The following is a 72,089-nucleotide window of genomic DNA, read 5'->3' on the forward strand; positions in this document are numbered from 1 at the left end:
GGCACCCTATATGAAAGAATAAAATAAACAACACTAATTAAGTGAAATTGCGCTTTAATAACCCAAATTATAAGCCCCCAAATCCCAAATCAACACCAAGAAATCCACCCAACATAACGTAGGCCCCTCCTCCCCTCATTTTGCCAATCGATGTATTGTCTAATGCACCACAATCCCACTTTGGCAGACACTCGTGTAGATTGGTGTATGGTATGCCGACGGAAGTCCATGCACTAATTACATATAATTTTTACCATTTTTTTACATTCAAACTAGCAAATTATCACATTATATATATGACTCATTAGACACTTTTCACACATGCTTGAAGTAGTTTTTTTGAGTTCAATCAATCCCATTATTCTATAATCAATTTCCTCTTGTGGTACTCAACTTTGGAATTCAACATTTGACCATTGAATCCTATTTCCACGTGTGATTCAATGATATTTCCTTCAGCCTACTCACGATGGAACATGTTTCGTCCAATGAACACAAGCACCCCTGTGTTTCAAAAATGCTTATCGAATCACATGCTCCTTGGGAATCCTTAGTCTCACGAGTTCACTACATATTTCTCTTCAAACAAATCACATATAAGTCTAGCCACATAAATAATCAAATTAAGCTTAACCACACACAGTATAAACATATACTTTCATACTCGCGTTATGTAATTACCAACACTTACTGTATTGCACGAGTCCTTTCTCTAAGTGGTTGACCTTAAGATGTCAACACTAAGTAAGTCTTTGACATACAACAACATTTCACAACAATTTGAAGTTTTTTGAACAACTTATCTTATTGCGTGCTCAATCCAACTTAATTACACCATATTATGTGATGATCAGAAATAAAGAGTAAGAAATTTGGTAGATTGTGTGTAGTAAATTCAGTAATTGTTTAGGTACAAATGCATATGCCAAAATTCTAGATGAAAGTTTACTAGTAACGCATTATATGATATGAGCCTTAGAATACTAGTATCCTAAATTATACTTATATATTTGTTGTGACTTGTGAGTTGTGCCTACATACAAAGTACTAATAAGTTTATGAAATCTCAAAAGTCTGGTATGTCTAACTGAAATAGACGAAATAGACTATAGTCGAACATCACTTACATGTGTCAGTAGTTAGGTAAACAAGTGACAAGTTGTAATATGTTATGTGCTTTAAGACACATAGTTTATCTTTATTCTCATTCCTATGGACGTAAATGATCATAATAATTCATTGCATCCCAATACATCCCTTTGAATAATCACGTCCCTTTAAAACCCAGGATAATTAAGTAACGACTGTTGTATTATAACCCAGCACAACAATACATGTTATAGGCCGTTATAACATATTACGATGTAATGTTAAACACACATTGTAAGTGGCACTACCTGTGAGATTGCAGATTTTTGTACAATTGGTGGCGGCTTTTAGGATGAAAATGAAGAGAAGGTATGATAGATAACATCATAACACCTCCCACCACATACTGGGCATTATTTAATGTAATTGGTTTTAGATATTTTGAATGTTATTAAATTTGGATATTTTTGGTTTCTTGTTTTTTGGGATACCGAACTTTGTAGTTATTTTGATATTTTGAATAGTTTATGCGGAAATAGATGTAACGAAAAGCAGGAAAAAGATTTGCTAGAAAACCAAGAATAGTAAACAATAAAAAAAAATGTATTGTTGCTCATTTTGTATCCTTTGGAGATCGGTTTTTTTTGTGTGGACATTACTCAATAGCCAGGGTGGCAATTCTAAAACGATACAAAAATAATCAATTTTCTTTTATGTTGTGACTAGTGACTACTACCATGTTAATTTAAACATGTTATAATTATAAACATGTTGGGATCAACGGTTTAAAACGAGTTATTTTCGGGTTGAATGTTTAACCTATATAATCAAATACACTTTAACGATCAATCCGCCAACCGGACAAACATAAACTGTGTAAGACCCCGTGAACATGTTAGGTGTGGTACCCAGGTCTAACATGTGAATATAATCGGGTCTCGGGGTTGGATCCAATTCTGGAAACGGGTTTGAAGGAAGATCCACGAACCCAATAGCATTTCAAATTAAATAAACAATCTAGTGTTAGTAGAAATTCAAAATTAGTATCTGGCTCTATTTTTAAGATCCTCTAGACGCATATATAGCAATGCATTGAATTGTTAATAATTATCTTCATGAATCATTTTGAATGCGGGGATGAAACTTCTAAGAATAGCCATAGATATTCTAAAGCCAAATAGACAAATTTCAAAATTTGATATAAGTCCTTGTAATAAAAAGCTCAAGGATACTCTTTGACCAAGCTTTTGTCAACAGATTTGTTGGAACCGGACCCGTCAGTCCCCATTAAGACTCGACCCATATAAATATAATCGGTTCTTGGTCCGGATATATATGTTGGAGACGAGTTATCAGGTCCCGGATCTAGTTGGATCTAAACGAGTATGGAGAAAAGAAAAACCGATTACACACCCCTAGACATGCTGACCCTTTTATGTCTCATTTAACTCATTTATTACAACTCATCACCAACTTGATTAACCTGTTTACAAATTGATTACAAACAACTTCAATATATTTCTTACACAAATAAAAACATAAGTCATGTTCAGCAAAACAAATCAATCTGTCAAGCATGAAATCGATTTTAGATATTTATGTTTATATTACTCCAAAATCCATACCCAAATATATAAAGATACAATCCAAGATTTTTGAATGGTTTTATGCATCTAAAAACATTCATGTCAGAAATCAGTGACCAAAATAAAAGATAGAGACAAAAAGAGTACTTGATAACCAATTTCATAATTTGTAAACCACCCACAGAAAACCATGCATCTCACGAACATCATGTCTCCCAAATGTTCACTTTCAATCCTTTAAAATTTAATGATTTGGAGCCACGATTCCGTGTTCAAGTACTCAACTCTAATGGTACACCCTCACCCCCCACCCCACCCCCATGTCCCTTACCTATACATACCCCTCTTCCCTTTCATTCTTCCACACCACTTGACACCATGGAGTTCATTTTCATTACCTTTGCCATCCTATTCTCTTTATGTATTATTGTCTCATCTTTCCTTTTATTTGGCTCGACCGCTGAGGGCGGTCGGATAAACCTTCCGCTCCCTCCTGGCACCCTCGGCTGGCCGTATATTGGTGAAACGTTTGAACTCTATTCGCAAAACCCGAACGTCTTCTTCTCATCAAAAGTCAAAAGGTGCGTATTTTCATAGGAAATATTTATATAAGTTATTTTACATACAATTTTCAGCTTTTCCATAGCTGACCGTACCGTCTCTTTTTAGTTAAATGAATGAACATAATTCTTAAATTTTATTTTACAGATACGGGTCAATATTTAAGACGCACATATTAGGATGCCGGTGTGTGATGATCTCGAGCCCTGCGGCCGCGAAGCTCGTGTTGGTCACCAAATGTCATCTCTTCAAGCCCACATTTCCGGCTAGCAAAGAGCGAATGATAGGCAAACAAGCCATTTTCTTTCACCAGGGTGATTATCATTTCAAGCTTAGACGCCTTGTTCTCCGAGCGTTCACGCCCGAATCGATTAAACACATCGTTCCCGACATCGAATCCATTGCCCTCGACGCCCTAAAGTCTTGGGAAAACCGATTGATCAACACTTTCCAAGAAATGAAAATAGTAAGTTAACGTACTCATCAATATCTCACTCATAAAGACAGGTTTTTACGGTATAAAAGTACAAATAACATATAGCATAATATCCGACCGAAAAGCACAAATAATTTGTTTTGTAATTTGGAACTTTTGTTGCTTCAGTTTACATTCAATGTGGCATTGCTATCAATTCTGGGCAAAGATGAATTGGTCAACAGAGAAGATCTCAAAAGATGTTATTACATTCTCGAAAAAGGGTACAATTCGATGCCGATTAACCTTCCGGGTACTCTGTTTCACAAATCAATGAAAGCTAGGAAAGAACTAGCTCAAATCTTGGCAAAAATTTTGTCTGGTAGAAGAGAAATGAATAAAGAACAACAGCATAATGATTTGTTGGCTTCTTTCATGGAAGATAAAGAAGGGCTCACCGACGAACAAATAGCCGATAATATCATCGGTGTCATCTTCGCTGCCAGAGACACCACCGCGAGTGTCTTGACTTGGATCATGAAATACTTGGCCGAAAATCCGGCCGTTTTACAATCAGTCACGGTAAGAAACTTCAATCCTGTTCGATATAATATATTAGTTAAGGTTTATTCTAACTACGTGTACCGTAATTAGAAGATATTATATTTTATAAGTTTTACTTTAGATTTTTATCACGAAAGCCTTAATAAATTTTACACATTAAAATCTTTCTACATATAACAGTTTTGACTCTATGTTTCTCTTTCCTTTCGTGGCTTATAGTGTTTTTTTAAACAGTTTTGATGTACCGGTCTCAAGTTGTTTTAAAAGAAACTCGCAGTTTTATTGAAATTTAACATTTTGAAGAACTTTAAAGCGTCTTTTATATTGTATTTGTCTTTTTATATATAGTTGATTAATAATACAAAACGTTCGTTAAAATTAATTGATTATTTTATAAATTTAACAGGAGGAGCAAGAGGCAATAAAGGTTTTGAGTTGGGCAGATACCAAGAAGATGCCTATAACTTCAAGAGTCATTCAAGAAACACTCAGAGTTGCTTCAATCTTATCTTTTACATTCAGAGAAGCAGTTCAAGATGTTGAATTTGAAGGTTTGCTTTAATGTTTTCCAGAGTATTTATTGCTACAACCATGTTGAGTTGCACTTTATTTATTAAAAGTTGTTAATAAACTTCAGGGTACCTTATTCCAAAAGGGTGGAAAGTATTGCCACTGTTCAGAAACATTCACCACAGTGCAGATAACTTCACTGATCCAGAGAAGTTTGATCCCTCAAGATTCCAGGTAAATAAAAACAAATACAAATATTTTTATAAAAATAAGATCTTTTTAGCATATTGAAAAATGGGTACTAAAAATTATGTAAATTTGGCAGGTGGCACCAAAAGCCAATACATTTATGCCATTTGGCAATGGGATCCACTCATGTCCAGGAAATGAACTAGCCAAGCTGGAGATATTAGTCCTCTTACATCACTTGACTACAAAATACAGGTTTGTAACACACTTAAGGCTAGCTATTTTTTCCAACTTATCCGTCAAAATGATCATTTTGGTGATTTTCCCTTATCAAAAGAAAAAAAAAACGCGCATATTTAAAATGTAAGGATAACTGGTGTTGCGTAAAATTTATATGAAGTTGACTCGATCGTAAGGATAAGCATATAACAAAGAATATGATTTTGTGCAGGTGGTCAGTAGTGGGCCCACAAACTGAGATTCAGTATGCTCCCTTTGCTCTTCCCCAAAATGGGTTGCCCATCAAACTCTCTCTCAAATAATGCCCATGATGAAAGTTGACAAGCAACTATAGTTTGACTTGGCTAAATAGTCAAAGTACAAAGAGACACCAAAGCATGTAGAGACAGAAATGTTGTGCATTTCCAAGGCATAACAAAGACTAAAAGGACAGCAAGGTTGTATATAAGAAAAAGGTTTTCTTAATTCTCAAGTTAGAGAAAAGAAAAGATTATTTGTGGTGGTTTTGTAATGAATAAGGATTGTAGGGGGTGTTAGGTAATATTTGTTGAGGGGGATGAGGTTTGACTTTATTGTACAAAGTCCGCAAGGCATTTATAATTATAATTCTATAACTTATTTTTTACATATTGTTTTTTTTAGTAAAGTTGAAATAAAAAGTAAGATAAAAATGAGAAGTGTGATAATGATTTATGGTTACACAAAAAACTTCTTAAAATAATAAAATAAAATAATTATAGCTTAAAATATAAATAAAAAAAAATTAAAAACCAAAATGTTTCCCCGGTAATTCCTGCTCCAAAGAAAGAAAAGGACGAAAAGTCACAATGCCGAGAAAAAAGACACAATGCCGAAAATGAACAAGCAACGCAATGACAAATAAAAAAAGACACAATAGGCCGTAAAATATAACACAATGCGAAACAAAATATAACACAATGTTGAGTAATATAACGCAATATTAATAAAAAAGACACAATGCCAAGGAAAAAATGCATCAGCGACGAAAATAAACAAAAATACAATGATAAATAAAAAGACACAATTATTTTTTTTTATGTTTTTTTCGAGTTGTTTTTTTTTTAGAACGAGAAAGACGGTGGAAACATTTTTGTGTTTTTATATTTTTCGTTTTTTATTAGACTTTGAGTTATGATTTTTTTATTAATTTTTCATTATTTTTATGGGCTATTCTTTGTGTCTGCAAATCCTTCTCATCCTTCTCATTTTGTCTTCTTTTGTATAATAACCTGACCCATTGTTTCTTATGATCTCTCTTTATATTTATAGTCTTTGATTTCATATCAAGTTGATGGTATTTTATAAGAAACTTTAATCGAGTTGATGATATTTTTTCTAAATTGAAAGTAAATTATTTCGTAAATGAGTCTACTAAACAAACATAACGTTATATAGCTACTACCAGGTAATTTAATACATCTGACCTTATCGGCTTCTACATTGTATCTGTCAATGGTGAACCACAACAACTATATCCAAACCAACAATTTGAATCGTACTATTGTACCTTAAAGTCCTGTGGAGGAGCAATCAAGGATTGCTTATACAAAAGCACATATGTGAGTTATTAATAGGTAAAACAAACGATGTTTGTTTATGTGAGAAGTTGAATGTTACATACGGTAAGAGTCATTTTGTCATGTTTACAACAGTGAGACACACCTCATCGAAAATAATAAGTCTTAAGGGGTGGTTATGACAATTTAGGAGGATATCACATAATACGTTCACATGAAAGATACATAAACTCCATAAATGACCAACCTCAAATACCACCATGTTTCGAAAACATTAGTTGCGGGTGGATAAACCCTACATGCAAACAAGGTTAGATTAGAGAAATTCAGTATGGGTTCCCTCTTAATAAGTTTTCATTTCGATAACCAAAAACAAACTTTTAAGCTTCTATGGAAAAATATAGAATATATTAGTCGGTAAGAAAGGTCGTATGAAAGATGTTTTATCATTCTTTTACTTATACTTTTACTCGTGTATTGTTTTATGAGTTTTATGGCCCTACAAAACTATTTCGTTTTTTATTCATCTGGTAGTGGGGTATTTCAATGTCGTAATGGCATAAAGTATATTTTAGGAGTTCTTAGGTTCCACTTATAAAATGTAACGAAATCCTCACCTATTGGAAAAGTAAAGCACTACTCAACATCTTAATGTCACTAGGTCAAAAAGTTCTAGATCTACTTTAGTTAAACAATTACCTATCAACCTTCGTGCCTTGATCATTCTAATAATCTTTCACCATATTTAATTATTTATCAAACATGCCCTTTCAAAAAACAAAAAATACATTTAATATTTAATAGGGTTGACTATTGATTAATCAACGTATGGACGTAGTAGTTAACAAATTTATAGATCTTAAATGAAAAGCAAATAATAAGTAGTTGACTTTAAAACTCAAGATTTTAATATTCATTCGAGTACGCATGTCAACCTACAATGCCAAATTTGCAGAATGGCGTAATCAAGCGCATGCTCCCACCTCAAATGGGATCATAATTCACAACTAAATTGGATAATGTTTATCTACGAAATCAAAATTTTAACACGACACCCCATAAATAAATTCGATAGATCGGAGTTTATCTACAAAATCCTCTGACACTGAGCAACTACAGGATACTTGTTTTTTTTCAAAACCAAAAATGTAACAAATCAGATAAAATCAAATTGCAAAAACTCAATAGCAAAAGCAACAGCTTAATTTACTCGAATTTGATATGTTGACATTTTGGCCATGATGTATAGTTAATTGTTTTTTCTCTTCGACATGATATGTTTGATCAAGTCGTTCACAACTTGAAAAGTTCTACAAAGCTACATGACGAACATTTAATTAATAAATAGAAGGCATGCATATGAATAATTCATTTACAAAAGCTAGGTCCTTAATGATACCGTTAGTCAATATTGGTAGGCGACATTTACAAGATAAGAGTACTCGCTACACGTTATGGTTTAACACTTTAACTAAAAGTCGTATACCGTCGTACAGCGTCATTACCATATAGATAATGGACTTTAACTAACCACCATTTAATTATCATGTTGTGATTTAAATAGAAGAAAAAAGAAATTGTATGTGATTCATGAGAAGCGGACCCCATCCAGCCACTTTGATGGCGTCCTAATTCTCGTGGTTATGTGAGTGTTAACCAATGGTGTGACTAGGGGCGATGACTTTGTGGGGAGGGTGATGACTCCTGACCCAATCACCCTGGTCTAGATTTAAAAAAAAAAACTATATATTTAAAAAAAATGTATCTATTATAAATATTTAAACTCAATTACCTAATTCATTTAAACTCATTTTTGTTTAAAAAAATTCACAACGCAAATCATAAGCTCATATTTTTACTTAAGGTCCAAATTATTCTCGCATTCGGCCCAAAATAATTTTTAACGATTCTCGGGAACAACCCTACAACAGATGTTCTAACTATGAATCATTGAACTTCGTCATGACCAACCGTACTAAGTGATGATGATAATAGTAAGTCATTAATTTAAACAAGCTATATATTAATCTAATTTTTTTTCTCCATATGATCTAGACTGGTGTTTAACAAAATGTAGGATTAGCTTTGTTAATTTAGACAGCTGTTGATGCCGGTTTTGACCAAATATTGTGTAAAGCTCATGGTTTGGCTACGTGTTTTGAATGATATCTTATTTTAATTAGAAAATGTTACTTTGAGTTTATTATATTCAGGAGGTATAGAGAGGTTCAAAAAGAGGATTCTCTTAAAAGGGTGGATTAGAAATCATGTGAAATCTAATTCCTAGATTCCTGCTACTTATGTCATTTTAAGGTTTTCTGGGCAATCATTAAGTATTAACACATGGATTTAGTCATATCAATTTATATAAATAATTGGACAAGTATTAACTTAGGAGGTGAAATGAATAAGTTAATTCCTTTACAAGTTAGAGACGCCAACGGCACTCAAATCCAATACTCAATAAAAAAATGTCTCCAGACTAGCTTCTGATCTACCTAGTTAATATAAAGCAACAACACCACTTAGAGGAACTGACACATCAATAGGAACTAATGCATGTGTTGACGACCATCTAGCAGAAGCAAATCATTACTAGTAACCAAGTTCTCACTAATAGAAACCAAGCATAGGAACTTTCAAAAACCAATGGCCGTTATAACTTATAATTGCCAAACCAACACATTGTTTCATGAAACATTAATACGTTTTTTCAGCTAAATGTTGTAACGGTTCTCATCCTATAAAACGTAATCTTTATTCTATTTTGAGCACAGATTCATAACATAAGCATACACACTAGTTCTTAATATTTCTAAATTATCCGATTAAGATTTCGAGTAAACGTGATGTAAAATAACTTATAAATCATATTGACTTGACTTTCAGTCAATCAATATATGTAGTAGTTGTCAAATGATAGAAAATAATAAGAAGAAGAAAACAAACAAGTACACTTCATTATGAGACGCTAACATACGTAGTTGACTTCTTTTTTAACTTATTGATTCAATTACACTTGTCAATCTAATGCCAAATTAATATGTAGTTTGACCGAATAATGTGCATGCTTCCACTTAAAAATGGAATCATAATTGAGGAGTTAGAAGTTGGAACCAACAAAAACAAAAGTAAACTTTATAAGATGACATACAAGATCTAATTATAATCGTGGACCCTCTCTAATATCATTTAAGCGTCGTTGTTTAGTTTGCAAATGTATAAAACCTCCTTTAGCCAATATAAATATAGTTATGCTAGCTAAATACTCTCGACCTGTACGTTTTGCTGAGTGTACCCTCACCGTCTACTAAATATGTCACATAATCACTCTACTTTTATTTACATATGATGCATTTAACATATCATCGACACGTTTTGTAGCATGCAGCCTTTGATACCACCAATATTGTCTGTCTTGTCCATAAAGAGCTTACAGTTTTGTTTTTGACTGGTCTTACTTCTCAATAGGTCAATCATCATGTATTCTTCTCACCTGAGCAGACTTAAGCGCTTAACTGATGTGAAGTTCTCCTCTAAACCATAACATAATTGTTATGTTATGTTGATACTAGAATAAAGAAGATAACATGTGTATACAAAAAACTAGTAGACTAAAGAAATCATCCTTTTTTTTAACCTTTCTTAAATATTTTTAGTGGCAAATATATATGTTTTATAGTTTAAGTTCTCTTATGATAGATTCAAACAATAAAGTATATTGCTACGAACTAAAACATTCGTTATTTATAACTTTTATAAGAAATTAATGCATTGATAAAAATTTTAAGGGTATTTTATTGCTTTTCGGTTTATTTAATATCTGTTAAAAATTTAAACCCCTTCCGGAAATAAAGTGTATTAATTCTATTATTTGCTTTTCATCGATGACAATATTGTTTATTTTACAATTGTTGTAAAGACTATTGTGGACCGATTGTGTATTAGCAATGCTTGCTAGGTTTATTGTATATCGATTATTTATTAGATATTGTAATTTCATAAATTACCTGTGTAGGTTTCAAACTAGTATTGGATATTTTTTGGATTGTAACATACTTATATCAAAACGTAAATAATGCATAAACAAATCATAACTGTATTAGGGTGGAGCCGTAGAGGGGGCGCAACCCGCCCACACCCGCCGGGCGCCGGCCCACCAATCACTGGCCACCGCCTCAGTCGGAACCCAAACCCACCAGCGCCACATTGTGACATTACCCACCCAACACTCGGCTTCCTCTCTCCCCAACACACACAAGCATGCTCCGGAAAAGATATATGAAACTTATAAAAAAACATAAAAAGTTGTAACAGAAAAGAGTTGTAAAGAGGAGTAAATAGACTGACCATAAAATATTATATAGCCACCATTTTATTGCTACAAGGTACGTACCGTACCTTCAATGAATCTCACAACAAGATGGTAAATATCTGTTTTTCATAAAGGTTTAAAAATTAAATGTTTGTTCCAAAGTTCAAGAAAAGACCAGAATTTATTCATGATCATTTAAATGCATCAGAAAGATCAGCTTCACCTGGCCAAATTTCAACCCTATATCACTCTTATTTTAATAAAAATATCAATAAATACTAAGGTACTGTTTGTTTTTTCAGAGGTAAAATGTTCGCAGTCTGCGGACCACATCTGCAGACATCTGTAGCAGAAGAGGTGGACCAAACCTCTGCACTCTGCAAGAAGAAGACTGTTTGTTTTTTAACGTCTGCAGACTACTAAAATTTTCAATATAAGCTTTATACCAAAAACACAAATTATCTAGCAACAATTAAAAATATATAAATCCAAATTAATGCCTCTGAAGTAGCAAATTATAAAACTTACATTAACAATTTCCCACGTGAATTTTTTTCCTCCAAAAGTTTTTTCAATTATTTTCGAAAGTAGATAGTTTATACATAATGAATTAAACGAGCCAAAACTCGAGCTTAAAACAACTCACAAGCCGATTACATAAGCCTAAACTTTCTACAAACTTTTTTCAACTAAAAACTTTCTATAGACTTTTTATAATCCTAAACTTTCTACAAACTTTTTTCAATTAAAAAATAATAATACTTGAACAATTATGCAAGATTATAATTGAACAAAAAAAAACTAATCAATTAACAACTCAATTGAACAAATCAATTAACAAGAATTCAATTAACAAAAACTTAATAACTTAATTGATATCTGATGGAAATAATGAGTTTGGAAGAGGCTGGAAGACTATGGTCCAAGTCTGCACCAAGAAGAGGGCGCGCAGACGTTTTTTAATGAAACGTCTTCGAAAAACAAACAGCCTACAGAGGGCAATGTCTACGCATGGTCTGCACTGTAGACAAAAGAGGTCAGGAAGATCTTTTATAAAAAAAACACCACCTAAATGACAGTGATGAAAAAGGCATTATTGATCTCTAGTTGTTTACTTTTAGGCTTTAAAAATGTCAGAAAAGTTGCAATTCATGTTACTATTTGTGTTTTTCTATTTTATCAGTCATAAATTTTCGGTGTTTGTATGTCTATCGATAGGACTTTACGAAGTCGGGTCACCGAAGTTTTCGGGTTTTTAATGTATCTATAGAGTTTTCGATTTGATTTAGTTCGTATGGCTTTTTTAAGTGAATTTCAGTTTCAAACATAGCTCTTGTAGCTACTTACAAGGACTCCAAACATTGTTTGTGAAGGAATTATGATCCAAACACGTTAAAGCTAAGCGGTGTAGTGGTGTGATCCATGAGGTGTACGTGACACGTCACTAATTCTTTCTAATAAAATAAATACTTTTATAATTTTTTTTATAAATAATTATTAAAAAAAATTATATCAACTAAAAGTTATAACATTACATAACATAAAATTTAAAACATTGCATAATATTAGAGCATTTATAATGGTATCCCCGTCCTCTTTTCCATACCAAAATTTTATGAAAAATATGCAATTTTGTTCATTTCCATTCCTGCATTGGAGTCCTTGTATCTATACCCTATACCCATGGTTGTAAAAAATCACGCATAGGCATTAATTAATCGCTAGTCGGTACCTCACCGACTAATTGTCGATTAATCGCTATTTGGTCAAAATCGGTGAAAATTGAAAATTTTATATAGAAATTTTGGTATATGTATATATTTGAAAATTTTACACATAAGTATCAACCCTATTAATCTATATTAGTACAGATTAATCGCTAGTTACTACTGCACGTCCTGACTAGCGTCTAGTTATATGGGGCATGTAAACGTTATAACATTTAAAAATGCACTTATTATTGGAAAAAAAAATTCAAAACCGGGTTTTAGTCCCACCGTGTGTTACGCCAGAGAGTTATGCTTTTATGGTGATACGACTGTCAAGTGGCAGGCACCAGTGGCGGATCTTGAAAGTCTAGTATGGATGGGCTAAAATTCACGAGAGCCAAAAAACTTTGTTTTCCCCTACTCCTATGTTTCAGGTCGGCAATCCGGTTCGGGTCGGAGCAAACAATAAAAACATACTATATTCAATCAATCAACTCAAATACCAATTCAATAATTTAAATTTAAATTCAATTATTCAAATTACCATTTTTACACAAATAATATAGATGTGCCGGACTCAAATCTCAAGGACGAATTGATATAACTCAACAAAACGTAAACACACAATAACTAATATTGAATAACTCTCAATATTATATGGAGGAAATATAACTTAAAAACCCCCATACACATAACTCGTGTTTCTCTAGATGAACCTAGCTCGGTTGCATCTCGTGTGTATTTCTAATGTCTAATCATAACTCGGTTTATATGTACTAATCTAACTTGCTAACAAAGACATTACCAAATATAATAAAACCCTAATTGCAACCCCATAAACCAATTACATATTAATGAATCTCACGGGCCCAATAGGTCCGACCTGGTCATCTACACGTGACAGGCCTATTAAGATGGAAATTACATCCAACAAAATCTGGGCTTATTTTTTGTACTGGGCTTTATTTTTTAACCTTTCGGACTCAAATAATATGGATGGGCCGGAATCAAATAACATGGATATGCCAGACTCAAATAACATGGTTGGGCCGAACTTAATAAATATAATTTTTTGGAATTTTTTCGGTAAAAATACACTACTAAACGAAAAAGATGGTGGGGCCGCGGCCCGGTTTGGCCCAAAGTAAGGACCGCCCCTGGTGGCAGCCTGCGGCATGGTTTCATAAGGTAGCGCCCAAACCAAAATCTAAAGCCAACGTGGGCCCAATTAAGACAGCATAGTCTTGCCAGAATAGGACTACAGAACTCTCCAAATTAAAAAATACTCCAAATTAAAAAATACGATGGCCTAACACACAAAAAAAATCCTCCTAAATGAAAATTTTTAGCTCAAGATTTATTCTCGTGATTTTGCACTATTATTTATTATCCCCCCAAGGCCCCAAGTTGATGAATTAAGGGGTTGCATACTCCAACTTGTAGAATAGATAAAAAAAAAAGAGAAATGAATTAATAGAATAGATAGAAGTTGACTTTCTTTCAAAAGGCCATGGTTAATATATCTACTGTCTAGTGGTTGGAACATGAAAGTTTGAGCTCACCACCGGTCTTTACTACAAACAGAAAATATTATATTCAACAATAAAAATAAAAAATAAAAAAAGGGTTACTTGAGAGCCTGTATATCTTGTAGACTAAGTAATTTTTCATAATATTATCTAAAAAATATTGACTATAATAAAATAAATTAATCATGTTTAATAGTATCGTGCAGATAAGCATATCGCTTAACTGCTTGTGTACGACTATGCATAAACAAACCTTATTACTGACAAAATTTTGCAGGTGACTTACCGAAGTTCACCAACAGTATTTAACTAGATCCGACACTGTATGATACGCTTATTGTAGACTAATGATTATGTGAAGAGCTTGCATAGTTTGTTAACAAAAGGGATACCAATAGTAATTTACTAGATCTAAAAACACAGCAATGCTATTATAACAGAATCGTTTAGAATCATGCGCACAGCTTTATAAAGAGAGACACGGTGAGTGCATGAAGGCAAATTGTACACTGTATTTTACTGCATATGAAGAAACAAGAACAATATCTTCCTTAAAATACAATAACTCCTCTCCCAAAATTCAAACGAAAACAGGTGAATCTTAATAATACAAGATGTTATAACACTCAAATTCAAATCTTTACCTGGGGCCCGCCTCAACACGAACAGCCCAGCCCGATCACACATGCTTCTCATTTGAACCTGTTTAATCTTGTAATATAAACCTTCCCATGTGTAAACTCAGGTTGTGACATTTTGATGTATGAAATCTGATCAACCGAGCAAATCACTAAATAAGTTAGGATTTTGGCTCGTTGGGTTCACACCCATTTGCCTAACGGGTGCATCTTTGTCCAACGCATCTTTCAGGCTCGGCCCCTTGGTCAATGATGCGGGTTTCTTACTTGCACTCGCTGAACCATTATTCTGATTCTGATTCCCATTTGTAACAGTATCTGAATAAAGAGACATAAGATCATAACCATTAGAACCAGCAGCAGGAGCTTTAACATCTTGACCCAAATCAAGAAGACCCTCCAGTTGTTTAAACAGATCCACAGTTGAAGAATAACTGCTCATGTCACCAACCGGTTCACCCAAATCAAGCAAGTCAGGTGGAGGTGGTTGAACCGTTTTGTTCACAGTTACGGTTGCAGTTGTTCTTGAAGGCTTAGTATGAGCCGCAGCACCAACAGACTGCTTCCTTTCAGACCGTGAACTCGTACCCCCGAACAATGAAGCCGCCAGTTTTTGCTTCTCTTCTGAAACCTCAACATTTGACTGCCTCGGTTCACGTGGTTTAGATGTTGTATCGGGTTGTGTTGCACCATTAACCGTAGTCCTATGGGACTCAAAGTTTGAGGTGATGAGGATGAACCAGATGAGTATGTGGGCTTACCCAACTTCTTTTGAACCCCATCGAGCCGTAACTTGAGTTCTGTCGAACCCAAGCCAGAGCCAGAGCCTGCATCAGAAACGGGTACTAAAGGCCAAGTAGGTTGAACCGATGGTTGATAAGAAGGCTCGGATACAGTTGCAGTTACAGGAACTATGTCGGTTATGTTAGTAGGGACCACAGGTTTTGGAACCTCGTACGCCTCAAACCTAAGAGAATGAGTTGATGGTTGTTCATACAAGTTGTGGTTTCTGATTTTGCTATAATTTAGGGTTCCAGAACGTTCGTTTTTAGGGATATAGGGTTCAGCCCCCTGCTCTAGTGACTTCTGAACATAATTATCAAGAAACGAAAGGCTCGTATCGATCTGCATGCAAATATTAATAGTAAGTTATTAAACATCAAAACTTATTTAATTTATTAAAATACAAAAAAGGTTACCTCGATGTCTTCACAGCTAGCATTTAATGGCATAATATACTCTATGGCATTGGCATCAAGATTTAGGATTGCTTGGAATTCATATGCACGTTGTTGGAGATCAGATGAGTGAGATGCTGATAATTCCTCAAGCAATGACTGGCACTGCAAAGACATTGAATCTTGAGAAACTTCTAAAAACTGAATACAATATCAATTCGGAATAAAAAAAATTATACAGACCTCTGGTAACAAACTTGCTTTTCTTCCAGCTGCTTTCTCAAAACAATATACTTTCATAAGCGCAGTCACTGCATATGCCTTTAGAATTGCAAAAGAAAGGAAAAAGTCAACATACCAATAGTGTTTGTTTGTAAAACCAGTCAACATACCTTAACTATATCATCACCCGAATGTGCTTCTGCCACATCACATAGCTTGCCACTGATGTAGGAAGCAGAATATTTACCGTCTGCAGTTCCATATTCACCCCACACCCAACATATGACCTGTTGCAAAGTTAACATATAAGATAAATATATATACACAAACCTACATATAATAAAAAGAAATCCGTTGACCATGAAACCTGAACTTACCTGGAGAAATGCTGATGGAAGTTTTGGCTCATCAACTATTTTCAGGTAAGATTCCACCTGCAAACCAAAAAAGAAATCACAGCAAAAGAAAATAACTATAACTGAAATTTAAAAATAAGGAATTGCATACAGCGGATAATCTCAGCTGCTATCTGCTGTATCATCATCCTCTCCAAATCCTTCAGCAATCAATCGCATCAAGTTATGTGCAACCTTAAGGTTCACTAAATCTCCAGCATGCTGGAAAACTTTGTTCATGGTCTGTAAATCAAAAAAAGGTGGAAATAAATTATTGATTAACATGCAAAAAAAAAATTTAAATATATTTGTGTGTGTATAAACCTGGATGAACCAATGGTTACTGGGAGCAAATTGTTCTGCAAGCTCCACACATCTGGATGCTGTTTCAGTTTTGTAGTGATTATCATTAATGCTAATCATGTAATCAATCATACGGTCTACTATTACTTCCACATTGGAGGATTTTGTCATTTTATATAGCAGCTCAAAGGTTTTCCTCTTTAGAGTGTCATCACGATCCTGGATATTGCAAGTAATTAATTAAAATCATTTCCAAAAAGATAAACAAATAGATCAGTCAACTGATCAAACTCACCTCTAAGCAATCGATCACAGCAAGTTGGTGTTGTTCAGCAATATCTGGACTTATTTGTATTAATCTACCAAGAGCATCGATACCCATATACTTCAAATTATGACAGTCACTCTAAAATGGAAAATATATATGCAAATAAGACTTGGAATTATAAAATAACAAACTACAATAATATATTACCTTGAGGAAATTAGCGATTGCATCAGCAGCTGATTCCAATAACTTGGGACTCGATTGTATAGAAGAAATGCAACATATGCATTCATAAATAATGGCATTTCCTATGTTACTAGCTGTATCACTTTTTCTCATTATGTCCCCGATGACTGTACACATTTGCTCACTTGACTTTTTGTCACCACTACCGAGTAATGCTAGGATTTTTAGCAACTTAATCTGGCGCAATGAAAAGAATCAGTTATGATGCCAAAAGTTATAACTTGCTTTCACAAACTCAAGCTATAATCAAAATTATTTGAATACAGTTGTAAAGAGTAAAGAATTTATCATGTTTGCTTTTTTTCTCAATCAAACATAAGATAAAAAATAGATGCAGTATTTTTTATTTATGCGTAATCTAGTGTACAAGTAAAACGCGTCAGGATTTATCTACATAGACTTAGTTTATAACTGTAATAATAATTCAAGAACTCAAAAGGCATGGATCAAAGGTAATTGTAAAACCTTTATCTTGTGCATAGAATAGACTTAAGAAATTTAGCAGCAAACTACTGTTAATAATGTGGAAGGAATGGTTGGATGACGATAAATTGCACATGCAACTAAAAATGCATGAGTTTTAATTTGATATGGGTACAAACCCTGTGAGAGAAAAAAAAGTCAGATTATATATCGAGCATATATCTCTTACTTTAAAACATGTATACATATGTTAAGATATAAAATACAAATGATACGAGATAAAACTGAAGCAATAAATGAGAACATGGAAACAAGATGAAACGAGATGGCTGATCTAAAGTTTAAACTAAATAAGTACGCAACTGATCAAGATAATAAAAAAATGAGAACATTGAAAAGAAATCAACATTGGAAACTAACATGGGGTTGTGTTGTATTGTTAGTTTGTTACATATTCACATACATTCATATGAGGCAAGCTAGCTTTTGCAATATACATTTTAAAAAAAGGCATGAATGAAAAGTTAGGTACTTTTTCACAAGATGAATACACACTAAAATCTAATTTCTTAATATGTTCTACTTTTACTTCAAATTTTTCCGCTATATCAAAAGAACAATTTGTTGTGTTTCCTTACTTTTTCCTCTAATAAAACAATAAAATTAAGCTTACACCAAAGAAGTTAGCCTTATGTTGAGGACCCTAGGGATTGTGCATTTCTATGTTGAATGGTTTCATAATCCGTGTTCACTTCATTTCAAGTCTACCTTAACTAGTTCTACAACCGCTGTTGTTATTAAGCTTTCCATTGTTTAAGAAGTTTCCAATCAATATGACAGAAAATGGACATCTAGAAGCATTCCTAATAGCAAACTTAAATGATATGGGCATATATGAAAGCAATCGTTAAACATCAACTGAATTAAATGTTATGTCACACAAACTGCTTGCACGAATCCAGAAGTTCTCCTAGACGTGAATCAAGCAATGATCGTTTTACCGACGATATTCTGTCCAAAAAGTTCAATCCTAACCAGTATTGAGTTTTTATTCTCCAAGGAAAGAGACATAAGTTTATCAAGTATTGAGTTTTTATTCTCCAAGGAAAGAAACATAACAATGAGAAACTGAAAGAACCCAAATAAAATTCACACTCTGCCAAAAAAAAAAAAAAAAAGAAAAAAAACCACAGCAGCATGTAGTTCATAAAAGTGCTTAGCTATTGATCAAAAGGCAACAGAAACATCTCGTCCAATAGCAAAGTTTCTGATTTCATGAAATGAAAACTAATGGGCAACACAAGTAGGATAAAACTAAAATCCCATCAAAGAGGGAAAAAACTATATTTTGCAACGAACGACACAAAGAGAAAAGTGTGTGCAGTTTGTTCACATGAAGGAGGATTAAAAGTTTCTAAAAAGAAGGGCCTATGGTATATACATGTGCAACAAGTGGTCAAGTGCATACCTGAATGAAAGGGGCAGGTGCCTGATGATAGTCATAAGTTTTTGGCAATCTGCGCTCAGCAACTTGCTTAAGAATGTTGACAAAACTTGCAACTAGATCTTTGTATAGGCTTACATCTGCCATGATAAGATCATGTAAAGGGAAAAGTGTAGCACCCATGACACCAGGGTCATTATCAGAAAGTCTCTGCAAAAAAACGTACAACTCAAGACTCAGGAAATTTGATTATATCATAATACAAATTTTCAAGACTAGTCAACAAATTCACCAATTGCATCGGTAGAAATCCGTTACATGCAAATCATCAACAAAAAGGTAGCAGATTCAATAACATAGAGCTATGGCAAGATGCCTGTGCTGTGTTTACTCAAATCTGATGGTGAAGATAAACACATTGCTGTGTGATTAGAGTCCCATGAATCTCACAGCCGTTAATATGTCAGTTGTGTAGTTTCAGATAGCAATTTTTTTGGTACTCACACCAGCTCAAAACTCATCTTGTTTTTAAACTTGAAAGATGAGTTAAATCATATATTGACTATATGCTCATTTTATGTGAAGTTGATTTGGAAAATCACACATTCCAACAAGCTTGCTTCAGCTTTTGAAGTAAAGAACCTAACGACAAACAAACTAATTAATGCAGCGCATGTAACAATATCATTAGAAACATAAAAGTGTAAAACTTCACCTGAATAGTTAAAACCTACTTAAATTGTATGACAATTTGTATGAAGTATTTATATCATGCCTAACTAGCAGAATTCAAATAAAATCAGATTGCATGTAGAACTAAAAACCATAATGCAGGTAAAACCAAAAAAACATCAACCTTGCGAAAATTCGCCACAAGATGATTAACCGAGGCGGGCGTCTTCCGATGAAAGCTATGCAACGCCATGACAGCCTTCTTCCTAACGGCCTCCTTATGATGCCCCAACAACTCCACGACCTGCTGCACCACAGCGGGGACCGTCTCCTCATTAATCAACTTACAACATGCGTTCAGCGCGGCGCACACCGACCAAATAATTATCCGACTTCAAATCCTTCTGGATCGTATTGACAATCAAAATAATCAAATCATGATCCTCGTTCAAAAACAGAGTAACCGCCAAATAACCAGTTCGTTTGAGTAAGAGCGAATCGTCATGCGTCATTTTAACGGCGTGGATGTATCCGAAGGAAGCATCGTGGCCGAGCATCTCGATGTAGACTAAACGGATGATGTACTCTTTCATTTTACGCTTGGGGATGTCAGGCTCGTTGATTCGGCGTTTTAGGGTTTCGATCTGGTGTAGGATGATCCGGTCTTCTTCGGATTTGGATCGGGCTTCGCCGATGGATTTGATTAGGTCTAGAAACTCCTTCGATTGGCCGTTGGAGCCCATTGCCAGCTCACGCCCGATTGTCTTTAGCTGCGCCAGATTTGCAGATTGTTTGGGGATTTAGGGTTTCGATGGATCAGGATTTACAGAGTCTTGTGAAGAAGAAGAAGAAGAAGAAGAAGAAGAAGAAGATGTTGAATTTAGAGAGACGAGTGTAATGCATGTGGCTTGGGGTTGAGTGGGTAGATGTGGAAAACAAAATGGTTTCTCGACCCGACCCGACCCGGTGTATTCAACCCGGAACCGGTTTCCTACATTGGGATTCTCCCCGGACCCATAAGAACCGGTTCCATCTTTACCCGGTCAAAACCCGACCTGAAACCCGAAAAAAGCCCAGAAAACCCAGTCAAATAACTGACTATATCCGGAACCAGTTCCTACAAAATTCCCGGTTTGTGCACCTCTAAACTTGAACCCAGACAGGTTTCGACTCGGTTGAATCTAAAGGTGCACAAACCGGTTCGGGTTGAAACCCATTCGGTTTGGTCAACAAAAGTCAAAATCGGTTTACGATCGGATTTGGTTCGCGTTTAAACTGGTTTATTGACTAATCCACGATCGGTTTTGGCCGGTTTCGGGAGAGAGAATTACAAACAGATCGAAACCTACGTCACAATTGGTTCCAAATCGGCTTCTATATAATCGGTTTCAAACTAGCTCGGTTTCGGTTTGATTTTTGGGTTAGTTTAACCCATTTTTTTTGCCCACCTCTAATTGAACACGTAGGTTTCAACTGGTTCATAAACTTCGCCATTGGAATCGGTTTCAAACTAATTAATTCGAACCGAATCGGTTAGGACTATTAACGTTTTGAATATATTATAAAACCACGATAATATGAAGAATATGAACAATCACAATATTAGAAGAAGAATAAAATCAAACACACTTTGTCTATTACAATAAGACATATATATATATATACAAGAATTGGAAGCTAATTCTATGAATACATTTAATTACAATTATATGTAAGGCATAACTTATGGAGAGAATATCTCCATCTTTGACTAGCTATGATTTGTAGGATCGCATTCATTATTATCCTTGATAAGGACGTTGTGTAACCAACCGAACTGGTTTTGGCTTAGAAATCAGTTTGTCCACATCTAGGTTGAATTATCCGAAACTAATCTATAAACCAGTTTGGGTTAAACCGGTTCAGATATGTTAGTTTGAAATCGGTTGGAGTATATAATTGTTGAAACCGGTTTGAGAGAACAAGGTTGAGGAAAGGATTTGAGAAAAACTAGTTCTATATTGAAACCTATTCCATTACGAATATTTTGTGAGAAGTGATGGTTAGACAAACAGATATCCACCCCATTCATTATTTCATAAGAGTTTACGTTAACTTAACTTATAAGATACATGTTATTCTAATAATGATGCTAGATACAACACACAACGCCAAAATTAGTTGGTGGTGTTTATTATTGTTTACAAAACTTTTGATACCAGACTAAAGAACATCAAATCAATACTTCTATAGCTATACGTACGACTTAAGATACTTATTTTTATGTGTAATGTACATGAAGAGTGGCCTCAATTCATCAAACATATCCAAAAACAATACTTCTCGAACATCAAATCAATACTTCTCTAGCATATCTAGATCACTCAAGAGTCATCTAGTAAAAACTTCTTGTTGAATCAGCAAGATGTTAACTTTAATCGTTACAGTGTGTCCCGGTCATCCATGCAAGCATTAAACTGGATTAGGTGCCTCTTAAGTAATCTTGCAAGCAATATATATTTTATTGTTACTCATTCGAATCAATATGCATTGATTTAATTACAATCGCTTCCATTATGGTTTTACATAACCCCAAGTTTTAAGCATCAAGACTTTATTAATTTTGTTACTATTATACATTCCAGATTGATTTGCACACATGCGAGCTAACTTTTAGTTCCGGTGCATGATACTTAAATATGTAGCTAACGTCTACAAGTGGGAACTAAAAGGCCTAAATCAAAGTTCTTAAGAGAGCATTCCATGACAGTTCAATCCATAACACGAGAACCCTTAACTAAATCAAGCATCTAGCTAGAAAGATTACTTGGAAAACACATGTTTTCGATCGCTTGGAAAACATATGGATTCTGTAATTCTAACTAGCTGTTATTTTTTTACTATTTACCATGGTGATGTTGATTTCTTTGTATTTGATAGCTACATTTAGCATTGGCCAGGCGGGTCTACATGGCCAACTCCAGGGCTCGGTCCTGGACATGTTGGTCTGAAAGCTTGTGGCGTATACTTCTGGAAGCGATCAGATTGAGGTTCGCTTGCGGAGGGAAGATTAGGATAGACTAAAGCTTTAATTGGCAAACTTGGTGGAAGTACTTTTGGTGCTCTTGATGCTTCGTTTGGAGAAAAACTTTGTGACAGAAGTAATGTAAGCAACCATAGGTGTAGCATGGCGACAATGGAGGTTTGCGTCAAGCTCGATCTTAGCTATGAACACCGGACAACTCTTATGTGTAGACTTTGATTAGTGAAGGATGATGCTAGCAAAGTCACATAGGGTGTTATTTATATGCATATGTTGTACAAGCTGCCACTATATAGTTTCAAATATTTAAAGTGAATTAATATCAATTGAAGAGTGGCATTTTCTTAAAAATAATAAACCAAGTAATGATCTTCAACTTTTCATTCGTGCAAGATATGATAAAATTATTTATTCACTAATTATGTTGCCTGCATTCTGATTAGTTGAGTAATATATTAATTATGCTAATGCTAATTAATAGTAGGAATTTGTAAATAATATATTAACACTAATGTTAGTGTTTTTATCTTCAAGTTGATACAAACAAGTAAAATGTCTGCTTAGTTGAGTAATATATTAATTATGCTAATGCTAATTAATAGTAGGAATTTGTAAATAATATGTCAATGTGATGTTATGGTCTCTAAATATCTCAAACACATTTTTATTACCAGTGTATGATGTCTGCTTTATTAGAAACGAAAACCTACTTGATGAATGATCATCAACTATAAAGTCGTCGGTGATCATTAACAGAACGGATCATCATGAGAGTAGACAGTTTATACCCGACAACAAAAGCAAGTTGTGTTTCTAAATATTTGTGTACAATATGCCGCAATTTAATAACCGATAGAACGAATCAACAAAAAGTTGTAGTTCTCTAAATATCCATCGGTTATATGTCAAAAATCACCAACAGGTCTCCAACGAGGCTCTTCCATTGGTAAAGTATTTACCCATGTCCAGTTTCTTCATTAAAGTTCACCAATAATTGTATATGATATTGAAAGTCCTCTAATTGTTTGTTGTAATATAATTTGACTAGTCATAAAGTTCTGTTATATTCCACGATTTTATGCTATTTAGCAAATACGTAGTTCATTACCACTTTAATAAAAATCCTTTTTTATTTGATCACCATATGTTTTGTTTACATCACTTTTGATCACAACTTTCACTTTTTTTATTAAAAAATGGAAAAGGGAAACATGATTCTTAAGAAGGCTATGGGTATGTTTAATATAATTAGATGTTATTTTGGTGTTTGGACTTTGGAGCCGGGGTCTTGTTGGAAGCAACCTCTTTATTCCTGGTGATAGAGGAAATATTTGTTTATAACCCACCATTCCCAAACCCTACTGATAGCTTTAACTATTTATGGAATTTACCGGGTATGTTGTTGTTGTAGATGTTAATTTGGTGTGTAATTGTGATTAGACATTCATGCTTGAATTTTCAAGAGAAAGTGGAGATATGCACTTTAGAAATTTATATGTTCTGTTTTATTTATTTATTTTTTCTTTTTTATGTTTCTGGGCTTTTCATCATTTAGAACAAGTCTTAACGTGAGAAACACATAACTAACTAGGGTAATTATGTCAATACTAGTGTAATTATTATTACTTTACAGTTTTTTAAATTACAGTTTAGAACATAAATGCACACAACAAAGTTTTCGAGTATACATTTTATAAACGAATATCACTATAAAAAACTGGATATCTAGCTAAGACCAAGATATTAATCGCAAATAGCATTTTGTGATCAATTTACGACCAAAATGACGATCATAACCAAGTTTGTTGCAAACCAAGTTTCTGGCTACTTTTAGCAACAAATACAAATACTTTAGTATCAAATCTTGCAACCAATATTTTAGCGACTGGTTTGGGGCCAACGTGTATGTTATCGATAACTTTGTAACCATTTTCCCCTATTGCAATCCGATCGCTTTATTTGTAACTGTTTTTTCTTTTTACAAAGTTCTAGTAGTGTAACTAATGTTCGTGTGCTAGTACAATAGAGCATGCACATTTTTCGGTAGTAATATCATTTAATTATTAAATTATACACATTTATTAATAGAGTTTTTTCAGCTCAATAATATAAACAAAGAACCCCAACCGGTAAGAAAGTATAAAGAGCAAGGAAAAAGCATTACAAAACTAAAACTTGGTTTCGCAACAGCAATTAATATTCACCTTTCGATTCCTACTAACATACCACAGCAAAAGCAGGTGATTAACCATATAACTGTGGGTTTTGCAAAGTACTATAATTCTATAAACATAAGTAGAAACACAAGTTGGCTAGGTACCAATAGAGGTGGTCAAAAAAACCGGTCATCGAACCGGTTTGCCGGTTTAAACCGGAAACCGGTTTTTAAGAAAACCGGTTTTTTGTAAACCGGTTTGACCGGTTTACAAACCTGCGGTTTGGATATCGGTTACACAATTTGGAGCCAAAACCGGTTTTATAACCGGTTATAAAAAAAACCGGTTTTTTTAATAACCGGTTATAAAAAAACCGGTTTTTTTAATAACCGGTTATTAAAAAAAACCGGTTAACCGGTTTTTTTATAACCGGTTTTTGACCGTTATAAAAAAACCGGTTAACCGGTTAAAAACCGGTTTTTTCCCCGTTGGGCAACGGCCATATAGCCGTTTTTTTTATTTTTTGACCGTTTTTTTTTTCCCCATTTTACCCCCACAAACATCTATATATAGCTTAGGTTGGGTATTGGTTAGATCACACTCGATTATACAACTCCAAACGCTCTAAACGTTTATTTCATACGCGATTATTTTGTTATCTCACGCTCAATTATACCACATTACCACTCCATACGCTCTTATTTCGTAGTCGATTATCATGGCCTCTCAAAGTGCTGCTTCATCCGTCAACATGGGTGCCTCGAACACGGGAGAAACGGTCGTTCGGGTCATCCCCACGAAACGAAACCATGATGTTTGGCAACATTTCGACCTATGCGAAATGTCTAACGGTAGCCAGAAAGCTCGATGCAAACATTGTTTGAAGTTTTATGGCAAATATGCAAACTCCACTTTAAAAGCGCATGTACAAAGGCCCTTTTGCAAGGCCTTGAAGGACGAATCGGGAAGTAGTTCGCAGCCGGAGATGACGAATCAAGGAACGGTGTTTACGTACGACCTTGAAGCGGTACGTCAACAGTTTTCAAATTTTGTGATTCAACAAACACTTCCTTTCAACCACTTCGACAACCCTCAATTCACGGAGATGATGCAAAAGTATGTTCAACCACGCTACCAACACGTAAGTCGTTCGACCCTTAGAAGAGATTGTCTTAAATCATGGAAAAACGCTAAATCCGAACTAATTTCATACTTTTCAAACTTACAAACTGGTGTAAACTTAACAACGGATGTGTGGTCGGTACCTAATGGTTCGCCCGACTCATACATTTGTGTGACGGCTCATTGGGTTGACCCCGAGTCGTGGCAAATGATGAAACGAACCGTTGCGTTTCAATTGTTTGATTACCCGCACACGGGTAGAAATATTTTTAAACTCTTGGATAAAGTCATTCGACAATACAAGATTGAACATAAAATCTTTTCAATTTCGTTTGATAACGCGTCCAACAATACGGCCGCGGTTGGCCATTTAAAATTAAAGTATAAACCTATTTGTGATGGAGCGTTTTTTCATAGCCGATGCATTGCACATATTATCAACTTGGCCGTGCAAGATGGGTTAAACGTGATCGAAACGCAAAGAAACAATTTTAAAAGAATGTTACGAGATGTTTTTAGCAACAATACAACATTTTCAAGATACAAAAAATTTTGTGTAGAAGCTAATTGTCAATGGTTGGGGCCAAATTGGGATTGTCCAACAAGATGGAACTCGACTTGTGATATGTTTGAGAAAGCCATCCAACAAAAAGAATCATTAATTGCGTTTCATCAAATTTTGTCAAATACGGGTAAATGTGCACCGTACGATCCTAGAAACTGGTTATTGATTGAGATCGTTACGGAGGTCCTTCAAATTTTTAAATCTTGCACAACTAGTTTATCCGGGGTTTACTATCCAACAAGCCCCATTGCTTTACCAAAAATTGCTGTCATGTGCACAAAGTTGAGTGAACTTCATTGTAGGGGTGCACCTTATTTTGATATGGGTGTAAAAATGAAAGAAAAATTTAGAAAATATTTTCAACAACTACCCGCTGTTTTGACATGTGCTGCTGCGTTAAACCCTTGCATCAATGTTGGTGGTGTTGAAGCTTTAATAGAAAAAAATTGTGATGAGCTAGAGTTAAACGACGATCAAAACCCCTATTATAACCAAACTTTAAAGAATGCTTTCAACACCACCTTGTCAAACATGTATGATGTTTACCTTACAAAATACGGGTCGTCTTCCCAAATTCATGACTCGTTAAGAGCTGTTGCCCAATCCCAATCCCAAACCGACCTTGAAATGGGGATGTACTACATGATTTGGGAAGACGCCGGTAAACGTCAAAAGGTAAACACCCCAAGCAGTGAACTTGGAAGGTATGGTGGTACCAACTTTGTGAAACACATGACTCCGGATGAATTTAGAAGTCTTGATTTGCTGGCTTGGTGGAGAGGTAAGGAGGATGAGTTTCCAATCCTCGCCGCCATGGCCAAAGATTTACTAACGGTCCAAGCTTCCACGGTAGCTTCGGAGTCTGCTTTTTCTGTTTCTGGCAGGGTTATATCGATTAGGAGGACTCGACTCACTCCACCAGCTGTAGAGATGTCGATTTGCTACAAGGATTACTTGGACTCTTTAGATAGGGCACAACATCAACGCTCACTCGAGGGGGAAATGGACTATGGGGCGGCCTTGTATGAAGACGAGGTCAATCAAGGACACACTCAACCAATGACCGATGAAGAAGCCGCATACGACGATTACCTAAGGAATAGCTCGGGATCGGGTAGCGAAGAAATTAGTTAAAGAAACAGCAAGTTGTTAATGTAATCGTGTCTAAGCATTATTTAATGTTTGTATTTTTGAGTTACGAATATGCGATAACGATTTAATGTTTGTATTTTTTATGTAAAAGCTATAAATGAAAGTTATGTGTTTTTAATCTTCCAAGCAAAGAACCCTAACAACGAAAGCAAAGAATGGCTTCGGTCTTCCAAACTAAACCCTAAACCCTAAACCCCAAACCCTAAACCCAAAAAAAAAAAAAAACCGGTTAACCGGTTAGACCGGTTATTAGAAAACCGGTTAATAAAAAAACCGGTTTATTAACCGGTTTCTAAACCGGTCCTAACCGGTTAGACCGGTTAGGGTTTTCATATACAAAAACCGGTTAATAACCGGTCCGGTTATTAACCGAACCGGTTTTTTTCCGGGCCAAAAAAAACCGGTCCGGTTAATAACCGAACCGGTTTTTTTAAAAAACCGATTTGTGCACCTCTAGGTACCAATGGGAATATTTCCATTTTAGGAAAACACAATATATTTGATTAGACGTCACTAAGGCCAATGTGCTTTGCATTTCAGGTTTGGATTTAGTTTAGTAGTTTTGGAGATTTTGAGGTTCATAATAAGATACATCGTACTATTATATGCATTATAAACAAAATGCTTCTTCCACTAATCATTTGAGATATGTGGAAATGGTGTACAGATGTTGCATTTTCAATGGTGGATTTAAAGTTTGGTGGAGGAGATGATGGTCATAGACATGGACATATGGTCTTGTTCACAAAGTAATGTATCAAAAGTTAAAGATGCTATTGAAGGTACAATACGTATTGATATTTCGCGGATTGTAAATGACTAATGAATAAATATGTTTAATTGTTTATAGATATGCTAGTTTCTCTTTCAGAAAACAATAAGTGAAAAAATTGTTTTTTTCATACATACGCTTTTTTAGACGGCTTATGATATAACGAAGCTAACAAAAGCTAGAAAAAAAAATATAGTGTAATTATATGACAGGATGAGAATTATTAAGTCATCGGGTCAACTAAATTAAGAAGACTTTTACTATCTCTATTCCTAAAGCATGAAAACATATTTTTTTTCTAACGACAAATGTTACTTTTACACTACACTAATAATTATGAACTAGTTATAAAAGTTTAGTAACTACTAACAAGTTAAGATATACCTTTGCATATATTTGATTAATCACACACAATTACACGTTTGCTATTTTTTATATATATGTATATATATATAGTATGATATACGCATATGTCCCCAAAACGTTTTAGAAAACTGAGTAAAATAGGGGAATGATAAAACTCATTTTAGATTAAAGGCAAATGAATACAAGTAAGAATAAACGAACTAAAGATTAAGCGAGTCGTCCACTACGCGTCGAACGAGATTAATGATCAGAACCTAAAACTTTGAGATATGAAACTATAAATAAAAACGAACTTAATGCCGCTGGAATCAATCCAAACAGATGAGTAGAACTCTAGTTATGTTGAATTAAACGTTTAAGCGAGCTGGTACTGACCAGAATCCGAACAGCGATTCGGAAGTTAGGTTTTGGTCAGTAGCCTTAAAATTACGTTATGAGAATAAAAGTTTTCTGGACCCAACGTTGAATCCGATCAGAAGTATGAGAAAACGTAAAGTCAAACTCGTTGACTGTTTTTTATTGGGTTTTAAAGCAATTGACTAGTCAGTACCCTTCAATCACATAAATTGATTGAAGTTATCGACTAGTGAATGTTTATGAACGAAAACTCAGTTTACAACTTACCCGAAAAGTGAACGAACAACGAGATATAACAAGTAAAAGGTCCTTGAGTTTGCAAAGTCAAACGATTTACGAACGGTTCTTCAATAAAACACCAAAAACCGATAGAAACACGAGGTGGCAGAAGGTAGGACGGCTAAAATATGTTCTTTAGGGTTTGTGTAACTTTTTGTGGCAGATGGATGAGACTTGTTTATATAGAAATAGCAAAAACGAACTAAATATGGGCTTTTAGCTCGATTAAGAAAGAATATATGTTTTTAATGATGAAATCACTGAATATAATCAAAAGATTTGATCTTGGTGATTAAGAAACAAATTATAATATGTATTTCAGTTATATTAAGATTTCTTGGTCCTTAATTCACTCAACTTTGCCTAAAATAAGCGATTTTATACCAAAAACGAGTTTAGGAAACGATTTTTCGCGAAACTGATCTGCACAGTGGAGCCATAGCGCAGCACGGCCACCCAGGTGGTGTGCCGTCGCGCAGAGCTCCGGGAGAAAAAGGGAACTTTCATTTGTTGTCAATTTTGGTCCTTAAAGTTTGTTATTTGGTCACTTATTGAACTTGTTGTGATATAAATAAGGAATAATCAATATAAAACATGGAGGGCCTAAAAGGAAACATATGAAACTTAATTACTTATGAGTATTTGATTTTGATTAATGTTAAAGATATAAAAATGATTCGGGTCGGGTTAATCGTAAATGAATACGGGTTTGGAAAATCCAAAATGTTACAGTCTCCCCTACTTTAGGGAATTTCATCCTGAAATTATGGAAAACCAAAACATAATCGTTTTTTAAAATAATTCAAAATTTTTATGGAAAATATCATAACATAGAACTTCCAATAACCGAAGCAACGTTTCAAATGGCAATCCGATAAGGGCACTTATATAAGATGTACAAGCGACGTATCCACCATGTCCTTATCATCTCATCATTCGTATCATTACCCAAACTACCTTAGGTTCTAAATCATGACACATAATTGTACGTATTATGATTCCCATGCGAGGACTTGGATAATTATGTATGCATCCATAATTACTCTTATTGTCGGATGGTCGACATAATCCGTACCATCATATGGGTTATAAAATATTGAAAATAAAATTTTAAGAGAAAATAATTGTTTTGATAATTCTAAATATAATTTCAAATTATAATTAATAAATGTTCTAGTTGAATTAATAAAACTGTGAGATTTCAGAAACCTCGTTTTGTTTTTAAAAGTAAAATTTTGAAAATTGAAAGAAAATAAATTTGGTGAAACATATGTTATTAAGATAATCGAGAATAAGGAAATGAGATAGAGGTGCAAGATCCTACTAGATTAACTTTGATAAAGGAGACTTTATTCATGAAATGAAATGTTTAAATAGTTCAAATTGAAATCATCAAATGTCGCGAATAACTAAAGAGTCGATACAATGCATAAACGAAAAGATTAGATAGCTTAAGATAGGAAAGCAACAAAAAAATCTTCAGAGTCTTCAAGCATCTTCAGTTACGATATATGTGATTCACTTGACTTGGAGCACTTGAGGTAGTTGGGTCCATAATAACTTGAGCAGTAAATGCAGGTGGATTGGGAATGGTTTGGGTAGGTTGAGCTTGAAAAGACGACACTAATGAGGTTTGGGTGGTGTAGGCTTGGTAAACTTGAACTTGCGGGTATGGGCTTTGATAAAGTGGAGCTAAGTAAGAGGGATCTTGGTTGACAGGAAGAGCTTTGAGAGTGTATGGTTTAAGGGTTTGGACTTGATAAGCATTGGTGGTGTAGTAGAGTGCAGTTCTATCTTGAGATTGGTGAACACAGGTTCGGTGACGGCACATATTGCGAAGATGACTAGGATCTCCACAATGGTAGCAAGCACGGGTATTAGGAACACAGGTTTGAGCATACGGGGTAGTAGTGATTCTAGGGGTAGGCGAAGCAGATCTTTGTGAAGCATCTTAAGTACCGGGTGGTATACGGCAAATGTTAGCAATGTGACCATAACGGTTGCATTGGGTGCAAAGTCGGCACAAGGATTGGGTCGAATGATGATAGTTGCAAGTAGAGCATAATGGGAAAGGTCCGGTATAAGGTTTTTTGTTAGGAGCATTTTGGTTGGAGGGTGGAGGGTTGGTTTGGCTAGCGACATAGTTTTGGTAGTTGAATTTGCATTTGTGGTGAGAAGAGTTCTCATTGCGCGGAGTAGGTTCGGGTTCGGCCTTATCATCGGTTGAGGATTTGGTTTTGGAGTTTTCAGATGTAGGGTTAGATTCCTTACGAGGTAGGGTTCCATCTTCTATAGGGTCATCGGGACGTGAGGCAGCAAGAGCAATAGCTTCCTTGAATTCCTCCCATGGCATACTCGTAGTAATCCCAAGCATAGCAGTAGCAATTTCCTTAGTGATCCTAGCAGTCAAACGGTGATCACGGGCAGCCGCGAACGACGTTGATTACGACTATGATTTCCTAAAGAAGACATTCTACGAGGACCAAAAATGGAATTTTATGAGATGATGGGTAAGTTGTGTGAATAAGTTGATATGAGATAAGGAGTGTGATGACCGTGTCGTACCGATCATGCAAAAACCTAATTTTACCTATACACAGGGTAAGTCAGGTATCGAATCCAGAGGAGCATGTGGTCAATGTCATACGTTTGTTCGTTTATTTAACTATATTTACGAAACAATTATAAAGAAACAATTATAAAGATTTGTCAAAAGTGCTGATTACACTAGCAATTGGATTGGTTTAATAATAAACGACTAACTTAAGCAAATATTCAATCAAACAAAACAAATCACACCCGGGAATCCAAGTAAGCAATTAACAGTATTCTCATGCAACCTAACAGATTAATTATCCTAAGTCAACTAAAGATTGTTTAACAAGCTAAACCGTAGGTATCCACAATCGCTAACACACGGAACTGGTTATCAAACGGTCCCTGCCAGTGTGACTCAACTAAGGGCAATTGTATGCTTTCTTGTAATTAACAAGTCAACACAACCCTACGAGCAATTATTATAGCAACCGGCAAACTAATCGTTATGATCGTCAAAAACCTAAACCGACTGAATGCACAGCAATACTAAACATCAATACTCATAGATTAACAAAAGAAAATTACAATTAGTTGTTCTAATACATGAAGAAAATACTGAAAAATTACAAACTTTACATCCCGGGAATGACTAAAGAGGATTCAGCCGCTCATGATCTTCGATTAGTCTTCGGCTATTGATTCAGGATGATGAACTACGAATCCCGAGGTGATCGGAGGTGATCCGGGGCTCCCGGAATCACCCCTTGTCATCCCAAAACGGCTGGAAGTCGTTCTCCATGATTAGGGTTTGTAAAATAGAAGATATAGGTCAAAACCCATTTGTTCCCCCTTTTTTAGGCCCGTCGCGTAGCGCGATGGCCATATACCCATACCATCGCGTAGCGCGATGGTAGATAACCTCATTTTTGGATTCCTCTCGTTGAGAAACCCAAAATTTATATATTATGGGTCCCGTAACTCATTTTCTAGCCCAGGATATGCTCGTTTTACTTTCTGGTCGCTTTTTGTGAACCCATCTTGTTCAGTTTTAGCATCGGCTTTAGGTTTCTCATCCAAACTCCTTCCGAATCCTTCTAACACTTCCTTAGACTTCAATTTATGCTCCGGTATTCCCAAGATATCATTCCATGCTCGTACAAGTCTCCAATTTAGCATCTTTAACGATCAATGACCTGAAATACAAAAGCATGTATGAAGTACCAAAGTTCTAATAATATACTAAACAAAACTACATAATTAACACACTAATATATATACAAAATACCCAAACATCAGTGTACCTAAATAAAATTGTGCAAGTATTGACTCGAGGACGAGTCGGGATTTAAAATAAAGTGAGTAATTTTTGGAGATATTTAATTTAATAAATGATGTTTATAAAAATTTCAAAAGTAAAATGTTATTGGGTTGGGCTTTCCATGGGCTTCCCATGGTAGCTCGAGATCCCAAATAAAATAACAAAACATGTTCAATGAGTTGGCCTCCCATGAGCTTTCCATGGCAATTTGAATGGCCCAACTAAATAAAGCAGCATAAAATTTGTGAATTGTCCTCCCATGAGCGTTCCATGGCATTTTGATGGCCCAATTCAAATAACGTGTAATAAACAATTGAGTTGGTCAGCCCATGAGCGTGTACATGGCGTTTAACTGACCCAACTAATTAACAAATTATCGAATCAATGGAGTTGTTCGGACCATGAGCGTTACATGGCATTTAACCAACCCAACTAAATATCGAATCAACGAATCAAATATAAGTAGTTGGTATATCTCGGGAACCACCCCGGACGATAAGTTCCAACCCAAAAATCAAATCGAAAATGGTTTAAGAAATGAATAGTTGGAGTGCCAATGGATTTCCATGGATTTTTCACCCAACTAAGCATTTAAAATAATTTAAAAACACAATTTGGAAGTATAACCGTTTAGCCAGTTATGTTTACCACGTAACCGTTTAGCCGATTACGGGTACCACTTAAAGTTATGGTTGTATGACATTTGTCATACCCCTATGCTTCAAGGTGGAAGAGCAAAAACAACACACGGAAAATCCTAAGGAATTTCCCACAATAAAAGATAATTTACCAAAAATAAGAGGATTTAAAAATATTTTGAAAGTGAGGCGTAACCTCGGAATTTGTGTGTGTGTGTGCAATAAATAAATAAAATACAATACAATAAAATAATTAATCTAATTAAGCTGTAAACAATTAAATAGCACATAAGGTCGTTTAGATAAGCACGTATAGGGTTCTAAACTTATGTCTATGACAATTTCTAACGACCTATCTTATAACCTTCGGCTCTGATACCAATCTGTCACACCCCTACCTAAGGCGGAAATGTCGGGGCGTGATCCGATTGCTCGCAGCTCGAAGATACTATCATAATATAAATGTGACAATATCTATTTGATTATTTTATTTCAACTATACACACAATAATCAAATACAACAAAACAATTCAAATAAATAAATATAACAAGTTTAAATCCATGTTAGTCTTCATTATAACCCTAAGGTCTTTCTAAGTGTCTATACTTCAACTCAAGCAACCTACATATGCGTAGAAAATGGAGTTTTGTCAACAAACAAGTTGAGTGAGTTTATCACCAATTTTTGACACAAAAAATAATTTTAATATAATAAATAAGCAAAACGTAATAAATGCGGTAATGCAATCAAACCATGAGCGAATAAGTTGTCGATTAAACCATTGCCAAGCGAATCGAGCGATGGTAATCAAACATGAGCAAGTAATAATAATCAGACCATTGTCAAGCGAATAGGGCGGTGGTCGATAATGAGAACCCTCTCCAAGGGGATATGTCAAACGATTGCATACAAAGACAAATAAGCACATAACAAGTATATTTGATTAATCACACACAATTACACGTTTGCTATTTTTGATATATATGTGTATATATATATAGTATGATATACGCATATGTCCCCAAAGCGTTTTAGAAAACTGTGTAAAATAGGGGAATGATAAAACTCACCTAGATTAAAGGCAAGTGAATACAAGTAAGAATAAACGACCTAAAGATTAAGCGAGTCGTCCACTACGCGTTGAACGAGATTAATGATCAGAACCTGAAACTTTGAGATATGAAACAAATAAATAAAAACGAACTTAATGCCGCTGGAATCAATTCAAATGAATGAGTAGAACTCTAGTTATGTTGAATTAAACGTTTAAGCGAGCTGGTACTGACCAGAATCTGAACAGCGAGTCGGAAGTCAGGTTTTGGTCAGTAGCCTTAAAATTATGTTACGAGATTAAAAGTCTTCTGGACCGAACGTTGAATCCGACCAGAATTATGAGAAAACGTAAAGTCAAACTCGTTGACTATTTTACCTTTTATCTGGTTTTAAAGCAATTGACCAGTCAGTACCCTTCAATCACATAAATTGATTGAAGGTTATCGACTAGTGAATGTTTATGAACGAAAAATCAGTTTACAACTTACCCGGAAAGGTAACGAACAACGAGATATAACAAGTCAAAGGTCCCTGAGCCTGCAAAGTCAACCGGTTTACGAACGGTTCTTCAATAAAACACCAAAAACCGAGAGAAACACGAGGTGTCAGAAGGTAGGACGGCTAGAATATGTTCTTTAGGGTTTGTGTAACTTTTTGTGGCAGATGGATGGGACTTTTTATATAGAAATAGCAAAAACGAACTAAATATGGGCTTTTAGCTCGACTAAGAAAGAATATATGTTTTTAATGATGAAATCACTGAATATAATCAAAATATTTGATCTTGGTGATTAAGAAACAAATTATAATATGTATTGCAGTTATATTAAGATTTCTTGGTCCTTAATTCACTCAACTTTGCCTAAAATAAGCGATTTTATACCAAAAACGAGTTTAGATAATGATTTTTCGCGAAAATGATCTGCACAGTGGAGCCATAGCGCCGCGCGGCCACCTAGGTGGTGTACCGCCGCGCAGTGCTCCGAGAGAAAAAGGGAACTTTCATTTGTTGTCAATTTTGGTCCTTAAAGTTTGTTATTTGGTTACTTATTGAACTTGTTGTGATATAAATAAGCAATAATCAATAAAAAACATGGAGGGCCTAAAAGGAAACATATGAAACTTAATTACTTTTGAATATTTGATTTTGATTAATGTTAAAGATCTAAAAATGATTCGTGTCGGGTTAATCATAAACGAATACGGGTTTGGAAAATCCGAAATGTTACACCAAACACATGTAGTAAAAAACACAAAACTTTGGTGCAATTTTCTGGAAAGTTTCACTCATCTCCATTAGGCTAATCGTTATGGAACAATAACACACCAGGTGTTATGTTGAGATGGCGCACCCTTAAAGCGGCCACACTAGGCCACAACATTAAATGGCCGACCTTATGGGCTGTTAGTTAAAACATTAACGAGAATTATACATGGAAAATTTGAAGCCATCAAAATAACAATCAATCAAACTTTTTATTTCCCGTTTATTTCCTCCATCATTCATAACTTGCCCCACCGCTTATGTGGCATTGATGATTTGACGTGGAACTTTAACTAACCCTTGCTTGTTAAACCAGAACACATAATCTTAGTGTTGTCAACCACGGAACTTAAACCAAGTATGCTACTTTTGTTTCAACTCCAAATATTCATGTTGTGTCTTGAAAAATTTAAGTCATGTTGCTTGCACAAGTGAAGTTCTTTCGAGCAAATTTTAAGGAATAATAAATGGATTTGGTTTTCTGACTATACATAAATGAAAACTCTTGTTCAGTACCAAACACACCAAACACACACCAGAAATAACACAGAAAAACTTTGGTGTGATTGGCTTGAGCTCGTGTGTCGAATCTTAAATGAGCCAAAGCGCTTGAGCTCAGCTATCAGCGTGAAATTAATACGTAGAAGTCTAGGCTCGACTACGCTTAAAGATTTTTCCATACAAGGCTCGAGCTTAGGCTTGATAACTAAATGAGCTTTATTTAAGGCTCGTCTTGTTGTGAGTTCTTTATCGATCTGATCTCAAGTAGCTCACGAGCGTTTCAGATCGTTTGCGCCCCTATGTGTGGGTTTGAAAGAGTGAAGTTTTTTAAAACAAAATGATACTGAAACCGGTTTAAGTAAAACCGGTTCAGATTCCATTAGATCTGATAGTTTGAAATTAACTTAAGTATATATAAGTTGAAATTGGTTCAAGAAAAACTAGTTATATGAATGTTTAATCCAGTTTGGAGCATGTTCTGATTCGATGCAGTTTGGTTTTACTTTAGAGAGCGGATTTCAAATCAAACCAACTTGTGCCCAATTGGATTTTCAATTTTGTTGACGCAGCCCAACCAATTTTTAATCGAACTTACATGGCAAAAAAAAATTTAATTTTGCACGCCTCTAGGTTTACTGATCAGACCAATCAAATTATATATATAGATAAAGATCAAATGGTGGTGTCACAACTAAACCCACTGTTATATATTTATGATTTTATTTTCATCATCTTAACAAGTTTGTTATTGATAGTGTGTTCGTTGAAGTGCCTTCTACTATTTCTTTATGGTTAGTCTGCTTGGGTTCGAATCCCATGGGTTGTCGTTATGTATTTTTTTTTTTTCAATCAAGAATCCCCTTGGCTGTTTACCTGTTCATATGCATCTTTAATTTTTTCAATCTAGATTTTTTTTAAAGTATAATAATTTGAAGAAATTAAGCTTTAGATTTAATTCCGGTAGAGCAACGAATTTAAGCGACACCAATTAAAAGCGCAACGCATCGTCACTGCAACACCCATGTTATTGTTTATTTAGTTTCGGTTCGGAACCGTAACAAACCTATCCAATAACGAAATTATTTTTTATGTTTATTTCAGGTACAATAACGAACCTAATCGTTACCGACCGAATGCATGTTGACTCGCTGCTGCAATGCCCGTGTTTATTTTTTTTGTTTTAAATATGTCAATTTTTTGAAATTATTTTGGGTTTAGTTCCAGCGTTGTGACGAACCTATAGATACCGACCGAATTTTTGTCACAACGCCTGTAATTTGCTAACCGAATAAACGTCGTTTTACTTATATTATTTTTTGTATCATAAGCTATACGTCTACTAATTTATTTTTCTATCAGATACCGACCATATATGTACCGCTTTCATCATAAGTTGTACATGTGTTAACACTATTTTGGGTGTTCACATATAATTTTTTGATCTAGTGCAGGTGTCGTGACGAACTTACCGATACCAATCGAATTCGCGTCAAGCCGCCGCCGCACCGCGGCGGGTTTAAACCTAGTCAACATAAAAAACTGATGTCATATGTCCTAACTAATTTAAATTGGTTTTCATGTTCATCGATGTAGGTTTGTTCTCTCAAGTATGTGTCAACATTAAAGCGTATATGCTATTTGTGTTGTCTTGTAAATTAGTTAGACCAGGAATATGAGAGAACTCCATGCCAATCCAGTGAATAAACGATCAAGTTCTGGAGGATAATGAGCTTGAGGATGTTAATGAGGGACATCAGGTTCTGAGGGCGCCGCGTGACACATCGCACACCACCAGTAACCATCCCTTCAACACAACACCTCATGATCAAACTGAAACTCCCCCAGACGATCTCACGTTCCAAAATCTGACTGGTACAAAACAAAAAGGACCAATGGACCCGGAAGTTGAAACCAATGACCCTAAAGAATGGCTCATAAACGAACAACGGCGTCTAATGGACAAATACAATGAGTTGGTAAAACACAAAAAGTTAGCCGATTTAACACAAAGGCTCGCATTTGATAAACAAACCATTCAGGGAACAGCAAAAAAGACGCGCGCGCTGGAAGACGGTCATTCTGTTCACACTGAACAAGCTGATATTAGTGATGAGGAAGAGGTGCACAGCATGAAGAAGACGCGAGATACTCGTACAGGAGGTTCACAGCTTCGCGCACACATGCACATAGCACCTGGAGCCAAAGCTGATATGGATTTATACACACCATACAACCCACAAGCGAAAGCGCAAGTGGACGTAACCACACCATATAGGCCAGCCATCTTGGTAAAACATTCAAAATTCACTGAGCGCATTGCGAAGGCTCCCATTCAACACAAAACCAAGATGCCAAGTGGTTTAGGCAAGTACGATGGTACAACAGATCCAAATGATTTCTTACAAGGTTTTTATAACACTGGAAACTTAGAAAGCTGGACGAAGCCAACATGGTGTCACATGTTTGCTCGCTGCCTCACGGGTGCAGCGCGTGTCTGGTTCGAAAGCTTGCCGACAGGACAAATCGATGGGTTCGAAGAGCTATTGGAAAAGTTCCAGGCTCACTTTATACAGCAGCGCAGACACACGCGCGACCCCGATGACATCATGCACTGCGTACGCAGAAATGATGAAACCATCGAAGACTACATAACTCGTTTCAATCAGGAATCTCTTGCAATTGGAGGCATCACTGAACAACTCTTGCGCGTGGCCTTTATACAAGGTGCGCGCAGTGATCAACTCCGCAGAGCTCTCGTGAGCAGAGAAGGTATACCAACCACTTGGGCTAAGCTTATGGAAGCTTCGCGAGTCTTCGCGCGAAATGAAAAACAAATTGCCCAAGACAGAGCAAGAGATAAAGGGCATCGAACAGAATCACCACGCAACAATGAAAGGAGGGGCAAACAAAACTCCGTATGGTCCAGGTTGCAACAAACCAATTATTCTCCCGCAGAAAAGCAAGCGCAACAAAGTTCACCCCCACCCCAAAAAGACATTCTTAATCGCGGAGAAGGTGACAAGAAGGAAGGTGGCAGAGAGCCTAACAGACCTCTACCAAGAATATGGACTCCCCTCACCAAAACGCCTTCGCAAGTGTTAAGCACAGAGAATGTCCAGTTTAAAAGCCCCAGGCCATTACTCCATAAGGGACCACCGAACAGTGGCAAATATTGTGAATTTCACAAATCCACAGGGCACAACACCGATGCATGCCATCATTTGAAGGATGCAATCGAAAAGGATGTGAAATCAGGCAAGTTGGCTCACCTGGTAAAAAATCCAAGACCAGAGAATGAACAACCAGACGGAGCCTCAGCCAGTAAAAAATTCAAAAGAATCTGTGTAGCCGAAGGAAGAAAGCAAGGGCAAAGATCGAGGAAGAGAAGCGCGCAAATCCAAGGGGATTGGCGCGAGCAACAAATAATCTTTCCAAGAATCAGAGGAGGCCCGTCTATCAGCAGTCCTCTAGTCATCACTGCACACATCGCTCATTATGAGGTGTCAAGAGTCCTGGTGGACACCGGTAGTGAGTCAAACATCATGTATGAGCAATGTTTCAGGAAGTTGGATCCAGAAGACCAAGCAAGGCTCGAAGTTGTGAGTGCACCAATGTCGGGTGTCTCAAACGAAATTATTCACCCCCTAGGTCAGATACAATTCGAACTAACTATGGGGGATGAGAAGCACAAGCGAGCTGAAATTGTCAACTTCCTGGTCTTGCCCACCACTTCATGCCATAGTATGATTTTGGGTAGAGGAACGATTGCCCAATTCAACGCCATACCGTCACCAGCGCATGGCGCGTTGGGGTTCCCAACACCAACAGGAGTAACATTTGTGTATCGAGATCATTTATGCGCAGTAACAAGTATACCTCGAGAAGGGAGAATGAAGCTTCCAGTGGCAAACAACGCGCCAGAGGAATGGATTCTCAACCCAAAATTCCCAGAACAGACAATCACAATCGGAGCTACGATATCAGATGACACAAGAGTGAGAATGAAAAGATTGCTCACAACGTATATGTCAGTCTTCGCGTAGCAACATTCTGATATGACTGGGGTTCCGCGAGACCTGGCGCAGCACTCTCTCAACACATTCAAGTCTGTAGAGCCAATTGCTCAAAAGAAAAGAGTAATGGGAGACGAGAAGGCAAAGGACATGAATGAGCAAGTAGAAGATCTACTGCGCGCGAATATCATTCGCCCAATACGATACCAAACATGGGTAGCCAATCCTGTGATGGTAAGGAAGAGCAATGGGTCATGGAGAATGTGTATTGATTTCAAGGACCTCAACAAGGCGTGTCCAAAAGATTGTTACCCCCTCCCAAACATTGACATGAAAGTGGACTCTGTGGTGCCATTTAAGCTCAAATGTTTCCTGGATGCCTATAAGGGCTATCACCAAATTCAAATGGCACAACAGGATGAAGACAAGACTGCTTTCAGAACTGACAAGGGTGTTTTCTGTTACACAAAAATGCCCTTTGGTTTGAAGAATGCAGGAGCCACTTACCAAAGACTCATGGACGCAATTTTCAACGAGCAGATTGGGAAAAACTTAGAAGTCTACGTGGATGATTTGGTGATTAAAAGCAGGGAGGAAAAACAAATGCTCAAAGACATCGAAGAAACCCTTCGGCGCCTAAAGGAAGTAAACATGAAGCTCAACCCGAGCAAATGCACATTCGGCGTGGAAGAAGGGAAATTTCTCGACGTAATAGTCACCAAGGAGGGTTTCAAGGTGAACCTAGAAAAGGTGGAGGCTATCCTCGGCATGCCCTCACCATCCACCATGAAGGAAGTTCAAAAGTTGAATGGTAGATTGGTATCAATTAACAGGTTTCTAGCAAACCATGCAAGCAAATCTACCCCATTCATTAACACATTGAGAAATTGCTTAAAGAAAAGCCAATTCAAGTGGACGTCTGAGGCCGAACAAGCTTTCAATGAGATAAAGGAATGTCTGATAAATCTGCCTGCGCTCACAGCTCCACTACCTGGTGAAACTTTAACGTTGTACCTGTCAGCAGGAGAACGCGCCATTGGCGCAGTATTATTGGTGGATCGCAAGGGAATCCAAACACCAATTTATTATATAAGTCGGGTGCTGACAGATCCTGAGACGCGCTACACCATCATAGAAAATTTAGTTTTATCACTAACGCATGCGTCGCGCAAGCTTCACAGATATTTCAATGGTCATCCTATTGAAGTCCTGACTGATTACAACATCCAGCAAGTCTTGCGATGTCCCGCGCTCTCAGGAAGGCTGAAAAAATGGGCGCTGGAATTAGGGGAGCACACGATCACCTATAAGCCTCGTCCAGCAATCAAGGGACAAGTCTTAGCTGATTTCAACGCAGAAATTCCTGAAGGAAAAGTCGAAGAGGCTCAGCCCTAAGTTGACCCTCCGCCAGCCAATAATGAAGAAAACGTTTGGAGATTATTCACTGATGGAGCTTCAAACAACGAAGGGTCCGGCGCAGGCCTCAAACTGGTGGATCCAGAAAATCATGAGTATACTTACGCAATCAGGTTGGATTTCAAGAGCACCAACAATGAAGCTGAGTATGAAGCCCTGCTGGCTGGTTTGCGCATCGAGCGCAAGTTCGGAGTTAAAAAGCTAGAGGCTCATGTAGATTCATACCTGGTAGCAGCACAACTCAATGGCCTTTATGATGCCAAGGAGAACACCATGCCTCTGTATCTAGAGCAAGCGAAGAAACTCACCGAACAATTTGACTCTTTCAGATTCATACACATTTCGCGCAGTGAAAACAAGTCTGCCGACGCGCTAAGCAAGATGGCATCAACCAGCTTCGATCATTTTGGCAAAGATGTTAGGGTGGAAGTAATGAGAAACCCGTCAGTGGGAGCGAAGTCTGTCCTTGTAATTCATACAACACCTTCATCATGGATAACTCCAATAATGGAATTCTTGAAGGAGGGAAAGGTACCAGACGATCGCGCACAGGCGAGGAAGATAAGACACAAGTCGCAGAACTACGAACTGCTTGATGGTACGTTATATCGACGCTCTTATCTTGGACCGCTCATGAAATGCCTAGACGCTGAGGAAGCAAGCTATGTGATCAGAGAGATACACGAAGGAATCTGTGGAATACATGCTGGCCCGCGCATGGTGGTTGCCAAGGCAATGAACGCAGGTTACTATTGGCCAGGCATGTACTTGGACGCGTTAAAAGAAATCCAAAAATGCAAAGCGTGTCAGAGCTATGCGCCAAACACCATGCGGCCAAAGAACAACTTGATTCCGGTGACCTCTGCATGGCCTTTCCACAAGTGGGCAATCGATATTGTGGGTCCCTTACCACAAGCGCCAGGGCGAGTAAAGTTTTTGGTAGTGGCAGTAGACTATTTCACAAAATGGGTTGAAGCCAAGCCACTGGCAAAAATCACAGCTGAGGCAATGAAGCAATTTATTTGGAGCCACATCGTATGCCGTTTTGGCCTACCCATGGAAATCGTGAGCGACAATGGCAAACAATTCACTGACAGGAAGATATCCAGTTGGCTCAAGGAATTGCGCATCAACCAGGTCTTCACTTCAGTATACCACCCTCAAGGGAATGGCCAAGTGGAACGCGCGAACCAAAGCTTGCTGAATGGGCTGAAGAAAAGGTTGGAGGGAGAGTCCCATGCATGGGTCGAGGAGTTACCCAATGTCCTGTGGGCGCACAGGACATTAAGCAAAACCAGCAATGGCGAGTCCCCGTTCAGCCTAACCTATGGAACGGAGGCTATGATTCCAGCAGAGATTGGATGCCCATCCTATAGAGTGCTCATGATGAGTAAGACGGATAACGAGCGCGAAAGGAGGTTGGATCTCAATTTACTTGAAGGACGCAGAGAGGCGGCTATCATCAGTGAAGCCAAATACAAGAAAAAGCTAGAAAAATACTACAATCAGCGCGTGAAAGAATGCCACTTCAAGAAGAATGATTTTGTCCTTCGGAACAATGAAGCTAGTCGCCCAATACCTCCGGGAAAGATGTCTCCCAACTGGGAGGGACCTTATCAAGTCTCGGAAGAATTGGGAAAAGGCGCATACGCTTTAAAAGATTTAAATGGAAAGAAGATCCCACGCACATGGAACGCAGCACAACTTAGAAAATGTTTCATGTAAAAGTTGTCAAGTTTGTAATCAAGTCTTTTTAAGCCATTATGAATAATGATACACGCTATTTTCTCTTAATATGCGTTCTACTACCTTTTACATACATGTTTCACACTTCCCTTTATTAATTTTGAGCAATATGACAACATTGTATTGACATCAAACTAAAGATAAAACGAAGTAAAACATACATGCGCGAGCTTCAAGCTCAAACGCGTTAACGAGTTTTAACTCTAAAACGTCAGGGCCTTATCCCAATAATATGAGCCTTAGCTCAAATTACTCATAGCATCCATCCTACGTATTGCGCAGCTGGACCATAAAAATACCTAAGCACAACTAAGGCAAAGCACATGCCAAAGCATAGTTGTTAAGGTCTCAGGTCGGAGCCGCGCATGGGATTATAATGGATATAAGCAGAGTAACACATACTGACACGTAAAGGCTAAAAAACTCATTCATAATTCCCTATAATAAATGCACGATAACGTCGCGCAAAAGAGGAACAATGAAATGCTAAGGCACGTGTCAGCATATTCAGAATATTGCAAAATAACTTGAAATATGACAACTGTTAAGGATTAAATAAAATAATTTCCTTACAGCCTTGTCCAAGTTTCAATGTGTAAGCATACCTTATATTAAACTAGCACAAACATGCAATATAAAGAGACGAATTGGGAATGCGCAAGATGCGAATAAGGGAAAAACAAAATTTCATTCCACAAACATAGAAGTTTACAAATTTACAAATGATGAGGTAAAAACTACAAAAAAAAAAAAGAAAAACAAGAATGGCTTCTCAAGTCTCTATATCAATATCAGCCTCTTCATCGTCCTCATCATTACTTCCTCCCTCAGCATCTGGCGCAGCCCGCTCCTAGTCATCTCTAAACTTACCATAATCAAGCTGTTCGTCTTGAATATAGTCGTCTTCTATTATGATAGCGTCAGGAGTAGGTCCTTTGGCCACGCCAGAGCCGCTGGCAGAGGTAGCGTTGCCCGCGCCATCATCATGGCCACCAGTCCCTTCACATTCATCAAGTAATTTCTTTAAAGCGCCAAGATCGGGCTGGTCAGCAAGCGCGGCTATCTGCAAGTCACAAGGAACAGTATGAGTACAAAAGATTATGAAAATAGGTCAAGTAAACTCATTAAGGTTAAAATACCTGCTCAAGGATAGGAATTGGAGTATTCAGGTACTTCTCCCCCACCTCAGCCATGTCAGCGCAGACAACGTTTAGCTGATAAGGGTAGTCGGATGGATTCTTCTTTAGCATGCCATACTCATAACCATCCTTAAACCCTTCAGCTCGACCCACCAAGCGCGACGCCGCATTACAATCCATCACAAGGGTCCGAAACTCGTCTGAGTATTTCATCGCATCAGCGCAACGAGTCACACCCTGTGAAATCAACCATTGACGGTCCTGCGCGAGGGAAGAAACAGACGTCTCAAGAGCAGAGATCTGAGAGTTTAACAACTCAACAGTTTCCTTGGCTTGTTTTAGCTCTTCTTTGTCAGACGCCGCTGCCGCCAAGGCTTCATTCTTTTCCGCTCGCAGCATCGAGCTCTTTCTTCAGGCGCGCAACCTCACTCTCCAATAAAGATTTGTCAGTATTAACCTGCGCAATAGTTTGGTCACGCGCCTCTGCTTCCAAATCCAGGTCACGCGCTCGACGCGCGTACTTGGCCACGTCTGCCTCTGCCGCTTGCAGCTTCTCCCGCGCAGCTTGCAACTCAAGCCCGCGCTTCACAAAAGCAGCGTTGGCACTTGCCCGGTTCTCGCTAAGTTCTGCTTGGAGTTTCTCAGCCCTCTCTCGGGCATCAGAAAGATGCCAAACAGAAATCTTAGCCTTTTGCTTGGCCTCCGCAAGGGCATCACGTACCTTTATATAATCATTGCGAAGCTCTTAGGAGGCAGCAAAGAACACAGAGCCAGCAAAAAGGTGGTCATTAAGCAAGTCCACGCGAGCGCGGTCCTCTTGAAACCTCCTTTCAGCTGGAGGTACAGAGTGAGCTCAAAAGTCTTCACATACGCCCATGGATTGGAACGAGCTCTCTTCAGTGATATTCTAGCTCGGGCGGTATATGTGATCGGCTCCCTACAAACACAAAGCAACGCAAAGAAAGGTTTTAGTTATCTAAACACTAATTTGGAAGTCTGCACAGCGGAGCAAAATAAACTTATACCTGCGGAGAACCGGCAGAAGGGTTAGCGCCAGCTGGTGAGCTCCTGCCCGCCCCATGAGAAAAAGGCTGCGCCACGAAATCTCGTGGCGCTATAGGGCTTACGCGGCCACCATCAGAATCTTCAAAATTAACCTCCTCATCATCCTCTATAACAGGTCTCTTCTCCTGCGACTTGGAAAAATCAAAAATAGTCTCACGAGGAGGGCTGCGCGCAGGAGGAGGTGAGGGAGGTCTTGACGCTGTTAGATCAGCGCGTAAAATAGTCTCCTGCTCCTTAGTGATCCCAATGAAAGGAGATTCAGTACTTGTTGGAGCAGGAGCAGAACTAACGGTGCCAGCGCTAGCAGTGCCACCAGCAGCTTGTGTGCCAGCTATAATTCCTATTAAAAAACCAACAAGGAGAAATGATTCATGACTTGAACTAAAAGAAAAAATCAGACAATCAAAGCGCAATAAATACCTTGGCGCACCGCAGTCCGCGAATTAAACATCGCCATGAAGTCCATTTTCCACCTTTTCGAGGGTAAAACAGGGGACTTCAAAACAACCTTCGGCGTAGCCTCGGCACCTTGCTGCGCCTGAGGTTGAGCCACCAACGTTGCCGGCTCTACAAACATTTGAGTGAACAAAGCTTCATTAATGACTATCAGAATCACGCTCATAAAACCACAAAAAATAAACAAAGTATACCTGTTGGAGAAGACGAAACAGCAGGCACAGCACCGCTTCCCCTGTCAGCCGCGCGCAGAGACGAGGTGGCGGCACCATACCTCGTGTGGACGGGAGGACTGCCCACACCTTGAGGCAAAGAAGACGAGGAAAACTTGGAAGTAAAACCCTTGGTTTTCTCAAGTCCCTTCGCCTGAGTAGGAGGAAGATTCTGGGCAACAGAGGCATCATCTTTTTTCTGTTTTTTACTGGCCCCTGCGCCAGTTTTGCCTTTAGCCTTGCGCTTAAGTTTTTGCGCTTCAGCTTCTTCCTCCTCCACTTCCTCTTCTAGAAACTCTAACTCATAATTAGCGAGCGCATCTACAATACGCGCAACAGAAATGTTAAAACCAAATTTGGTACTCTAAGGGCCTAAGCACAAATACAAAGGCTTACCAGGCGCATCGCTGTAAAAACAAAATTCTAAATCGACAGGGATGAACATATCATCGAAGCGATCAGGGAAAGCAACTTCCCCAGCGCGCAGCGCGACAGAGCCACCTTCCGTATGCTCGTCATAGGCGGCGTGGATGTATTCCTTGCTTTCTGCATAAAACAAGACAAGTGATATCAACAAAACGAATTATACTCGCACAAAATTAATGCAATGAACAAACAACCCACCTGAGCCATCAACATAGATGACAGGCTCAGTCCCGCTGTCAATCCACCTCTTGCTCATGCCAACCCCCACCAACGCTTCCTCGCAAATTTTCCTGGCGGGGGATGGTTCAGCAGATAACTTCTTAACCCACGCGCCAGATGGATTCTTAAGAACGTCATCATCCGCGGGCGCGGAAGTAATTGCGCGCATAGTCAGGCGGATGGGAATCACACCAGCCTTGATATAAAAGAATTTTTCAGCGCAGTCATGAAGGCTTTTGAAGGAAACAGTGCAGCACTTAACCTTCTGACTGCGCGGCGTGAATGAGAACCAAGAATCTTGGATTTTCGGCTTATAAAAATATTGAAAGCGCCGAGGGGTGGGCTCCTCGCGCTGAGCTTTGCACATGAACTCAAAATGAGGCATGCGCACTAGTCTACAGGGATGAACCTGAGATATATGAATCCCGTAAAACTGGAGGAGCGCACTTATAAACCTCGTCATTGGAAGACGAAGATTACAGTGGGTGAAAAAATGAGAGTATAAAGAGATATAGCCGGCGGGAGGATCCGCCGCCGTTTGCCCGGTCGCCGGGAGCAGACAGCCATACTCAGGGAGAAAACCCTGAGAGGCGACGAGATTATCAAAGTCAGATTGTTTCAACTTGCAGGGAATCTCATCCCATCTCTTCACCGCCTTGTTCTTCCCTCCCTCCTCCGACAAGGCCTCGGCAACCCGTTTACCCTTGCCGGTCTTCTTCAAAGTAGACATAACCACTGATTTTACACGGCCTTTACGAGGGGAAATTGTGGTGTCGGGTTATCAGACATACAATTTCGAATCGAACAATATGGTTACCTTAAGCACGGAAATCTGGAAGCAAAGATAAAGGCTCTTAATCGGAATGTAAATTGAAGAAGCAAAAGCTCTGAAAATGACAATGGAGATGAAGAAAAAACCGTTCAAAAGGTTTGGTTTTATAGACCCAGGGGAGAGAAAGAGAAACAAGTAATAATCAGATCTACGCTCACGCGCCCCCACGCGCAGGCGTAGGCCAACATAAGCGCGACACGTGTTCCTGACACTGTATGAGGAGACGTGAAAGGCAACTGTAGCACCTCGAGCACGAGAAAGGTCTGACACATAACGTCTCCATCTCTAATGCATGTCAGCATCAACCAACCACGTGCATTAACGATTCGTTTTAACCAAAGGGATAGAATTTCGCGCAACGCACATATGAGAAATGAAAAAGAAAAGACAAACCCTGTTAAAAGAGCAAACTATTAAGTCTAATATCTATCTTACCTCGCTCGCGCGAGACAAGACACACATTAGACTGGGGGGGCTTGAAGGGGTATGCAACCGCCTTAACATCGAGTGGGGCGGGTCAATTCACAAGATATAGACAAGAGGCTTGAAATCAGGATGTCACGAAGACACAAAGCCAAAACCTATGCGCGTGGCGCATATCACATATGCTCACGCATCACATATGCTCACGCATATCACATATGCTCACGCATCACATATGCTCACGCATCACATATGCTCACGCATATCACATCTGCGCATGGCGCATATCACATATGCTCACGCATATCACATCTGCGCATGAAACATCTGCGAGTGAGAATAAAGAGAAGACCTTGCGCATCACCGGGATAGGCGCATAAAGGACAACACAACAAATGAGACAATAGTCTAATCCAAATCAGGATAAGGACAACCATGATTGTACTCATCAGACAACCTTCCAGAAGGTATCTTTTAAGGAATAAAGAATGTGCTGATGTTGACAGCTGCCAATGAAGGGTGGACAACTCAGCAAAACCCATGTGCCACCACGTGATGGCACATGGGTCAGGTAAAATACCTTGGTCAGAGAATAATCAATGAAAAAGCACCAGGTGTCCTAAGTACACGTGGCGCGAAGCAATAGGAGGAGGCCAAAAAGGCCCTAATTGGGTCTTTGCCCAATCATTGGAAACCCTAATACTATAAATACCACACCACCTCCACAGTTGGAGGGGGGCAAGAAATATATTCTGAATCCTTTACTCATTTTCACATTTTTATCTTCTCCTGCAATATCTTATTCTCACACCGGAGGGTTACCCCAAAGAGGACCCCTCTGTCCCTTTCTGAGGGGTAAGCTCACGGTGCTGTTCGTTTTGTAGGTGGAAGAACCCGTATCTCGGAAAACCATCGGTGATATAGCATACTCGTACCCGAGGAACGTTGATCGTATACAAGTAAGTCGATACACGTTTCTTCATCCAGCTAATCCATATATGAATATTTAGCTTTACTTAGTAAGCTATATATGAGTATTTTGTGATAAATGGTGGTTAGACAACGACTTGATGCTCGACCGAATTTTTGCTATATATGCCGAAGATTTCAAATCGAAGGTACTTTAAATCAATCCAACTTTATCATGTTCATTTGTGTTAGTCTTTCTCTCTTTTGGTTGGTGTTTCCTTCCGGATTCATTTAGTTTTGAGGTCAATTTGGTACTAAGGTTTATCTATACACAAAACTAAGAATTTTTTTAAAAGGGGGCTAAATTACAAGAGTTAATCACTTAGGGGCTGGAAATTTTATTTTTCCAAAAGGGGGGTGACCTCCTTTCGTAATGACAAGGAGTTTTGAAAATATAGGATGTCAGACAGTTTTCAGATAGCACTTTTGCAGATATGAGGTATCTCTCCTCCATTTGTAATGGCAGGGACTGCAAAAAGTAACTCCTCCCCATTTGTAATGGCGGGGAGTATGAAAAAGTTATCTCCTCTCCATTTGTAATGGTGGGGAGTTTGAAAAAGATGGAGACTTTGTATACATTGGAAAATGGTGTTTTTGAACTCCCTGTGTGCAAAACCAATGTCCTCTTTATTTTTTTCTCTTCAAAATTTAATTTTGGTTTCCATGCAATATACCTAACACGTATTATATAAAATCACATGTATTATTTCCTTTTTATCTCATAACCATTTGCAAATTCAAACAAAACAAAAAAAATGTATTATTATGATTCCACCCGCCATTAACCATAAATATACTTTGTCTATGTCTACAACCGGCCTTTTTCATGAGTATAAATGCACAAAAACTATATTGTGGTTTAAAAAAAAAGACTATTATTGAAATAATGATTAGAAGAATTTACTTGATGAATAATTTAACAACATTCAGACTCCCCAACATTACAAATGGAGGGGAGATGACTTTTTCATACTCCCCGTCATTACAAATGAAGGGGTTTACTTTTTGCAGTCCCCACCATTACAAATGGAGGAGAGATACCTCGTACCTACAAAAGTTATTGCAATATCTGAATACTACCTGAAACCCTTATATTTTCAAAACTCCTAGCCATTACAAAGGGTGGTAACCCCCATTTTGAAACAAATAAAATTTCCAGCCAAGTGATTAACTATTGTAACTTGGCCCCCCTTTCAAAAAGAATTCCAAAACTAAAGTAGCGTTGGTATGCATGAATGGAAGGGGGAATGGAATGTGTGAATGTGATGGAGTGAAAAAAAGGGTGTTTGGTTGGTCAACGGAATAAAATCAACCATTACATAAGGAATCTCATTCCATCAAAACCATTCCTTTTCACCCCTCTTTTTTTTTCATTCCACTCCTCTTCACCATACTCTCTAGACAGCAATACTTACAGAAGTTACACGAGCCGAGTTTAGATTGTTTCAAAGTGTTTGTGTTATTTTAAAAATGTATCTATGGATGTGGTTTATTGCAACAGAATCATACAAACACAAATATATGAAGTTTTCATGAATTTTGTTTGTTGGAAGAAATTTGAAAGGATCAACTCTTTTGCATACCAACCGCTGTCCTTATTTGAGTTATTTTCATGCGATCAAAGTATGGTAAAACTTCCTGGCTGGTAATTACTTAACTTTGAAACAAAAAGGTCTAAAATTCAAGATTGTAGTAAAGTTAGGTTGGTATGAGGCGTATTACATTCTAAAGCTATATAAATTTGTATAATATAAATTGTAATATAACCGTGTAGTTATTTCTAATAGCCATGGAAGGGCACGTACATGGACATGGATATGAACACTAGGTAATTTCTTCTGATGCTTTTAATATATATATATATGCATACACGCATGCGCAATTGTATAGCATCTTCTTTGAGTCAATTGCCCTCGTGTAGTTTTGTGTTGTGCACACCAACTATTCAATTTTATTTTCCAATAACAAGTAAAAGAAGTTAACTAGCTCTTCTTTTAGGTTACATGTGTGTTGTGAGTTTTGGCTTTTTGAGTTTGACTGTTTTTGTATTTGTTTTTCATTGTAAATTGTTCTTGACTTGATGTGGTTTACATATCTGTAACTGTCAATGGCATGTGAAAGATGTATGCTTTAAAATGCATGTATATGTTTATAATCAGTTTGCTTACAGGAAGGTAATGAAGCCTTAGTGAATGGTTCTGCTATGCTTTACAAATTTGTTTATTTAATCATGTTAATCACACATTTTTCTACCAGCCGTTTGATTTTGATTGTTGTTTTTGCGTATGCTTTTCATCACAAATAACGGCCTGTACGGATGATGTACTGAAAGCGGTCTATAAAAACTTAACCTAACTTAGACACTCTAGTTTTAACTTTATAAATCTAGACTATCCTAATGCTAGACCACTAGACAGGCAAGTGTACCTATAAACTGCAGTAAAGTCTAATAAAGTTCGGATATTGAACCCAAAGGACACTAGCGACACCTAAACTAGACTCTGACTTAAAACTTAATGATTTTACTTACTTGACATAACTAATTAAACTAATAATTGAGAAAAAGATTATTTTTGGATTTTTATTTATTTTATTTAAAACTAATAACTAATTAAACTAATTTTAAACTAGGAAAAATAATAAAGTAGAACTTAAAGACTTAGACGAAAACAATAATGAGGCGTTACTTAGACAAAACTTTCTTCTTTTCCCTTTTTTTTCTTCTTTTTATTAATTACGTAAATCTTTATTTATATTTTTTTTATTAGTAATCTTTTTAATTTAAATACTATATATAATAGTTAATACATTATAATAATAATAAGTAATATATAGCATATGCTCGACCCCTCATTCGTCGGTTTCAAGTTTAGTAAAAGTGCTCCATTTTAGCTTATAGTCTCTAGAAAACCTTTTAACTCACATATGAACCAAATATTAATAATATTCAATAAAAGGTTGGCTCAAAAGTATCTAAAAGTATGAAATATTATAATAATATGTATATTTTAGACCACATCAAATATCCCCACACTTAAATCTTCTTAGTCCCTGAAAAAGCTATTTGCAATAGAATCATAATTGAAAAACTGATTTTCAAAACATTTAGGTTACTTTAATTAATAATAGATAAACACTAAAACCGCGATTGCCGATATTGTTATCCACTTAAACCCAGCCATCAACCTCTCAAGCCCCCCATCATATTTAACGATTAAGTTCAAGTGATATCAATAAACCTATGGGTCTCACACTTAAAGGGTTACAGATCTGCTTACCCCCATCTCAAGCATAATCAAGACAATATAAATCGGGTTGAAACAGACTGGTTCAACCTATCATCGTAAGCTAAAAACCCTTTAATGGTAAGAATAAAATGCACTTACGTGGAATTTAGATGGATGAATGGTCAAATGATGTCGTACGAGCAATACCTAAACCTAAAACTAGATTAGTGGATTTCGGCCCAACATTGTTTCACCTGGGCTACAACCTAGTATATGACGGTCTCAGGCCTCCACCTTTAGTATTTCCTAAAAATATTTATTGACTAAGAACCTCGAGCCCCAATAGTGTATCCTCAGAGTCACCATCCCCTTGGTAACACGTAAGCTCTCGGCCCCGTCTAGTACGTGCCTTTTGGCATCTTTTCCTATTACTTGATTTTTTTTATTTATTTTTTTTTTGTGAAGGCTTCTTTGACATTTGCATAACTTTCTCATTCACTTTACTTTCAAAATATTTGCACATGTTTGACGTTCGTGCAACAAAATTTTGTGCTCTTAGGCATCTTTTACCTAAACATTTAACTATTTTCTAAGCTCCTATAAATGATGGACATGGCCGGACGCCACCACTCGTTATTTACTTTCATAAAACAGAGTGGCATGCTAAATTTTTAAGCGCATGTAATTCTCACCACCTCAAGGTAATCAAATTACGGTAATACTCGCTATGCCTTATCGAATTTTCAGCTTCACTATTCCCCCTCAAGATGAGAACCCACAAGGTTTATGACTATTAGGTATATTAAAAATAATCTGGGGAAACCTTTCTGTAACATCTAGGAAAAACTCATATTTCTTTTGGTTTAAAAATTGCCAACTTTGAAAGTTGAATGATTAAAAATAATTTCAGATAAAGGGAAGAATGAGATAAAGAAAAACAAAGCATTCTTATCTTAAGGTAATAAGGAAAAATAAGATAAGAAAATAAAGGCATCTTATCTTAAGAAAATAAGAAATTTCATCCCACATGGAAAGATGGAAGAAAAGGTAAGCATCCCACAAGGGTATAAATAAGGAAGTGAATTTTCATCCCACATGGAAACAAACAAATAAATGGAAACTCTTTATAAGGAAGCAATTTTCCGTAAAAATGTTTTAATGTGGCTAACCACTCTCCATAGTCCTAGCGGAGGGTGCGAAGCACCCGACGCGCACGGACCGGACTCGGACTCGGACTCGAGCGATGGGCGTAATGTGGCGTTTTGATGGCACACTTGACACGTCGTTTCTCTGACATCGAGCTACGCGATGGCTTAAGACAATGGACCATCGCGCTACGCGATGGATCCCAAACTCGGTTATAAATAGGAGGGTTCACGGCATTCACCACTCACACCTCCAACAACATATTTCACACACACTAGCCTCGGTTAGCATGCCAGTCTCGTGGAACGTGCCAAGCTCCGAAGCTCTAACAGTCTAAGCTTTAGTACGCGATATAGAGTAGAGGTGCTGCTCGATCAGTCATAGGCATTTAACTCCAAACAACCGTACGAGGTAGGGGTTCTGATTAAGTTATTATTTTAATATTATAATAATAGCTTAGACCATAGTCAGGGATATAGTCCGAACCTTGATTACTGATAAGCATAATATAACTTTTCATAAGCAAGGGTTAGAGTTAAAATATTGTTTCTTCACGATTAAGAAACGTAACCATTTACATGCAAAGGTTATAGTTAAATAGTATTTCTTACTAATTAAGAAAGATACTATTCATTCACAGGTTATAGACAAAGTAATGTTTCTTTTTGAAGAAGAAACCTGTTATAAATGTTTCTTCCTGAAGAAGAAACCTGAGATATAATTAATAAATAAACAAAGAGACTAAATGTCCACATGTTTTGTACAAATAAATTATCAAGGTTACAGCTATACAAAACAGACTACGGGGTCTGAAGCTAGATCGTTGATTTAGATATTTATACAAATGTTATACTCGTACTATATGTCCGAGATAACAGCCAATCAATCAATCTGAAAGCTGAAAACAGAAACAGAAATCAGTAACAGAAACTGATTTACAGACAGGGGTCAGTAACCGAACTGATCAGTATACAGGAATTAGTATCAGAAACTGATTACAATCATAACAGGTGAATACGCCCTAAACTTTTACAACTCTTTTAGAGTCTGAACTGTTTACATAGGATTTACGAATCCTTAAAACTTTGTGCTACAATAATGTGAAACGGGCATACTCAAATTAAGAGTATACATATGTCTGGATCCATACATACATGGTGACTCGGATTTCCCCGAGGCCATGCATATCATCAAACATGCCTCTGGTAGTCTACGGGACTGATCAGAGAAATGATATTGTGCATATGATTAATTGTACATGTACTTAGGGTAATTGTAACCCAATTGAATTGGGTGCCTAATGAGTATTGTCACAAAGGTATTGTTATTATTTACACACTGGTATTATTGAGTCAGCGTCATTCACCGGCTGTGTGCTGACGTATTTTTCCCCCACATTTCAGAGAAAATTGTAAAGAATAGAACTGACAGACGAGACTAATAGAAGATTGGAGACATAGTCATTAGAGGTGATCTGATGGTTCAGATATTTTATTCAGAATATTATAAAGAATGATATTTTCAAAAGATATATATTTAAATTTTCAAACGGGTATTCAACTCCCGAGATTTCAATATAATAATATTTTATCTGAAAAAACTTCCGCTGATATTTTACAGGTATTCTAACCTGACATTTTATAAATGAATAATATATTTTAAAGACTTCCGCTAATAACCCGCAACTCTGATATATTTTCAAAACAGATACCAACTAACGGGCGTCACACCCAGGCCCTAAGTCGGGGTGTGACACTTTCAAAGCTAGTTGGGCCTACCGAAACATCCCAAATTAAGTGCGCTTTCTATTTTTTTTATCTCATATATATTAGTAGTTTTTGAAAAACCAATCTCCAATTTTTCTATCATTTTCCACTTTGTTGCAAAATATTAATTCAAGGGACTTTTTTTTATATTTTTATTTTATTATTATTATTATTATTATTATTATTTTATTTTATATAAGAATATACTTTTTTTTAATTATTTTTTTAAATTTTTATTTATATTGACATTTCTTTTTTACCTAAAAACGTCAGTTTCCCATCCCACACTTAAATTTCACATTGTCCTCAATGTGAGACAAGAAGAAGACAAAAATAAAGCAGAAAAAAAAATAAAGAAAATGGAACAGACTCCCCTAGTAAATATGACGATATTGCCTTACGAGTCGTGTGAGACAAGAAGAAGACAAAAATAAAGCTAGAAAAAAAAATAAAGAAAATGGAACAAACTCCCCTAGTAAATATGACGATATTGCCTTACGAGTCGTGTCCTGTGCACTCCACTTCGAACGTAAACAAAAGCAAATGTCAATAATATCGTCTCTCACGAACGAACGCGGCAATCCATAAGCTAGCGAGAACGGCATCCCCACACTTGAATCAAACCATGTACCATCAATCAGCCAATAACATCCCTAGAACAGCAACCTGAAAGCAAACCAAGAAACAAGCAGCACACGAAAGCAAGAAACCACAAAATAAAAATAAAAACAAAAACATTCCACCGGGTTGCCTCCCAGGAAGCGCTAAGTTTACAGAAGAATCTTCAACCGGACTCGCTCCTGAAATCTCAATCAGGAGGCTTTTCTTTTATCCAACTACGGTCTAACCCGTTTAGTTCCACCCGTCCAATATATTTAATCAAATAAAACATAGTGGAAATAAAAAGCATTTTAAAACCATCAAACGGGTCGGACCACAAATACTTAAACTTACCCAGACCAAACCTAATACGTGGCATATAATGAGGAAAATGGTCTATCTTGCATTTAAGTTTTGTCCTATAACTCTTACTGTACCATCTTTGAACCCTCAAAACATGTTGATCCAAGCATTTTCGCACCCTCTTCTTCGGCTTTTTCCACTTCGGTGGCGATCCACTATCTAGTTCCTTCACAGACTTGCTAAACTTCATATGATGTGGCGACTCAACTACCATCATATTCAGATCCTCTTCGTTTGCCACTTCCTCTTCTTTTCCGTTTGGTGCATGCTTGATCTCCATTGTTGGCTTCCCCATGATTAGTGTTTCTAAGTAGATAAGATCGCCAACAAAGTCAAATTCTCCATCTTCTTCATAAACTGGTAAACCCACCAATTCATCACCAAACTCATCCTCCCAAGATGGTGCATGCTCCTCCTCTTCGTCATCTTCCATCTGGTTAAGCGAATCCTCAACAGAATCTTCACTTAGATCCGTATAATCCACTGGTTTCAACTCCGTCTCCTCTATCACGCTCTCATCATAATCACTCCAGAAGTCATCATCTGCTGGTTCTGCTTCATAGCTACAAAACATGGGATACTGATCGATAGATGTAACTTCTTGCTGAACCAGAGGTGGGACTAGCTCGTCCATTATTGTCACTGGTTCCAAAGTGATATCCTCACACACAACCTCATCATCTTCATAAACGGCTTGCTGCTCTTTGTAAGAAAGACTCTCAATTAGATATCTAGCACTTAACTCCTCTAACCTAGCTTCTAGTTCTTCTAATTTATGGAGCCTATATATTTCGATCAACTTATCAAGCCTAGCTTCCAATGCCTCTAGTTTTCGAACTGTTTCACGTTCCTCTTCTTCAGCTCTTTCCAACATCATCTCTTTCCAACATCTTCTATATAAACTACTCCTAAACTGACTCGATCTATTGAACATATTAACTAGACTCGATAAAATAAAACAGAAACTAAATTATTCTAAAGACGACTAGACATGCTAAATCTATGACACGGAATCACAAGACACACCACAACTCAAGACACAAAAAGACCAATTAACCAAATAAGTTCAATCAAAGCTAGTTTCGCTATCGCCTAAGTGTCCCCGGCAACGGCGCCAAAAACTTGATGTGCTGAAAACGGTCTATAAAAACATAACCTAACCTAGACACTCTAGTTTTAACTTTATAAATCTAGACTATCCTAATGCCTGACCACTAGACAGGCAAGTGTACCTATCAACTGCATTAAAGCCTAAAGAAGTCCGGATATCGAACCCAAAGGACACTAGCGACACCTAAACTAGACTCTGACTTAAAACTTAATGATTTTACTTATTTGACATAACTAATTAAACTAATAATTGAGAAAAAGATTATTTTTGGATTTTTATTTATTTTATTTAAAACTAATAACTAATTAAACTAATTTTAAACTAGGAAAAATAATAAATTAGAACTTAAAGACTTAGACGAAAACAATAATGAGGCGTTACCTAGGCTTGAAATCCCATTTGTGAATCTTGGATGCTTATCGGCTATGGAAACTGTGATGGAGCCGGGATCTAAAGATACGACGCCCTAGACATCCTAGTGGATCCCTGATCATTCTCTGGGTGTCACCTAAAAGGAAAACCTAAGGAACGTATGACGCAAACCGGTTGGTTGGATTACCTCTCAGTCTCTCCAACAATATTAAAGTACTCTAATGACTAGATCACCTATCAGTCTCACTAATCACAATACATCCGGGAGTGTAAGGGACGTAAGGAGTAACCTAAAGATGCTCAAAAAGACTTAGGATAGCAAAAATCAAAAGACAATAAGGGGGAAATCCACTGTCGTGTAATCTATGCCCAAACCGCCTAATGAATAAGACAACCCCAACTATCTATTACCTCTTAGTCCCAAGATAGGTAGAACACCTAAAATCTCTAAACCCTCAAACAATAGTTTCTATGGATTATGTCGACTATAAACCATAAACTAGTTACAAACATACAGTAGGTAACCTAATATGCGTCTACACATGAAAGAGTTTCACAAAGATGCATATGGAACGATTGAATAAAAGTAAATTAATAAAAAGCATGCATATTCATCTTTTCAAATACCAATAAGTTGGTTACAATAATATTAGTCCAACACAAATAACCCAATACCAACAAGCAATCCAAGACTCAAAAAATAGTCATTTAAAGCCTAGGTAACTAAGAGGTTTTAGTCAATAACCATGTTCAAAACAAGAAAATATATAAGTTCAACACCAAAGTTCTTATTAAAATAATAAAATCAAACCAAGAAACGAAGTTGGGATGAGTAGTCGTTGAGCCTGAACACCTTCTGACTTGCGGCTCCAAATAATAATATTGGCGTGAGGCTTTTGCTCAATTAATATAGTATTCCTCTGACCTTTTTCCCAATTCCTTTTATTTATTCGTTACTGCTTCTTTCTTTTTATATATCCGGCCTACTTGTGTCCGCCTCATTTTTTTCTTCTCTTCACCAACTCAACTAAGTCAAGAAAATATATTTTTTTTTCTCGAATCTTCTTCCAATTCAGAAAGATATGGCTATGTGCACTCCAACGAAAAAAAGAAAAATATTAATATATATATGTTTCCTCATTTTCTTTTGTCTTGTAGGGTTTTTTTTAATAATTATAATAGTGTTAAAAAAAATCTTTTGCTAACTTATATTACAAGACAAAACTTTCTTTTTTTCCTTTTTTTTCTTTTTATTAATTACGTAAATCTTTATTTATATTTTTTTATTATTAATCTTTTTAATTTAAATACTATATATAATAGTTAATACATTATAATAACAACGAGCACCGACTCTGTTACATGCCATAAGTCTCTTCTCAGCAGATACAAATTCACAATTACAGCAGCTAGCAGTTCATCATAATTATCCCCATTATAATAATAATAATAACAACAACAATTGCAGTATTCAGAAAAATGAAGTAACAATTGCCGCCGGAGGCTATGGTGGTAGACGGTGGTGGTGATGGGGTGGGGTCGACGGCGTCGGTGATGGTGGTGGTTCAAGGTGGTGATGGTGGTTCAGAGGTATAATTGTAAAAAATATAACTTTCCAAGAAATTGAAAATTTGGACGGGAAAGGTTGGAAACATAAAAAAGTCTCTTAAGACGGTTTTTTTGAGTAAAAAAGTTTCTGAAAAATTTGAACTTTTGCTCTAAGATTACAAATAATTTGGACTTTACTGACATTATTTCCCCAAATCTTGTCTTTTACCTGACTTTCTTTCAAAATCTCGTATTTATTTTTATCTTTTCCCTATTCGTCTTGACAGTCCAAATTATAAAAGATTTTAAGGAAAAAAGGGCTATTTTGAGACTTCTCTTACTAAAATGGGCTATTTTGAGAATTTTCTCAAATGAAAAATAAGTATCACACCTGAAATTTGAGAGTCTTCCATTAACTTCTCAGAATCTTCTTTAATCATGTCTACTTAATACTATTGTGTGTGAAGAAACAAATGACCAGATAAACTCTCTACCAAGATACACATGATGTGAGTATTATAACTAAAGTAAGAAAAAATGATACAACTTTGTCAACCTTTTCACACCAAAGTTTAATTTCTTTTGTATTAAAAATTAGTTATTTTCGGTATGAATGTTGGAAATCATATTTAATTTATCAACCTAAATCCAAATCCTAAAGCACGGGCATAATGTAAAGAACGACAAATAATACTTACCGAGATCAACAGTCGTTACTTGAATACACCACAACCAATAGTAGCTGTTGTAACAAAAGCAACCCATAACAAAATCGTAAGATAAATGCCTGTTGGTTTGACCAATGATTATAAACGAAAAATGCAAGATGGAAACACATAACCAACCAACTCAAATGTCAAACAAACTTGCTTTTCAACCTTAAATTTGAAAGTAAACTAAAATCAAAATAATTATATAATATACACCACATGAATTGAAGAATAATTGTAAGTAATGACATGAATTGAAGTATAATCTCACCTGTTGACTTTTCATATATAGGTCACTTAGAATCTTCAAAATACATTAAGAAATTAAAATTACAAACTAAGCTTGATGTATGTGAAACACGAAAAACTGAAACATACATTGACTTGATTTTGAAGGAGTTTGTGGATGACCCAATCTCCCAGTTTCTGTCTTCTTCAAACCTGTAAAACCAACCCTATTATTTAAGAAAAAAGACGGTAGACGGACTACGAATGGAGATCACAACTCGCAAAACCGCTCGACAACGAAAGCAGAGTAAAGAGGGAAGCGACCACAAAGTTGTAAACCAAAAGATTAAAAACTAAGCCGGATGGTTTTGTACCTTGCACCGGTTCCACAACCACCACACCCGGATCTGGCTTAAGTCAGAAGGACGGAGAAACCCTAGATTTTGCAAAATAATCGAGAAAGAAGGTGTTTTCTTGTAGAGCTAGGGACACGTAGTGTAGCAAAAGACACGTGCCAAGGATTGGAGAAGGTGCTTATACAACTTGCTTAGAGACGGGTACATTTAAGCTACAGTAGAATATGTGAGACGACATCTGAATGCATTTGAATATATAATATAATAAGTAATATATAGCATATACTCGACCCCTCATTCGTCGGTTTCAAGTTTAGTAAAAGTGCTCCATTTTAGCTCATAGTCTCTAGAAATCCTTTTAACTCACATATGAACCAAATATTAATAATATTCAATAAAAGGTTGGCTCAATAGTATCTAAAAGTAAGAAATATTTATATAATAATATGTATATTTTAGAACACATAAATGGAGTCTTATGAAATAATTGAATCATATCCTAAATCTTTTAAATTCATTTGCACAATCAGATGCGCGTATATATTATACAGTTCAAGCATCCTTCCCTTTTTGTACTTATTAATTGATCATGTTTGCTGCAATTAACATTTAACCGCTTCCGTTATGTTTTCTCATTACCTCCAAACAGCAAGATTTATTTGAAATGTAAAAATGCCACAAGCTAGTGGTAAGTTCCAAGTTCAAGCTTCAATAATCAAGATCTTATTTATTTTGTTACTATTACACATTTTAGATGGTTTACACACATGCAAGCTACCTTATAGTTCCAAAGCATAGCATCTACAACTGGAAACTTAATATTCCATACATCAATGACAATCCATAACATGAAACCTTAACCGAATCAAGCATCTAGGTAGATAGATTACCTGGAAAACACATGTATTCGCTTGGAAAACATATGAAATATGTAATTCTAACTAGCTGTTATTTTATAGCTATTTACCATGACGATGTTGATTTCTTTGTATATGGTAGATGCATTTAGGATTGGCCAGGCGGAACGCCAGCCCCAGGTCTCGGTCCTGGACATGTTGGTCTGAAAGCTTGTAGCACATACTTCTGGTAACGGTCAGGCTGAGGGCCGCTTGTGGAGCGAGGATTATGATGGACCAAGGTTTTAATAGGTAAACTTGGTGGAAGTACGTTCGGTGCTCTTGATGCTTCGTTTGGAGAAAAACTTTGTGATAGAAGTAACATAAGCAACCATAGGCGTAGCATGGCGACAATGGAGGCTTGCGCCAGCTCGATCTTAGCTACGAACACCGGACAACTCTAATGTGTAGACTTTGATTAGTGAAGGATGATGCTAGCATAGTCACATAGGGTGTTATTTATATGCATATGTTGTACAAGCTGCTAGCATCCACTTTCTTGCATCAGAGGTTGTATGATCGATGTCGAAAGATCAATCAAAAACATTTAAAAAAACACCTACACTAGTAATAGCAAGTGAGGTGTTGAGTCCACAGAAAATTAGTGGAAAGTGCTAATCAAGTTTAATACTTAATAACTAATTATCAGTGCCGGCCCAATAGACATGTTGGCCCAAACTAGGGCTTTAGGCCCCCAAATCATAAAGGCCCCCAAAAAAATTATATTAGGGTTATCTTTTTTGCCATTCGCTACTTCGCTTCATCCACAAGAAGACCGGAAGTTAGAAACAAGATTGGAGGATACCAAGAGACTATCACGGTATCACGAAATTCATGGATTGGAAAGTGGAAATCATCATTAATAGCTAACGGATCTATTTCCTTCATGTTCATCTATATATACCAAGTAAGTTTCATAGTTCATACTCTCTGTTTATACAACATAGCATATTCTCTGGTTCTTATTATCGTATATTCTGCTATTTTAATCAGTTATTGAACGACAATTGCAAATTTTGGTCAATTTTGGTTCTGACTTCCGAGGCTGAGTGCTTTAAGCATCTGGTTCAAGACTTCAGTGTGCAGTATTGCAGTTTTTATTTCGATTGCTGCCGCGGTTCAAGTGGATTTACTAAATTGCTATTAGAATATGCCAATTTGAGGTTAGTTTATTGTTATCATATGTCTTTGTCTATATACTGATTTGGCGTTTTGTAATTTGCCCAATTGAATTCTTGCCCAATTGTATTAGAAATTTAGAATCTGCCCTAACTGAATTTCGCCCAGTTGTGTTAGAGTTTAGAAATTTAGAATCTGCCTAATTATATCCTTACCCATTGTTATTTGCTACTTGTTTCAATGTCACATCGACACCGAACTTACGAATCTGGTTATGCAAAAGAGCAAAAGAGACTTAAAAGAGAGGCTTTAATTGAATCACAAAAGGAGACATTTTTAAGTTTTTCACATCCACTAAAACTACAAACAATGAGCCTACAAATGACGATCATCCTATAAATAATGAATTTACAGATAACGAACAACCTACAAATAACGAAGCTAAAAATGATGAACTTACAAATGACGAACAACCGACAAATAATGAACCTACAATTGATGAGTTAACAAGTGATGATGAACCTATAAATAATGATCAACTTCCAAATGAGAATCAAGCTAATGAACCTCTAAATATTGTTGACCCAAGTCAATGGATAATATGAATAATAATTTAAGAGATCTACTTGTAGAAAAAGGCTCGGATAAAATTTGTGGTTACAAATTTCCAAAAGATGAATATTCAAGAAGTTTCAATACGTCTCTTTATATGTGAAAGTTACTGAATGGAGAAAAAACAGAAAGAAAATGGTTGGTTTATTCTATAGAACTAGATAGAGCATTTTGTTTTTGTTGCAAATTATTTGATGTTAATCAATGTACAAGTAAATTAGCATCCGAAGGTAGTAACGATTGGAGAAATCTTAGTTCTAAATTAAAAGAACATGAAATAAGTAATGTGCATATTATCAATATGAGAACATGGATGGATTTAGAGATAAGATTGGAAAAAAATAAAACAATTGATAAACAAACTCAAGATCGAATAGATAAAGATAAAGAACATTGGAGAAATGTGCTAATAAGAATACTTGCTGTTGTAAAGAATTTTGGTAAAAAAAATATAGCATTTCGTGGGAAAAATGAAAAAAATTATCAAGAAAATAACGGTTGAGATGATTGCAGAATTTGATCCAGTAATGCAAGAACATATTCGACGCATAAAAGATAATGAAATTCATAATCATTACCTTGGGCACAAAATGCAAAACGAACTGATTTGTTTGTTAGCAAATGAAATAAAAACTAAAATTATTAAAAAAGCTAAAGAAGCTAAATATTTTTCAATTATACTTGATTGCACACCCGATATAAGTCATAAAGAACAAATGTCCATTGTCTTACGATGTGTAGATGTTTCCTCAACTCCAATTCAAGTTAATGAATATTTTTAGAATTTTTAATAGTAGATGATGCAACCGGTAAAGGCCTTTTCAATGCTATTATTGAAGAAATTAATAATTTAGGACTTGATGTAAATGACATTAGAGGACAAGGATATAATAATGGATCAAATATGAAGGGAAAACATCAAGGCGTGCAAAAACGATTGTTAGATAATGGATCAAATATGAAGGGAAAACATCTAGAGCATTTTACACACCATGTGGTTGTCATAGTTTAAATTTAGTGATTTCTGATATAGCTATCTCTTGTAACAATGCTGAGGATATTTTTGGTGTAATACAACGTGTTTATTCTTTGTTCTCATCGTCCCCTAAAAGATGGAAAATTTTACAAGATAATGTAAAAAATTTAACTCTTAAACTATTATCACAAACGCGTTGGGAAAGTCGATTAGAAAGTGTTAAAGAAATTAGGTTTCAAGCTTCACAGTTAAGAGAAGCATTATTAGAGTTATATGAGGATAATGTTGAGACTAAAAATTTAGTTACTAAAGGTGATGCTAAAAATTTAGTTACTGAACATTTTGAAAATTTTGAATTTTTATTAGCGATGGTTATTTGGTATAACATTTTGTTTGCTATTAATATAGTTAGTAAAAACTTACAAGAAAAAGATATGTGTATTGATGATGCTATAAAACAACTGAATGAACTTATTTGTTTCTTTAAAAAGTATAGAGATGAGGGATTTGAAAAAGCTATGGACGCAACCAAAGAAATAGCTTTCGATATTGGTATTGAACCTGTTTTTCGTGAGAAACGTATTATTCGTAGAAATAAAAAAGTTTGATGAAAACATTGATAATGGAACTTTAAGAACTCCTATTGAATGTTTTAGAACCGATTATTTCTTATACATAGTAGATCAAGCTACATCTTCACTCACAAGTAGATTTAATCAATTTAAAGAGTTTGAAACTATTTACGGTTTTTTGTTTAGTATAGAAAAGTTAAAATCGTTCACTGAAGAAACTTTAAAAAAGAAGTGTATTAATCTTGAAATCTTTTTGAAACATGACGGTAAGGTAGATATTGATGGTTTAGATCTATTTCAAGAGCTAAAAATCCTAAGAGATATTATAGATTTAGAATCCGACACACTTATTAACATATTAAATTATATTAAAAACTTTGATTCTTTTTCGAATGCTTATATTGCCTATAAAATTGTGTTAACTATTCCTGTAACTGTTACTTCCGCAGAGCGTAGTTTTTCCAAATTAAAGTTGATAAAAAATTATTTAAGATCTACAATGTCACAAGAAAAGTTAAACGGTTTAGCTCTTTTGTCGATTGAGAGGAACTATTTGGCAGATACTGACTATGATTATTTCATTAAACAATTTGCATCTAATAAAGCTAGAAAAGTAAATTTCATGTAAGCATTGTTTTCCATCGACAAGATTTAACTTAAAAAAAAATTTAACTCCGCCAACTATAAACGTTTTGGTTTATTATTGTCGGTCCCAAGCCCGGATAAAGGATGAGGGTTTATATTAGAAAAGATTGAAAAAAAGCCCCCAACTTGATTGTTAGCTTGAGGCCTCTAAAAGCCTTGGGCCGCCACTGCTAATTATACTAGGTGGATCGACGATGTCATGCAGATTAAATATTAATTTGGTTGTAAAACAATTAGAGAAAAGTAACTAACTTCAGGGTTCATGTTGTGAAGCTAACTAGACCAATTGATTATACCTATTTTGGAAAACTCGTTTAATTACATCTATAATCAGAATACTAGATATTTGACCTTGTTGGTCGTTAGAACTTAATTCGAATAATTGGCTTGGATGAATAATAACCTAATTGATTACCAGTTTTAGGTTTTGATAAATATAAGTGATTTAATTGTAACACCCCGGCTTTAAGCGGAATACGCCCGGGTGTAACGTACAGATCACTCATAAGCTCGTAACGCTATTAAAGCGACAATAATTATATTTATTTCATTTCATAGTATAGCAAGTACACAAATTGTTCATAAGAGTAAAAGGAACAATAAACACTTCATCTAATCACAAATAAGTTCTTTATTTAAATAACCTAAGGTATACTAATGATCTTCATCATTAGCACTTTATCGTATCAACCTGCAGCACGTTAAAAATAATATATTTTGAGTTTTTGTGTGTGTGTGTGTGTGTGTATATAGGGAGAGGATCAAGAGAAAACTCATCTTTAGGGAGAAAACTTAAAAACTCTTAAAGAATTATTTTTAATTAAATATAAAAAAATATTTTCAAATTTCCGTTTTTGCCATTATTCATATATTTTGGTCCCCTTCACTCGAAAAATATAAAAAAATTAAAAATTAAAAAAAACCACTGTAATGCACATACGTATTACTGTGCGAAACCGTTGTATTACACATGTGTATTACTATGTATTTTTGAGTTCAATAGTGTTTAGTTGTATATATTCAATATTTGTGTATTGTATATGTGTAGTAGTGTTGTATTTGTCACAACCCGCCTTCGGGCCTAGGCGTGTGACTCATAGTTGGTACCCGCTTTTCTCAATTTATCAAAGTTTGCAGCCGAAAATATTATTTCAGAATACTTACTTTCATAACATAGGGAATTAAATACCTTTGTTTGTTTTACAAAATTACTTGTTTTTTTTTTAAAAACAAGTTTAATATATATATATGCCTCAATACAAAATTAGCTGAGCCACCAGCTATAAACTATGCCTAGTGTTCTTCTATCTCCACTGGCATATCCATCACTATTCCTCACTCCTGGTTACCTGAAAACAGCTTCAAAATACGTCAGCTATACGCTGGTGAATACGCTGACTCAATAAAACATTTTCACAATTAGTAATGACACAGCACCAATAGTGTTCAACGACTCAGTGGGTCTCAATCCCATCTTATCGGAACTAACATACGCACAAACCACATAATCGGACTTCACTCGCCCTAGAGACAGTCACTTGCCTCATGGTCAGTATGTCTGTAGTGTGCCCACTACAGTACATATATGTAAGGATCCAGACACATGTGTATTTTAGTCTGAGTGTTTAGTACTACCTTGTATCAAAACGTTTTAGAGGATTTGAACCGACCCTCATGCAAATATTTCCATAACTCTTGTACATATGGATAACAGTTCACAGTTTTAAAGAGTAAATATCTTTTCAAAATATACAGTACATAGACGTATTCACGTCATAAAACATTTCACACTATAAAAAGGTTGGACGTATTCACCTTTTGTTGATTTCAAGATTTCTCACCAACAGATGTCTTATCTTTATCTCGAACCTATAGTACGAGAATAACATTCTATAAATAACTAGATCTACAGTCTAGCTATAGACCTTAAGTCCATTTGCATAACCTTTACCTTGATATTTATTTCATTTTATAAAACATTTATATATTACATTTCTTCACCATGAAGAAATGTATGTATATCTCATTTATTCATTCATAAGAAATATCTTTACAATAAAGAATAATATTTTATTCATAACCTTATCTTATGAAAGCTAAATTTCACTTATTAACTGATCAAGATATAGACTATACCCTCGACTAGGGTCTAAGCCACATATAATAAAATAATTGGGCAGAATCCCTACCTTGTATGGCTTATCTATTAAATGCTTAAACTTCACGTGGGGCAACGCTCCTACTTGCACGTACTTCTAGACAACGAGCGTATCAGAAATGACGGGATTTTGGCACGAAAACCGAGGTAAAGTGTGTGTGATGTGATGGTGACTTCATCCCATGGTCGGCTATTTATAGGCAAAAATCTGTGCATCTTCGCGTATTGCGAAGTTGCATCGCGTATCGCGAAGGACAAATGTAGCCGCAATTATTATTATATTCATTCGTGTATCGCGAAGGATTTCTTCGCGTATCGCGAAGTTGCTCAATAGTTGTGCTGAGTCAACCACTAGACCTGCCACGTGTCCGCACCGGATGAAGTTACTTCATGCAAAGTGTGCCATCAAAACGCCACATTACGCCCATCGCCCGAGTCCGAGTCCGTGCGCGTCGGGTGCTTCGCACCCTCCGCTAGGACTAGTGAGAGTGGTTAGCCATACAAGAACATTACCATGGATAACTCCTTCCATATAAAGTGCTCTCATTTCTTTCTCACTTTCCATGTGGGATAGAGTTTCCATACTTATTTCCTTAGCATAAACATGCCTTCATTTCTTTACTTTATTTTTCCCATTACTTATCTCATAAATATTTTTAGTCCTTATATTTTATAAATTTGTCAAATTTGGATCAAAATTTTGTGGGTGTTACAGTATTATATGAAAAAAAAATAATAATGAAATAAAAGTCGATGTAGTGAACATTTGCGTTAATGTTGTATTACACATACGTACTAATGTGTAGTCGATGCGCGTATTAATCTTATATTGCATATATACAATAGTGTGTATCAAATATGTGCAATAGTGTTGTATACTATGCAATAAAAACACTTTTGAATACATGCAATGCACACCATTACACATGTGCACTACACCGATAAGGTTTTTTTTTTTTTTTTGGAACTGATAACAAAATATAAGAATAATGGAAAAAAAAAACTTCAAAAAAAATTTTAAAAAAAAGTTAAAAATAGTTTTTTTGGAGTTTTTAAGTTTTCTCTTTAAGAGAAGTTTTCACTGGATCCCACCCCTATATATATATATATATATGAAAACTCACGATTCACTTATATCGTACATGTTAATATTATTTATGCATATTGTTTATGATTATACGTGAGCTTGCTTGCAACGTGTTTATTGTTTCATTTGTGGAAGTTACGCAAACGCATACGCATACACATAGTGGGAGAGTCCGACATGACATTAAAAATAAATAATAAACCAAATAAAATTATTTTTCAAGCTAAATAAATTTTTATAAATTAAGTATAAATATATTTTGTCTTTTTCCATCTAAAACCAACTTTTGTTTTCATTTCTCGGCAACCGTTAATATTATAATATTTTATTATTACATTTTCGATAACTTGATAACCCGCTAAAATAATGATTTTCGGGAAAAATTTTATACCGTTAAAATTCGTATCCCATAATTATTAAAGTTTCTTAATAATATATTATTAATTGAATAATATTTAAATAATATATTCCGTTACTATTAAGCTTTTAAATTCGTAAATGTAAAACTTCAAGTCGTTAACCTTGATTCAACAACATAATTATTTTCGAGAGATGACCCGTAAATATCATAACTTGCAAATGTTAACAAATCGTTAAGTTTTGTTAAAACTTAGAACTAACATAATATTATAATGCCATAAAATGCTAATAAAATATATTAACTAATGCAATATTCCGTTAACCAAATATATAACTTTTTCAATCCCAATAGTTAGATGTTGTTGTGTTTTATTTATAGTTTGAGATGTTCGGCTGCTTCGATTTCGTTAACGCACTTTCGATTTTTATTTCAAGTTGATCTTCAACTTCGAGGTGAGTTCTTCATAATCCCATTTTAACGCTTTATAATATTTTGGGGGTAGCACGTCACAAGTTTTTCTTTCGATAGTTATGTGATTGTTTACAAACCGATTCACTTATATCGTACAAATATTATTCGTGCATATTGTTTATGATTATACGTGAACTTGCTTACAACGTGTTTATTGTTTCATCGGTGGAAGTTACGCAAACGCCGATGTGCTGAAAGTGGTCTATAAAAACCTAACCTAGACACTCTAATTTTAAATTTATAAATCTAGACTATACTAATGCTAGACCACTAGACAGGTAAGTGTACCTATCAACTGTAGTAAAGCCTAATGAAGTCCGGATATCGAACCCAAAGGACACTAGCGACACATAAAACTAGACCCTGACTAATGAACTTAATTAAATAGATTTAAATGATTTTTGTGTTTTATTATTTATTAACTATAAACTAAAAATACTTAAACTAAACATGACACTAACTGGCTTTAACTCGATTACCTAGACAAACTCAAAGATTGGAGAAGCACTACCTAGATTTAGAATCATAGTTATGAATCTGGGATCTCTCTCGGCTATGGAAACTATGATAGAACCGGGATCTTAAAATACGACACCCTTAGACAACCTAGTGGATCCCTGATCATTCTCCGGGTGTCACCTAAAAGGAAACCTAGGGGCCGTGTAAACTTACTGGTTGGTCGGATTACCTCTCAGTCTCTCCAACAATACTAAAGTACCCTAAAATATAGATTACATGTCAGTCTCACTATCTCAATACACCCTAAAGTGCAAGGGGTAACCTAAGAACAATCAATAAGATACGGAATTACAATGAAACTAAGGAAAATCTAGGAAACCTCCTGTCAGAGCGTTCTAGCCTAAACGCCTAATCCCAAGGACAACCCGACTATCTATTACCTCTTAGTCTCTAGATATGTAGAATATAAAATCTTAATAAATCACCAACCAATGTTCCTATTGATTACTACGTCTAGTAAAACCATAAAATAATCACAAACACACAGTAAGCGACCTAAATATGCGTTTATAACTGAAAGATTTTCAACAAGACACATACGGAACAAAGATCAATAATAAATCAAAATTATATATGCAAACACATCAAATCAATTATAAAAAGATTATTTACTTTAATATTAATCCAACATTAAAATCCAAACGCCAAGATAAAACCTCAAATTACAAAATAGTCATCAAAAACCTAGGTAGCTAGGGGTTTTAGTCAACAACCATACTCAAAACAATAATAAAATAAATTAGTTCATCTAGTTTTATAATAACAATAATAAATTTAAACTAAAGAAACCATGTTTAAATGCGTGAATTCTTTCTTTCATGTGAACAAAAACACCTAGCTACGGTCCTCTCGTCAATCAATCTATCTTTTCTTTGACTATAATAGCTGACAACCCACGTGACCTCTTGAAGAAAAACGGCGGCTACTTTCTTTCTTTATATTGTTTCGTCCGATCCCCCTAGGGTTCTCAAAAATCACCCATTTATATTTTACTATGTCGGTCAAAATAGAATTCCAATATGGCTTGTATTCACGTGGCTTTTAAATGACCACACACATTTTTCTTTCTTTCATCTCTCAAAAACTGAATTAATCTCACATTTTCATAATATCCCTCTCATATTTTCTCTTATATTTATTTGCTTCTCAAAGTAATTTGTATTAATAGTTTCGTATGATCACTTTAATACGC

General features: G+C 36.1%; 1 protein-coding gene and 1 pseudogene across 2 annotated transcripts; one reads left to right on the forward strand and one right to left on the reverse strand.

The window, feature by feature from the left end:
- Nucleotides 1-3,053: 3,053 nt before the first annotated feature.
- Nucleotides 3,054-5,467, forward strand: LOC143579715 (abscisic acid 8'-hydroxylase CYP707A2-like). Its single transcript, XM_077062943.1, has 7 exons — nucleotides 3,054-3,256; nucleotides 3,384-3,702; nucleotides 3,841-4,233; nucleotides 4,622-4,766; nucleotides 4,853-4,959; nucleotides 5,051-5,169; nucleotides 5,366-5,467. Exons 1-7 carry the CDS (start codon nucleotides 3,054-3,056, stop codon nucleotides 5,454-5,456), a joined length of 1,377 nt encoding a protein of 458 aa, XP_076919058.1. The 3' UTR covers nucleotides 5,457-5,467.
- A 9,264-nt stretch (nucleotides 5,468-14,731) lies between these two features.
- Nucleotides 14,732-20,792, reverse strand: LOC143579714 (AP-4 complex subunit epsilon-like; annotated as a pseudogene). Its single transcript, XR_013143511.1, has 11 exons — nucleotides 20,219-20,792; nucleotides 19,387-19,572; nucleotides 17,457-17,672; nucleotides 17,277-17,387; nucleotides 17,003-17,200; nucleotides 16,791-16,921; nucleotides 16,661-16,717; nucleotides 16,454-16,570; nucleotides 16,305-16,382; nucleotides 16,083-16,226; nucleotides 14,732-16,008 (listed from the first exon to the last, which is right to left on the reverse strand). The product of XR_013143511.1 is annotated as an AP-4 complex subunit epsilon-like (transcript).
- Between the last annotated feature and the right edge of the window lie 51,297 nt (nucleotides 20,793-72,089).

Source organism: Bidens hawaiensis, unplaced genomic scaffold (genome assembly GCF_021521415.1).
Source record: "Bidens hawaiensis isolate Kalapana, Puna unplaced genomic scaffold, B.hawaiensis_p1.1 tig00029918_1, whole genome shotgun sequence".
NCBI classification, from domain to species: Eukaryota; Viridiplantae; Streptophyta; class Magnoliopsida; order Asterales; family Asteraceae; genus Bidens; species Bidens hawaiensis.

Excerpts from the sequence above, each read along its gene's own strand:
- LOC143579715 (XM_077062943.1), top strand. The coding sequence starts at position 3,054 with ATGGAGTTCATTTTCATTACCTTTGCCATCCTATTCTCTTTATGTATT. Across the intron at positions 3,257-3,383 it reads TTCTCATCAAAAGTCAAAAG|ATACGGGTCAATATTTAAGA; the intron begins GTGCGTATTTTC and ends TTTATTTTACAG. Across the intron at positions 4,960-5,050 it reads TTGATCCCTCAAGATTCCAG|GTGGCACCAAAAGCCAATAC; the intron begins GTAAATAAAAAC and ends TAAATTTGGCAG.